Genomic DNA, 72,089 nt, shown 5'->3' on the forward strand with positions numbered 1-72,089 from the left:
AGCTGGGCATTGGCTCTAGGGCTTATTTAAGAGTAAAATTTGTGGCCTACGGCTGCAACCCCTCCCCATGCTGCCTCTGGCCACCTGGCTCTTTGTACAACCCCTTCTACCAATTCACAGGGAACACCCAGTTTGTCATTGTAAAAGCAATGGTTGCATACATCAAGAGTACACTGTACAAGATGCCTGACGGCCTGAATAATCTCAGAATCATGTGAATGCATATCAAGACTGCCTTGAAACAAAATACCTCAAGTAAGTAACCAACCCATTGAAGATCATTTGAGAAATCTAGGTACAACAAGTGCCCTGTTTGTTGGCCATTTAAGCAATATCAAAACAGACTACAATACAACCCCTTCCACCATGGGCTATGCATAGATGATCTTCCAGAGCAGGCAGAGCAGAGAGCTCCATGAAACATCAACATAAATAAGGAAGAAGAATGTTATGCTTCTGTTAGAAGCTGCAATGATGATATATGCTTTCTTGCCAGTTCTTGGTATTTAGTGAAGGTGATACAGTAATCAATGTGATTGTGATGGATATGGTAAAAGGATATGCAAACACTGGGAGGGAGTATGGGTGCTGAATCAGTGAATCCTGCCTTTTGTGTTTCTCAATTTACTGCCTTGCCACCTGGACTCTCGTGAAAGTTTTGCTCATGTTAAAAAGAGTGCTTTCCAATATATATCTGCTAACCTGAAGCCTTAAATTCAAGGAAAATCTCATTACATCATAATTTGGTTTTTCTACAGCAATAATGGCATGCTAGATGTTCGCAACATGATTTGCATTTGTGGTGCTGGTGCTCATATTTTGAAACAATAAAAATGGTTTATAGGAATATATGTCAGTTATTCACATTGTTTTCAGTGTTACAATCAAAATTTAAGTTTTTTGTGAATCATATTATAGCTGAAAATGAATGAATTCAGCTCTGATTTTATGAATGTAGCTGGTAGTACAATTGTTTACCAGCAGAGCCGGCTAAAAGAAACTGAAGATGGTACAGCTACTGAGGTACCGTATTCCACCTTATTATATTTTGTCAGTTGTTTGTTATCTGCTTTTAAATATGCATGCCCTATTTTTATAATAAATTATAATTTTAGTAGATCAAAATATACATTTTTCTATTTTAGTAAATGAACAATGCAAAAATTCATTAATATTAAAGCTAAAGCCAGTCTGATTTTTCACTATTAGAAAACATAAAATGATAAAGTCAAACTTTCTAATGAAATATGTTCAGCTCTAAAATAAAATATGTGATTAACTTGGAAATTGAAATTCCATTGCTCAATCATAGAGTTTAATACAAAAAATAGATAAAACATAGAAGTGAAATAATATTTTTTTGCTGTTACAGTATAAAAATTTGAAGTACCATCAATCAGGCCTTATTATCAGGGTTTGTACTGGTCATGGAAAACCTAGAAAGTCATAGAATTTTATTTTTTATTGGATTTAGAAATTTGTAATGAAGCTCCCAACTATCTAGTGATGCCCGCTCCTATTCGTCTTGCGACAGATTTTCAAATTTGTGATGAAGCTCCCAACTATCTAGTGATGCCCGCTCCTATTCGTCTTGCAACAGATTTTCAGGTTATAGAAAGTCATGGAATTTGCAAATAAAAGAAGAAAAAAGGAAGTGTTTTTCTGTGCTGCATGTGTTAAATTGTTTGTGCAGTCTCGTTTCCTGCATTCTCATTGGTTCTCCAATCACACGAGCTCAGTCACCAAGCTCAGTTACATTGGACTTTTTGTCCAATGCAACTTTTTGATCTGCAGTGGCAGCATTCCATCTTCAGCATGCAATCCTACATCACCATGCCTGGAAAGGGAAAATTTCATGACTTGTGGTTAAGGGGAATTTCATGACTTGTGGTTAATTCATAGAAAACGGCTAAAAAGGGGTACTTTAGAAAATCCATCTCCTCCTACAAATATCATCCTACAACATCGAGACATGTATCATTCTATTTGTAAAGACCATATCTGTCGATTCAAACATGGTTTTTTCATTTCCCCCATAGTTTTTTCATTTCCCCCATAGTTTTTTTATGCGCGTTTTTCCCATTTTTCTCATTTCCCCCCCCTCCTTCTCCCCCATGTAAAAAACAAACCAGACAGAAATTAAAAAAAGTGATCAAATCGATGGGTATGGTCTTTGCGAGTCGAATGGTATGTGTCTCATTGCTGTAGCTTGAAAACTGTAGGAGATAGGTTTGCCGTGAGACCAATCGGAGGTTTTCACCACACCCGAAAAACTGCTGGGCGGCACGTAAAATGATGTAAAAGAGTCGTAACGTAGCCAACATACCCAAACTAAGCCTTAAAACTAAGTGAGGAAGGCATAGAGCAAGTGGCTGCACACTTTTCACCTCGCTGTCATGATGGGCACTGAAAGATCTGGCAGTATATCAAGTCATGCCCCGTAATTAATGCCTTAGGAATTTATTAAGGCCGCCCCCCACCGCCCCCCATTCCATGAGGCATGGTGAACGTAAAAATGGAGGTAGAAAGATGATTCTGCAACCAATGGAATTGTCAGAAAGTAAGCTTTAAGATGAGTATGAGCACCGGATAATGCCATGATTGGCCGCTTTACGTCAGATGTTCCTTTTTAGTGTGTCCAGCCTTCTAATTAATCCCATAGGCTTTACTGAAGGGCTCTAAAAACTCCCTCCCTTCGGGGGGCTGTTACGAAATCATTTTTCGACATAGAGGGATGATTCTGGTACCGTTAGATGCATCAAAAAGTAAGCTTCAAGATGAGCACAAAAACCGGAAAACGCCAAAATTGAAAATTTGAGGGTAGCCGGTCCCCTTAAGAATAGAAGCTTATCATGACTAGCTTGCTTGCCATCTGAAGCATGAAGGTATGGCAATATGTACATTGTGCTTAAAAGACTTTGGTGTGTCAAATATGGGGGTAGCAGCTTTGAAGAGCCATGCCACCTTTGAAGAGCCATGATGAGCTATGCATTTACACATTTGCTATTTATCAACTGTAGGAGATGATAGAATATGTATGCACGGTTTGTCTTTCAGTCATGCTAAACCTGTTATATATGAATCTTGGAAAATTATATTGATGGTCATGAAGAGTCATGGAAAAGTCATGGAATTTTTTCTAAATACCAGTACAAACCCTGATCAATGCCTCATAAGTCGCCCACCACTTAGTAGATACGGTACCGCACTTAACTCGCCGCACATTAGTAAAAACTCTATAATACTGGTCAGTACAATTTGTAGGGTTCAATTGCTGCATCATAAGTAAGCAGCTTTTCATGCTAGAAAGTTGTGGCTCAGTTTTGTTAACAAAATTGATTTTGGAAGCCTGGCAGCAAAAGTTTAGTGTAGTGGCATTGATGCTACTCCACATAACCATAACTGTTGTGAAACAATTATGGGAAAATCAGATATTTCAACACTGTTGGTAAGTGGTAACATGATGACTAGATTATTTTATTAAATTTTACAGCAGAAATTGAGAAAATGCCTCAAGAAACGCAGACCAATCTGGAATTTTGAGCAAAATTTTACTGTAAATTGTGGATGAAAACAACTTATTTGTCAGCAATTTTTGAAAAGCATAGGCAAAAATGTGCCACTTTACTTAAGGGGAGTGTCTGGGTCGCAGAAAAACTTTTTCATTTATGGACAGATCACTTTGAAACTTGGAACACATGTGTAAAACAGAAATTTAAGAATTTTTGTTTGTGTAAATTAAAAAAAACATGAAATTCTTAGGAAATGGCCAAAGAGGGGGTATCGTAGAAAATGGTGTCCTCCTATGATTTTCAAGCTACAATATCAAGACGCACATCATTTGAAGCGTAAAGACCATATTTATTGATTGGTTGTTCATTTTTTTCAAAATTATACTTTTTGTGGGTGGGGGGGCATTTTTTGTAATTTTTTTTATTTTCACCCCCCCCTCTCTTTTTTTCTAAATAGAATCCAAACTTATAACAAAATTAAAAAAAAATGAATGATCAATCTCTAGATCTTTTCTTTGCAAATTGAATGATTAATGTCTAAATTCTGTAGCTTCAAAACTGTAGGAGGAGATAGGTTTGCAGTGAGAGGAAGTGCAATGTTCCGGAATGTTCAGGAGAGCCAACAAACGGCTGGCCGGTCGCACTGCACTAAATATAGCCATTTCCCGTAGCTATAATAGCAAAGTTACGTGTTCTTTCACTTAGAAGTGAGTCAGCAATATAGAGAACAACTGCATGAAACCTTCCCACTTGACAGTTTGGGGGTAACTGAGCTCAAGGCTGTCAGACCAGGCTTATATATGCAGGTTCCATTGATATTACTGGTAGGGTTTCGTGAAGGACTCGACAAAAGGTAACTCTTTCGGGATCTGTTGTGAATGTATAAATTGACGTACAGAGATGATTTTGTTACCGTTACATGGGTCAGAATGTCAGCTTTAGATGATAATAAAAACACAAAAAGCCGAGAAAACTGCCGATTTTGGACCCAGACGCTTCCCTTAATTAATATATACTTGAAAAATTTAGGCAAGAGGTAAAAAAATGTTTGAAATTTTCTCTAACCATGTTTTTTTGGCATTAGTCACAAGTGGCCAGGGCCACTAGGCTGAGTGTAGCATTTGTTCCCAAGATCTAGTATTTTGCCCCAAAATTATTGTCAGTATTATTAATCATATGTTGCCAGAATTACTTAAACCTCCAATATCTATTGCCAAAATTACATGTAGAGAGGTTTATAATTGAAGAAAAATTTGTAGTCAAAATCGTTTGATGACCACAGATTTTGATGTGGATGTGTTGTCAAAGATATTCTGATATTTGCTCACTCTTTACCCTGGGGCCAGGGTATAATTCTGGAAGGGTAATATACAAACAGGTACTCATATTTTATTTTGAAATAAATAAAACAACTTTTTCATAACACATTTAGTTTTTTTAACTGAACAAAGTTACCAGGTTGAATTATTCTTGAATTTATGTACCATCATTCCAGCATTCCACCCTGCTGAGTAAGGCAGCTTCTGCTCAATATAGTACCAATTTAGAGCTTGTTCAATTGTACACTATTATGTTAGTTTTGGAATATTTCTAGTGATTCTTCATGATTTTAAATTTTTATGTTGTTATATGAAAGTAAACTACTGATTAGTAAAATAATTTTTACTTTTAATAATCATTTTAAATTTTACTTTTATAATTATGGGCTGACTGAAATTTGTAACAGATTACACATTTTCATAGCTTCATAGCTCAGAAAATGAAATAAAGGGTGGAGAAATGAATTCAGGGCTCATTATTTTACGCTCACAGTTTCATATCAATGGGTTTGGCATCCAAAATGCACCAGATTCAGGAAAGTTGAGTTGGTTTTTTCCTGATGTGGATCATATGAAAATTGTTTTCTATCTTATTTTTAGCTAAATACTGTGGGCTTCTGATTTTACTGAATAGTTCATAGTTACTTTTTTAATGCTAAAATTGGTGTGGTTAGAAGTAAGTAAAAAAATATCAATGTTAAAAAAAGCCAAAATTTTGTTTATGCTTTAAATCATCAAATTTCTATTGATTGTTTCAGATCTCTTTAAGGGCTGCTGAATCAGCACACCTCTTACAATGGTTCCTGGCGACTTTTTTGATGAGCATCTTATTCATTTCACTGCTGCAGCTTCACCAGCGTCTACAACCACCTTTGCTTTTGCTGATCATTGTGCTGCTGCTTTGCCTGCTTATTTACCGTGTTTATAACAGGGTAGTTTCAGGTAAGTTGAGTGATCTTTTTAACACACTTGATTTGCTGCTTGAAATCAACAATTGTTTTATCTCTGCTGGGAGAGTGAAAAATAGTTACTCAAATATGATCTGTTTTAATTTCATAATATGCATTTGATGTTAATATCTTGCTTCATAATATTCTTCTCATGAATAATCTTGATTCTAAAATAAAGTTTTGTTGGCCCATTTTTCATTCATTGTGTATAGTGCTGAATGTTTTGACTGTCTTGTTTCGACGAGTCTTAATTTTTGTGTAGGTAAATTTTGTGCAATGAATTTTTCTGACTATTTTTGTGATGTGCATTTCTTCATTAGTTGGAAAGACCAATTTCAATGTTTTTATATATTTTTCACATATTTATATATTGTATTGCTTTGCATTCCATACTATTATCTGTAATCTATCACAGAGCATCTACTTCTAGTGGCTGGATTGGGGGCTCAAGTCACAACAAAATATCATGGCGGTCACAAGCTTGTTCAGTTTGTGCCGTGGTCAGTTCTTGTTGATGTCATCATTGCTGAGACAATTTCAATGGTGAGCTACATCTTCTTCCTACTGTGTGGTATTTCTTTTACCATGCCGTATTTCTTCTTAATGTGCAGTATTGAGGCAGTATCTTGTGGTCATTGACTAATTTTATATTCTAAGCAAGCCATAACTTGAATTAAATTAAATCCGTAAATAATTCTCATTCCTGCTTGCATGTTCTGCATGTGATAATCCTATTTCACCTAAATTTAAAGCCAAATTTAAGTCAAAATTTAGTCTCCTAATACACTGACATGTACTGATTACAATAATTCTTGTTTGCAGCAGCGGGTTCTGTTTTACATTGCCCTATTAGTGAAGCAGGATCTGCCTCAGTACCACGAGAAGCATAAGATGCTGCCTTTATTTTTGGTGAGTTAAGATTTCTGCTCCAACTCTTACTCATGCTTTCTGTTGCTTCTTGTTTAATTTTAGATTATAATTTCTTATTTTGATGAAGGCAACTACTGTAATCTCTACTTTTTAAGGTTTATTTGTTTCTTGGTTTGTATTTTATTCACCACTGATGATTAAAATTAAGACATAATTCATTACTTTAAAGTTTTTGTAGGTATGTATACTAAATATGGTATTGACAAGTAAACCGAATAATAGTGACAATTTCATCATTGCCACTAATTTTCTCACTTCTTACCTAGTAAATCATGGTTGAAGTTTTGTTATAATAAAAAAAATTTCATTATTTGTTTGAAATTTGATGGATGTAAAGAACATACCTACATTATACCTATACTGTACATGTTAACAAGTCAACTTCAAATGATCAAACTGAGTAATTAGGTGCAAAAGCTCTTATTGATGCTTAATTATGTAGTATATTATTACCAGAGTTCGTGGCCTCGACTGCCATGCCTACAAGTTATATACCAGAGCTGCCAGTCTGTGCTGCTGAGACGCTCATCTTCTGCAATGAAGGACAACATTCGGTCTCCCTCATGTCTCTCAACAAACCACGTGCAAGAGAATAGTCAAGATTCTACCATTGATTCCTTGGGAATTTTGAGCAAATTCTCGAATAAGGAATGGAGATGACAGCGAGAATAAGTTTCATCCAAAACTTGATTCAGTAGTATCTTGTGTACAAATGATTCAGTAGTATCTTAGGTACAAATGATTCACTAGTATCTTAGGTCCAAATGATTCAGTAGTATCTTAGGTACCTACGAATGATTTAGTAGTAGGTATCTTAGGTAGAAGTGATTTAGTAGTATGTTAGGTACAAATGATTCAGTAGTATCTTAGGTAGAAGTGATTCAGTATCTAAGGTACAATTGACCAAATCAAAATTAATGCTCTGACAAGCTTGTTCACATGTTATGGAATAGCTGATTATTTTAATTTATATTTGTTATATTTTATCATGCTTATGAGGTATGTTGTCGCTGGTAAGTCAGTAGACTTGGTCCATGTTGTAGGTAACTTTATCTATAATTATAGTTGTTATCTGTAAACGATGCTCATTGCATATTTGTTCTTATACTGTAAGCTTAGAATGGATTTTAATTAGAGTATTCGTGAGCTGATACTTGTGTTATTGTGAAGATCTCACTTCTATTTTTTGGTGCTCAAAAAACTTGTACTTTATATGCCCTTACTGAGGCTTCAGCTATGGTTTTAGATAAGTGTTTTCAGAGTTCTGGTAAGAATCCATTGTTATGGGTGTTATGGTGCCAAAACTGATCTAAACTTATGTATGTTTAATTGTCACACACGCACAGTTGAATGTAATGATAGAATTATTTTGTTTTTAAAGTATTGTAAAAGTCTTTGAATATGAGGAGTCATTCCTGCAAAGTGCTATGATTAAAAGCTGCATTTTGGCTGCTACTCTTTTTACTTTCACTTCAGCGGTACCGCGGCAGACTTTGATAATGAGAATTTTATCTTTCGGATAATTTTGCTTGAAAAACAATACGTGCTCAGCATTTGTTTTCTTAGTCTCGCCAGGCGGGTGCCAACGTTATAATGCAAAAACTTTAAAAGCCATGCAAATGTGCTCACTTTCACTCAAGGTAGCCAGGAGCTGTTCTGTATTTTCCAAAGAATTAATGCTTTTTAATAATTAAAGAAAGAATCCAATTTTTGATTAAAGCTAAGAATATTTATTTTATGAGAAATGTAGTTGTGATACATGAATGAAATAAGATCCTCTGTTTCCAAACTTTAATTGAAAGGTCCAAGAGAAATAAATTACCGTTTGTATCGATGATACCTTCTATGAAAGACGCGGCAACTACAAAAGTTTGTGTCTATCAAGTCGCTAAATATGTTCAAGATGTTGCCGAATATGTACTCAATAATATTTGTCGTGCTGTTGACACTAACATGCGCATGTGCGGGCAACATCGACGTCAAGGTAGCTCTGAATTAGCCGTCTACATTACAACAAGTTGTGCAGCAGTTTCCGTAGAGTGACAACGTTTTGCCTGGGACGAAGCCAGGGGCTCTCTTGAGTTACGACGAAGTCGAGCGATTGTTGGCTGAAAACTTCAAGAACTTGAAGGAAAGGATCGTGCCTAGCGGTACTTTGGAAAATGGGGACGATGGAGAAATCTTGAATTAGCCGTCTACAGTACAACAAGCTGTGCAGCAGTTTCCGTAGAGTGACAATGTTTTGCCTGGGACGAAGCCAGGGGCTCTCTTGAGTTACGACGAAGTCAAGCGATTGTAGGCTGAAAACTTCAAGAACTTGAAGAAAAGGATCGTGCCTAGCGTTACTTTGGAAAATGGGAACGATGGAGAAATCTTGAGCACAGATGCAGACTACTCAATCACTTTTAATACCTCGAGTAATTTTTATTTTTCTGTCTGGTATCTCAGAGAAGCTAAGATTAGCATCGCAACTCCTATTGAAGTTTAGATAATTTTTCGAGCGGGCGATGAGAGTGTCATTCTAGTGGAGGGGCAACCTGAGAGGCGTTTTATAGTAAGTCCTCCGACTGAATTTGCGACGTATAAACTTACCGTGGAACCCAGCAGGTTGCTGCTACTGCGAGGTGGTGGAGACGAGATTACACGAGTAAAGCTTCCAAGAAGAGAGATTTTGGAGTCGGGATCTACCAGCCCTACAGATGATGATACGAGTATTCAGGTTGTCATTGGCGGAGAAGCAGAGTGGGTGCTGCTCGTGAGCTGCGACGCAGACGTGCTGACGTTTTCGTGTTGCTCTCAAAAACTGCAATCGCAACTCCGTCATTTTTATTACAACATGAACAGAAACGGTGAACTATGATGATAAATTTTGCACTCACCTACGCTGAAAACTGTGTCGTATTATTTTTCCGTAGTTGGCCCTCAGCCTGGCAGAAAATATTGGCAAATCCTATAAAAAAACTGACATATCATATCGCTAGTGGGATTAGAGAGTTTACTACATGGCCATACAAATCAGAATGCATGAAATCAAGGCTCTAAAAATTCACCTCATTTTTGGAATGGCTTATCCTCTGGAAGGTTCCATGGATCAATCATTGAAGCCAGCGATGGATTTTCCGTCCGGTCGAAACTCGGTCGCATCTGTCACGAGCCGCCATCACGACGACATCTGGCCCGTGAAAATGTCTGCCGTAGCTCTGCTTTTTGAAATTTTGTCGCTAGTATGTAGGTCGTAGTTGCGTTGTAAAGTAATTTTAACATAAAATATGTTTCATTTTTCCAACTCTATAAATTTTATGTGGTTTAAAAAACTCATTTCTCTGACTTTCTTTTAGAGCATGTAAGATGATTCAGATATTGAATTGTATCGTAATTGGCGTGATGAGACAAATGAGCTTAGAATATACAAATAAGATAGGGCGCCGCTGGATCACCGTTAAACTTAAAGACTTGAATTACGAGCCATTCAAGGACGTAGATATACCAGTGAGCTCTTAGGAGCTCATTGCGGAGATGACAGCGTCAGGTCTGAACTTAGCTGCCATTGACTTTATTGTTATTGCTAAGGATATTTGCCCATAAGATACGCGTTATATTACGTCGGCTCAATGGGTTATAACCAAGTGTTCCAAATCGCAAGCATTGCGGACAATCGAGCGTTGACTTTGGCACAATGCAGCCCAAGTTCCATGCCGTAGGGTTACGCTTGATAGGAGACGAACGAAGTGGCAATAGAGCGGCTTAAGTGCAGCGCGGCAGAGCTTCTGAAATGATCGGGTGAGCCGTGCGAGCCATAAGGCTTTGACATATCAAGCTGCAGGCCACGTTGGCTATCAACCTTGAATGTAGCGAGCGTTTGACTTTACAGGGATAAGTGAATTGTGTCACGTCCCTGCAAACGCTTCAGACATACGACCTGTCACTGTTTATAGTTTAGGGACATCCGTAATTTGTGTTAATAGCGAAGGCATATATGAGATCACTTCGAATGGCCGGCTGCCGTTGGCGGTAGCTTGACATTATTCTTCTATTTATGAATAATTATTATTGGTATTCGCGTATTCTTTATCTGGTTTTCTCAAAGGAAAACATTTTGAGCATTTTCTATATCATACGTTGGCTGATATATAAGTTAATTGATTATTTGAAGTGATTATATGAAAATCAAGCATATAGAAATTTGTTATATAAATGTCTCAAGTAGTATGAGCAATAAACAGCAGTTAGCTGGAGCTTTGGGACCAATAGACAATTCACCGTAATCCTTTTACGAGCAACAGCGTAGGGCGTTTCGAAGTGCCAATGCTGAACGTTTCGTTCCCGTGGTTTATTCACAAGTTTATGTAAAAATGTCTTATTTATAGCACCTGAAATGTCATAATTGATTAATTTTTAATTGTATCTGTTGCGTTCTGCTGTCCTAGTTTGTGTCTGCTTCTTGCGTCAGCGCAGAGGTCATATGCATGACCGTAAAATGTAACGATGGATAACACGGGCTTGAAATTTAGCCCAATAAATTGTCACTTAGCTTTAATAAAGCTAATAATCAAATCTGAAAATCGATTACCCATCCTGCATCAACACAGTCAGCAATCATATATTTGGCTCCAATAGACAGAACCAGCAGTTCCTCAGGTTAATCACAGGTCTTAATAAAGTATGTCGGCAGATTCGACTGCCGCTCAATTGGACGTAACAGGTCGCCCCGAATGGCATTGCAGGTCGCATGAGATGACAGTGCAGGTCGCCTGAGATGAAACTACAGGTCACCTCAGATGAAACTACAGGTCGCCTGAGATGGCACTGCAGGTCGCCTGAGATGACACAGCAGGTCGCCTGAGATGACACTGCAGGTCGCCTGAGATGACACTGCAGGTCGCCTGAGATGACACTGCAGGTCGCCAGAGATGACACAGCAGGTCGCCGTAGATAACACTGCAGGTCACCTGAGACGACACTGCAGGTCGCCTGAGATGACACTACAGGTCGCCTGAGATGACACTGCAGGTTGCCTGAGATGACACTGCAGGTCACCTGAGATGGCACTGCAGGTCACCTGAGATGACACAGCAGGTCGCCTGAGATGACACTGCAAGTCGCCTGAGATGACACAATGACACAGCAGGTCACCTGATATGACACTGCAGGTCGCCTGAGATGACACAGCAGGTCGCCTGAGATGACACAGCAGGTCGCCCTGAATGACACAGCAGGTCGCCCTGAATGACACTGCAGGTCGCCCTGAATGACACAGCAGGTCGCCTGATATGACACTGCAGGTCGCCTGAGATGACACAGCAGGTCGCCTGAGATGACACAGCAGGTCGCCCTGAATGACACTGCAGGTGGAGTGATATGTCACTGCAGGTCGCCTGATATGACACTGCAGGTCGCCTGATATGACACAGCAGGTCGCCTGATATGACACTGCAGGTCGCCTGAGGTGACACTGCAGGTCGCCTGATATGACACTGCAGGTCGCCTGATATGACACTACAGGTCGCCTGAGGTGACACAGCAGGTCGCCCTGAATGACACTGCAGGTCGCCTGTGATGACACTACAGGTCGCCTGAGGTGACACTGCAGGTCGCCTGAGATGACACTGCAGGTCGCCTGAGACGACACTACAGGTCGCCTGAGGTGACACTGCAGGTCGCTCCGAATGGCACTGCAGGCCGAGCCGGTGTCTGAGGTCAATTAGGTTTAGTTCCCCACAGGTTGCACGATTGCGTTCCGGTCTTCCTAACCCAATTCAAATAATTTTATTTGCCCGCAAGATCCAACTTTACGGCCACTTCCGTCCCTCACTGCTAAGAGATTAAAAAGTTGCGAATCAGCTAAAAGAAACGCAGCACAGCGTTATAGTTTATGAAATGTTAAAGGGACAAGGGTTATATTGAGGAAAATCACCTTGAATTCACCATGATTGTTTTTCAAGTCCCTCGTCTCGGAAATTCACGATGACTGGATTATCCTCTAAGAACATGTAAGTTTTTTTCTGTTTTCGGACGCGTGCGGATCAGGATAGGGAGAGGACCCGAAATCCTGATTTCAGTATCCGGTGACGAACAACAAATTTTCTTCATGCGACAAGCTGAGTTGTTTTTGCGGACGACGGATGAATCGGTAAATAAGTAATACGGCACGAAGACACAAAAGACCACACTGACTCAAAATGAAATCGCTTCCTAATTTGTCACAAGCGTTTTTTCTGTAAAATTCGTGAGGCTGCATTTTCTGACAACTACGATGCATTTCTCAATTATTTTCATCGATAACAAAGTAGGAGAATTCAAACACAGTTTGTAATGATTTATTGCCTTCAATGTCTCAGAACGCTTAAAAATTCTGTAGGAGCTTCAACTTACTTCGCTCGATGATAATTTTTTTAAGCTCTTGTCTACTGTAAAAAAAACTTCGCTTGGCATCGAAGTGAATAGGTCGTACATACACGAAGCGCTATGGCATCCAGCTTGTTAATTCTTGCCTAAGAGGCAAGCATTTCAATACATTTGAGCGTACGAAAATTTTGGTTAGCGTCCAGAAAAGCTGTCCCATGTATGTTTCACATATGTTTTTTATCAATAAAAATGTCGTTTAAGTCATTAATTTTTTTCTAACGAATTGAGCACATACGTATGAGGTAAATGTACTCTTATAACATCACTAAACTACAATGAACGGGAAATGCAGAGGATATCAAAGCTACATGTACTGAGGCGTCACTTATAAAACCTTCTTAAACTTAACACTTATAAATCTTAACGTATATCTGGAAAATATGAATTTTAAAACGTCTGCAAATTTATCTACAAATAAATGTAAGTTCCTAATATGTTATTATTTATGTTTATGTTATTAATGTATGTTTGTTGTCAATAAAGATTATTTATTTATTTTCATTAATCACATTGTTTTAATTTCAATGCTTCTCGTCGAAATATTAATTGTGAAAGTAATTACGGAGTAGCATTTTTCGATTAAGATGTGGACACTGACAAATCGGAAACAAATGTAATCGACATTATCTTCTACGGTTGATACACTTTTACCATTTGTTCTTGGAAGTGCAATCTTCTTAATTGAGCACGTATTTTAGGAGCTCGAACCTTGAAAAAGAAACTCGCCTCTTTCTTTTTTCGATCGCCGCAGCGTGAGTAAGGAGAGCGATTTATTTAACCAATCTCATCCACCTGCTCGTGCATCGCCCCACCTTCCCCACTTCCAGCTCAGTGAACGATTAACGGTTTAATTGGTCTAAAAATATGATAAACGACATCCAGCGGTGGCATGTGATATTATAAAATTTCACATTTTTTAAACCATAACATGGAATTTTCGTAAATCTTTTCGGCGTTGATTGCAGGCCAGGCAGCGCGATTCCATTTTTTGCCATTCAAGAGCACTCATCAAAGTAAGAGAAAGCACAAAAAAACGAAATACTCGTGGACAATCAGATTTTGTTTAAAGCGAAGCTGTTCGTAGGTATAAATGTCAATAATTTCTACCGTTTAGTTAGCTGTCCATCATTTGCTGCGTAGCCCTTTATTTAGATAAATAGCCGTATATAGTCTTGCTTGGTTGCTACCAAGAGGCCGCAGTCTTGCTTGGTTGCACACATGTGTATTTGTTGGATGCTTCATTTCAGTGATGTTCTCTTTCTCTTTAATATACATGTTTTTATCAACTTTCTTGTTTTTTTGAAAGCGTAGTCTACATGATGTTGTTTGCACGATGTTTCCTTCAAGGTATGAGCAAAATGTACGCAATATATTATTCAGAAACACAGGTTTCGTTTGCCAGAATTAGAATCGTTCAACTATGAAAAAATAGCAGCATGGGATGTTGCAAATCCATGTCAGGTTATATCCCTGGTTAAGACCGAATACTTGACACGTAACTCGGTCAACAATCGACGTCGAACGTACGATTTTTCCAAATCATTTTGGGAAACATCGCGGGGACAGTTTTTTTCATGTTTTGGCGCCGCAAAAATGGCAGAGTTAAGGGAAAGTTAGGCACAGCAGGGCACAGGGGACAGTGACACACGCCAGTTAATTTATATTTTACAGGGTGCTACATCTCTCTCTGCCACGCCAATCAATGCACTGCGAATAGTCTGCACTTATCACCTAAAACTTCGTATCAATTTTGCCCTTTAATATATAAATAATTGATGCTTTATGTCGTTCAGTACAACACTTTCCCTTAAGCCGTAAAGTGATTGCAGTAGCTGACGAGCGCCGCGCAGTAAACCTGTCGGCCGAGAGCAACGGATCTCGGTGCACACAACGCTGAGAATTATTGCGCACTCTGCATGCGGCGTGAAGATGCGCTTTGTCTTTACTTTCACTTCAGCACTGAAATATAATCTCAAGATGTGCCTTCTGTGAAAGAGTGATACTCTTCATTTTATTTGCTTTCGCAATTGAAGACGGCAGACGTGCAACAAGGATAATTCTGGGCTTGAAAGGCAACTCCTTTGAGGAAAGATTTAAGATTATGAAGCTTCCAAGCTTCAGTTATCGACGTCTGCGTGGGGAACTGATGAAGCATACAAGTATACTCATAGCTTATACAAGGTTCCAGAAGGATTACTAGAATTTGAAACAAGAACCAACACCAGGGGCCACGGCTATAAACTAAAAAAACTGCGTTGTAACACACCCATGCATGCGACAACATTTCTTCTCGCTTCGAGTCACCGACATGTGAAACAGCCTCCCTGATAGCATCGTTGACGCTCCGAGTATGAACACCTTCAAGAACAGACTAGACGAAGCTATGCAGGAGCATATGTTCAGTCTTAAAATGCCTAGCAAATTACGGACCAGGCAATAAGTCCAGCAGCTATCTCAATCAATCGTCAGTTATGGAAAGATCGGGTTCCAAACGCCGGATCCCTTGTGAATCAAGTCACGAAAAATTCAAGAATCGGCAACAAGCCATGGGCCTATTTCTTCAGTGCCGACACTTCTATTCTAATAAATGGCGCTGAGAGTTGAGTTGATTTTGGTGCGTGTTTGTTGATGCCAAACGATGATATTCCTGCAACTGAGCTAGGGTGAGCCTCCCTATGGGACCTTCCTCCCTTCTTCTTCTTGATTTCTTCTATGCACTATCGTTAAGGAAACACTTTACATCTCAACAAGTGATACCTTAGTTCAATTATGGAAGCGCCGATGATACTTCACGCCAGTTACTACATTCCTTTTTTCCGAGATCGAGTAATAGTTAGTTGTTTTACTTACGGAATTTTCTAGTGCCATCGTGCTATTTGATCCTGGTATAACTTTTAGCAAAATTTGCGACAACAAAGAACGGAAATTTTTTTGCTGCACATGCTATTTTTTACAGTGCACCAAAGGCGCTGTAGATGTCTTTTGTATCTACGCTAATGTATAATTTTAAGATGCAGAGGATTCCTGTTCCATCAACTCAAGTGTATACTGTAAAGATGCAGTGAATTCTTGTTGTATTTTCTAAAGATGAAATTGATGTCTCTTCTATCAACTCTATTGAATGCTCTAAAAATGGAGTCGATGCCTCTTTTATAAACTGTAGTGTGTCCTGAAAAGCAGGGCTAGTGATGACAATACGCAGGAAATTCCTCGGTAGCAGCGTCCCTCCATCAGCCGACCGGTGTTTGGAGACACAATTTGCCGCAAGTGAATTCCTCCAAGGCGGTAGAATTTCCAGGCTGTTCGCTGCAAAACATTCCAGAAATAATCCGAATCTGCAGAACCACTGCGGTTTTATTGAGCATTTATAATGAATGATTCGGTGAATTAAAAACTCTCTAATCATTGGATATTTATATTACCTAAATGGAGTTGAGTTTCAAATTCCGCACTTTTTCTTTAGGGCTTTTAGTGTAGAAATGCCTTATTTATATCACCGACAAGGTTATAATTAATGAATTCTTTGTGATATCGTTTTACATGAGAGATTTTTTCAAGATTATCAAGTTGTTTGAGGCAAGTATGCAGAAATTTTTTTAAAGTGAAGGTTACAGAGAGTTTTGTTACAGCGGGGAGCGCGAAAATTAGAGCATAATATTAGAAGTTACATTTTCTGATTTAAGATAGATTTTAAGAAGACGCTTGCTGATGTTATCCTCTTTGGACCTGAATTGCATTAGTGAAAAAAAAAACAAAACATGAAAGCCAATCGCATTGGCCGATCGAGTTTACGATTGCCGCTCTGAGAATGAAAGTCTTTGATAGCAAGCGAGAGAGTCGGTAAAAAATCTTCATGTCTAATCGATTGGAATGCCTGGGCTCTCAAGCGAGATTAGAAACTCGGGTTTTGTTGAAGATAAACTAATATTAAAATAAAACGATACATGCGTTTCTCCTTTTGCTAATGTATTCAAACATAAAAATATTTACAGACCTCGATGCCTATAGATAAATGCTTGCACCTCTAATCCTGAACATTGATTCTAGACTATTTTAGAGGAGTTTCAATATTAATTCAAGCTAATTTTTCAATAAAAATACAAGTTTGGGGTTTCCGAGTGGTTATAATCATCAAGATCGGAGAAGCGAGCAGGGTTGGAAGCCAGCAAATAGTTGAGAAAATTCTGGTAAAAATCGGCAAGGTTGTCTAATAATTATAACATATTTGGATTGCTTGGAGAGCTTCGACCTAATGAAATTTATATGGGATGCTCGCGTCTACTGTGATTGAAATGGGATGCTTTCGTCCACACGGATTAATATTGGACTCTGTCGCCGTCTGGGATTAATGTGGGATGTTCGCGTCTACTGGGATTGATATAGGGTGTTCGCGCCTACTGGGAGTGCTATATAGGTGCATCTCGTTCACTGGATCAGCGATGCTCTGTGTAAGCGCGGATTTCATGTAAGGCTCTCATACACCAGGGACCATACTTTCAAAACTCGCTAAGTGAACGTAAGTATTTACGCTCTATTCTCTTGTCTGTGATTGGTTGATTTTGCTTGAAAGGCCGTCAATGATTGGCTGATGAACTTACGATCTCTTAACTTTTTCTGAAAGTACAGGCCCAGGGCTCCCACGCCCGTTCCTCAGCGTCGTGGCAATATCAGCGCCAGCCTCTCTCGTCGACGTCCTAGAAATGAATCGCCAACCAACTGACGGCCTCTCAATGGCTTCATTTGTGCATACTGATGGATAGTTACGTGCTATTATACTGCATAAGTATTGTTTCATTGCACTGATATGAAGTGGTGTGAGGTATATCTCTATTCGCCATACTAGGGGCATTACCTACCATGTTAATTGATTGTTTAAATGCATAAAGGTTTTGATTCAATGAGCTTCACTTTGTCACGTTCAGTTACATTTTTACATTCGCTGGAATGCCTTTCATAAGGCCAGTTGCTTCATGACCCATTAATTCACAAATAAACGGTATCCTGCTTGCATTTGGCTTCTTATTTTCTCATATGACTCCTGACGATCGTCGGAAACAATAAAATCATTGTAAATGCTGTATCGTAATTTTAATACGTTCTCTGATATAGCCTTTGTGTGGATATTTGTCATTCGTTGTTTGGCTAAAAATTCTACTCGGTCGCACTACAATATGATTGCAAAAGTGTTGCTCATCAATATAGACAAATAACAAGCTGACTAAAAAAATTAAAGTGAGTTGTGTTATTTTATTACTGATTTATAATGTATATTTTACAGTGAAGTTGTTCACTCATGTGCACTAACTGCTGACGTGGCATCATCATTGGATGGTTTTATAGACCTTACGCCCATTCGTCCCATGAAGTTATCGCAAAACGATAACTTCTGAGCCCCCAATTATGTTGTTTTGATAGTATGGGCGATTGGACGTGCTTGTTTTTCTTGCAGAGCTCGGCAACAGGATTTTATTGCTTTGTGACGTCATGCAATCGTCGGTTTGATGGCAATGAGACTTGAAAAGAGCTTGTAAAACATCCTAGTTTCCATAATACGAAATTATGCTCCGATATCCAACGATTTACTTTTGTAAACTGTTATTTACCTATTACGGCTTGAATGTATATATATAATTTTTCACCTTATTTCTTGCCTGTATTATAAAGTTTGTGATCGCATCAATTCGGAATCATCAAAAAGCTTTGAATAAAATTTCCAACGATGTCATTTATTCGTTCCCTCATTGTTCTTGCGGTTGTTTGCGGAATTTTTGAACTAATTCCTTTATAAATAAAACTTGTAATGTAAAGTTGATAATTTCAGATTGTCATTCTTACAAGACAAAACATGAGGTAAAGCAGCTTATCGATGTCTTCATATTTGAATAAACAGGACACAAAATCGTGCAGCAACTACTAGCGTTCTATATGTAATGAGAATTTCATTATTTAATGCTAAAAAAGTATTATCATCTTTCAAACGGTCTCATGCAAAATAACGTTCGATAACATCAATAACTAAAATTTCACTTATTTATGATGCTTGGTAACAGATTGCAAGATTATCTAAATGGGACGAAGGACACTGACACATGATATTTTATATAACAGGATTTACTGAACACAACATTTTATCTGATATTACGCTTACATTCAATCGTTGAGAGTCATTATGCACTATACATACACATGATAGACAAGCAGTTTATATTCACATGGAAAGCTATTCTTGTTACTCGTATGCATGTAAAAATGGGCGCGTCCATGGTAATATCGCGCGTTGTTAGAATGACTTGATTTACAAGTTTGATTCAGTGAAACTATTTTTCTTTGGAAGAAATGACTTGAAAATTATCAATTTAAGGTTTAGACAAGATAGATATCACTTAGAATAATTTTTTATTTTAACTTTTACCGTTCAAACAAAAAGGTAAAACTTTTTTTGAAAGTTAAAAAAATGCGCTATACTGAAAATATTTTCGTTGATACCGACTTTCACTCAATGGATTAACGTAACAATTTTCACAGTAGGAAATTCCGTCTGCGATACGGCATACAATTACGTTTTTTTCACTGATCAAAAGGCAAGACACTGAGCGGCTCCCGATCTTCCCTCTCCGATATTCTCGCGACGGCGCATGGAATTCCATTGATGAGACGCCGCAAACTGACTGCAGTATAGCGAGATGCAGAGACTTAACTTGGTCGCCAAATCGTGCATCATTCAAATAATCACGGTCCTCTTCCTGGATGGTGGATCGATACTATGCAGGCCTTCATGCATCAATTGGCCATTCATAGTCCTGAATAGTGAACCGATACCCTGGATGCAAGATTTCCTCCATCAATCAGCCAATCATCGTCCTGAACGGTGGATCGTTACTCTGAAAGCGAGCTGCGAATCGCAGACATTAAAATTACGCTCACCATTCAAATTCTTCTCAAGACTTTTTTGAATTCTTTGTGATGCTGCGGAAATAAAAAAAATAAAAAAAAGACGCAAATTGTTTAATTTGTTTTCATAAAACTTGGTCATAATTAGTGTTACTTTGCTACCTGAAAATTTTACGGCGTTTCTGGGAAAATGTTGCTTCACAAACCATGCCAGCAGTAACTTTTCACTTGATCTTGCACCTATTTATATATTTATATAAATTTATTTTAAGCTGATTTGATTTTTTGTAGATAATTCGTTGGCACTGATGCTAAGATCATCGTAATCATAGCAAAAATTGCGTGACAGGCAGGCGGAAGTGCTCGCTGTAAAAGAGCCTAATTTGCATGCATATTCTCGAGAGCTTCTCTTGTGCGACGCTCTCATTTCGCTGCAAATTAACGATCCCCGCCTGCCATAACCAGCGCTCAACGAGCATAACAGACGCGCAAACCTTGTCCTTTTGCCGCTCGACTTTTGTGCTCTTGCTACATTTCACCAGGACCTGAAATTTGCGATTGATCTTGTAAAGAAACATGGAGCATTGAAATATATGCAGAATGTATTTCATACCGTTTTTAATAAGATACATAATTGAAGCGTTGAATTTTTTCATAATTTCTTGCTGCTTTCAAAATTTCATAATTTGTTCATTCCAACAATTTGCTTCATGAGCCTAGCTCAAGAGAGGTCTCAAGAATTCCGGGAAATTTTTGAAATTTGTTTCAATATTTCTTCCAATATTATTTGTATGTTCTTTTACGAAAATCTGGAGGTATTTGGCGCATAATCTTTTTCGAACATCAAATTCATGATCACATAAAAACCAATCATTACGCAAAAAATTGGTTATAAATGTATTTATCGACGCAACTCATTCTAACGCAATACAAATGTACAGTCTTTCGTGGACGCACGGACTGATTTTTTTATGCTACAGGACCGACAGCAAGCGTGATATTTTTGACGAGGACTCGACTTTAGTGATTACATCGAATGCCTCCGTTGGGTGGTACAAACTCTAAGGCTCTGTCCGGTGGCAACTTATAGAGTTTTCACTCCTCAAGAAATAATTTATGTTATAGGTTTATGGGAGAACACACTTGACTATTTACAGAGTTAACCTTTCTTTTCTGGGTTCATATCGAAGCCCACTGGGATAATCCCAAAGAAGGCCGGGTTCCGGGTTCAAACCCGGGTTCCGGGTTCATTGTAAAGCCCTCTGGGCTTTAAAGCCTACTCCAAGATTGTAAAGCCTACTCCAAGATGTGACATTTTTAGCATGGATTCATGGGAGAACCCATTAAGCTACTCCCAGAGGTAGCATTTCTTTTCTGGGTTCATGGGAGAACCCACTGGACAACCCCAAGTTTCTGAGAAGAACGCTGAATTCTGCGCGACGACGTTTGTGCGGTAGACGCCTGGGCTGTGCATGTCGGTGCTGTATTTCTCGTAGCCTTCCTTGCTTACCACCTCACACCAGATCTGCCCATTATACAAACTTGAATTTTAACATGATGACATATATATATATATATTGATCGATAAAAAAAGTTTTATTAGTGTATCGCAAAATATCCATGTGTTCATTATTATATATATAATAATATATATACTATATTATATTTGATAATATGTATTCCCATTATATTTCTAGATTGACCTGGCCGAATGTGATGAGGAATATTTGAGGTATAGTATAGTTGAGGCCTGGCAGTAGAGGCTCGGTCGGGTTAAGGTCTGCCCAGCGCCGATAAGCCAGCCAGGCGTTCAGCAGGCCGGCGTTGTCGCAGATGTTGTCGCCTAGCGTCTCGTTGCCGTCAACCTTTCACGGGCAAATTTTTAAAATATTTCAGTTGAAATTACAAAATATTTGAAAATTTTAAGTCATTATTAGCTCACAGATTCAATACGACAATTTGTAAAACGACATTCATTTTCCGAGAGAGAAGAAGCAACAGGCTGCAGAGCGTCACTCGGTAATAATCTACGGAAACTGCTACCAACATTTAAGTATTATTTTTTGCCTGATGCATGAATAAGAATTCTCCATGAACCTACCAGCATTTAAGTATCATTTTTTACCCGATACGTGAATAAGAATTCTCCATGTACTTTGTGTAATATTCAATTTAGTTCGAACAAACCTTGATGATAATTTACATGAATAAAACTGCTTTCATTTCCTGTAAGCTTAGCTAAATTGCATCTACTGGGAGTTTGATATAGTTAGGGCTGAAAATCGCGTAGGACTGAATGACAGAATGTCGACGAGGAAAAAAAGTTCGAGAGTTAGCTTAGAGTAGGAAGCTTTAAGTTCAGTTGAAAATTTAGTACACAAAGCCAGAAAAACATAAGTAACTTCTCTGTAACGCATAACATATTTGTCAGACTTTTAAGATTTATTGAAGTTCTAATCAATTTTAAAAATTAGCTCATTTGTGTCAGAGTTTAACAATGAATCGTTAAAATCAGCTTGTATTTATTAATATCAGAATTTAGTGTAAGAAGAGCATGTTAAGAATGAAGACTGACATTTTTGTTGACCATTTCGATGGGGTACTGGCTGTACTGATCCACGAAACACGCCGCCCGCTCAGTGAAGTGCTCAGCCATCGCGTCACTCCACCATTGGCTTACGTTGCCGTGAGCATCATACCGCTTGCCTGGTCGTGTAATTACTTTCGTGTACAAATATTTCAAATGTAAATAGTGTATCTAATAGTAATTCTCATTCTCAATCTACGATTCTCAAGGTATATTTTCTGAAAACGTATATTAATATTTGAGATAATTGGAACTTTTCCTAAGTTTATCTATCCAAAAAATTAAATTATATCGCAAAGTTACATAATTATATAATGCATTAAATTTTTCAAGGATTCGAACAATTAATCAGATGACTTTAAAATATTATTACTTGCTAAACTTGCCTATTGATCCACCAATTTCATCTAAAGATTTGTTCGACTCATTGAAAATGGTAATGCATCATCTGGTCATTAATCGTACGCGTATAAACAAGAAAATTCTGACATCTAATACTAATACTCATTTATATGCAGTTCGGCATCCTCACTTTAAATAAAAATTGACAGATTTCATGTCCAAAAAGCAAAAATATGTACTTAAAGAATAACGCAGAGAATAATATCCTAAAGGTTCACTGTGCTGCTAACCATGATTGTCGAATCCATGCACCAGCTCATGGCCAATCACCACGCCGAGGCTTCCGTAGTTCAGGTACCTGTGTGGACATCGCATATCTTGACATCACTTAATTAATATTAACATGATCAGAGGCCGAACTATCATAAACAATTACGAGTTCACAACTCAGTCAGCAAATCACTGACAACGTTTCATGCTAAACCCGCTAATCACGAACGATAAATCGGCCGCTACGTGTACTTATAGGCTATCATATGTACTTAAGCAAGTTTTGACAGTACGCATGAAAGCTCTTTGTGTATTCGGCTTATATATAAATGTTTAAATAATTTTGTTGGTGTGTTTAAAACTTCCCGTTGTAAATATATAGGAGTTGTTGGGAGAGCGTATCCAGGATACTTCCGTCATCGAGATATTGCCCTGAACTGAAATTTTATTCTGAGGGGGTGAATAGGAAGGGATAGCAAAACTGGGAGGAAAGGGTTTGATAAAAAACTTAAATTTTTTATCAAATTTGTATATATAAATTTACTTTAAAAGACGCAAAATTTTGATTTTTTATCAATTTTGAAATTGGCGAGTCCCGGCAACATTAAACTCCCGGCGAGTCGACCGGGAGTTTAATGTAAAATGTGTAAAATTGTACGTGAAAGACAATAATGGCGTTACTCGTCGTTGAATCACCACTGAACAACATGGAACAACATGGTTTAAGCTCACACGCATGCAGTGCCATATAATGTAAGCAAAACATAAATAATAATAAAGCTGGTGTAACTTAAAGCCTCTTGTTAGCTGAGACCGCATTAAAATAATATTTTTTATCGTTACTACGAAAGAACATAGACTGGCAATGTACTCCATACTCACATTGGATAATCGGGGTTGTAGAATGGTTCTCTCAATATTCCCATCGGAAGGACTAACAGATCGGAAAGATGTTATTAGTATATTATTCTAAGGGTTTAATTAACAAAATCGAAGCATTTCATAATTAAAATTATATTATTAAAACTTGAACGAGTTTGTCACACACAAAAAAATGGTTGTATTTTCGATAAAACCCTTTTTAACAAGCAAAGTTAGGCGCAATAAATTAGGAATATTTTCAACGTTACACCAAAGCAATTTATATCACAAAGAAAGCGGAAACTACATGTTGCAGATAACATTTTATAAGAGTTGAAATATTTTTAATGATGCGTGGTAAGTTATGAATGGACTTGAAGGTCTATGAGTCAATAATAAAGGCTCATGCATATATATGCTAAATTTAATTAACGAGCATCACAATACAAAATACTGGTCTCTGTGATGACCTTGTGATTTAATTAATGAGCATCACGAGACATAATACTGGTCAATGTGATGACCTTGTGATTTAATTAATCACCACAACACATAATACTGGTCACTGTGATGACCATGTGATGTAATTATTCACCACAATACAAAATACAGGTCACTATGATGACCATGTGATGTAATTAATCACCACAACACACAATACAGGTCACTGTGATGACCCCTAGGACTCACTGATCTCGTTGGCTGTGGGGTTGTGGAAGGCATTAACGATCAGAGGTTGGATCATCCAGTCCCTGCAAGAGACGTCAGGAAAATATATACACTGCCTTTTAATTTGAACATTATTTGGGCAAATCTTTCTTAATGTGCATCTATTTGAACTCAAATTACTTCTAATTTAACCTCACTCTGACCATCAGTTACGTTTCTACCTTCAGGCACATTGTCTGGAGTGATTCTATTCAGTGCAATCATGAACAGTTTTTCATAGATAGAAAATGGGCTATTATTTACATGTTTAAAATATTGTGATACTGTTCCGCTATGTAACGCCTTCCTCAAAGGACGCTACGCCTAGAACGATTCAGCACTAATTTACACCTCCTGGCGTACTGAGCTCTAGGCTAAAAAGGAGGTTCAATAATTTTGTACTAAATCAGTTTCTTCGTTTAATATTGAAGGAACTAACAGTTGCAATTATTGAATAAATCTGAAAAAACACGAAAAATGAATACATAATACAAACTTTAGCACGGTTATGATAAATGTAAGAGAATCTCAAAAATGCACCAGAAAATACACAAAAAGCTTATGAACTAGGAACACTGAACAGGTAAAGCGACCCTGGTCGCGGAAAGAGTAAAAGTGGCCGGCGGAGATATGTGTCCGTAAATTGCTTACTCTAACAAGTGTTGCCACATGGGCATTTCGCACTACATAATCGCTAAATTAATGAGCTGCGGCTACACGCTATATTCAAATTTTAATCGTACTCTCCTGTCCTGCAATGTGTTGTTATTACAAGTCTGAACAAATTATTTCACACCATTGGTTCACTTTAAGATAGTTTTCGAATTAAATTTCGAAATGCAAACATAGAGATGTCGTTCATTTGTATCGTAAATTTGCTCTGGTCTGGAAATATTAGGAGAGTTTCAATTCTAACGCGTAATTGTTTTATTGTTTAATGTTAGAGTACCGATTACACGCACAAATATGAATTCTCTGCACGAGCAGAGAATTCATATTCGTGACGTAATTCAGTATGCATGTCCAAATCAAAGTCCGTGTCGGGCTTGAGGCGACACGTCTGTTCTTCTGACAATTTTGACTGTGGCTCCACAAGCTCTGCGCAGTCAACCACGTAATGTAGCTTCATAGTTTATATTACATTAGCAGGAAACGTAGTTTTTCTCAAGCTTTCTTGCTGTTATGTGTATTTTATATTAACCATGTTCTTGTGTCGGATAAATATTTTGCGCAATTTTTCGTCGGCGAAATTAACTAAGTACCTGCAGAATGTATTTTTAAGTTAAATTATTTCCCAAATCTGAACCTAGTGAATGCAGAGACAATGAAAGTAGAAATAATGATAGGGAAGGTACATGCGTAATGATAGATAGATGATATATATTGCTTCAAAATAGGCCGATATGAAAGAACTCACTTGTTTTTGTCGACAGGCCGGGACAATTTGTTTAGCTCCTTCCAGACCTCGTACTCCTTCATGCGCAAAATGTTGTTCAGGAAATGGTCCTCCAATATCTCCAACTGTCGACAATATTGGTGCTCGCTCAGTAGCATTAATGTTTAGGCTTGGTCAAACTCATATTATCATTTGGGGTTAGGTTAGGTAATAGGCAAGTTATCATTTAGGCTTAGGCTAGGACGAGCTAAAGGTAGCTTCAGGGTTGGGCTAGGACGTTTGCATGTTACATTTAATGTTAAGTTTAGATATCTGCACGTTATCATTCCTGGACAGGCGTAGACGTTTTCACGTTATCATTTTGGGTTAGGTTCAGAAGTTTGCACGCTGTCATCAAGAGTAAGAACCAGAGCATCAGAAATGGAATGAAGTAAAATAACTTACGGAAAATGTTTAATTATTTGATAAACCAAATTAGGCAGGGAAATAAAAAAGCCATTAGAAGAGAATAATGAAATTCGTTGCCGTGTTGCTATTAGCACGCTCTTGAATCTTAAGTAGAATCAAGTGCTCCTGAATTGACGGACCGAATCATGAAGCTCACGCTTTAATATCCTCTTTCCCTATCCCATCATTTTAATTTCCTAAAAATATCCTCTTGAATATGCATGGAAAAAGACAAGGCTATAGCTTTTGCTTTTTTCTGTTTTCGTATCTTCTAAGGAGATGAGCTTGCTCATCTTCCTCGAGCCATAAAGCAAGCCAGGCAACAAAAATTCTCAGAAAGTCTGAAGCTAAAGCCTCGTGAATGCGAGCACTCACCCCATCGAACTCAGCGTTGAGCAGCTCATCTGACTCAATGTATTCAGGGTAGCCAATTTTCTTGCCCATCAGGTAGAGCTGTTTGAAGATCGAGGAGAGCAAAGGAGGGAACCATTGCATTATGCGAGCTTTCCGGAATATTCGAGCTTTGTCAAAAGAAATCTTGGCCAACCAACCAAATGGCAGGGGCTTTGAGTGCACATTCTGGTACAGTGAGAGCGATCAGTGATTTTGAATTTTGTGAGTACGAGAAACTATCATATTGATGAATGTAAATTCCGAATGAAGTGGCAAATTGGAAGCTTCTTATGAAATAATGTATCAAGTTTCATGATTGAATGAAATATGTATTAGAGATTGTGAATATTTTGTGATGAAAAAAGAACTACATAAAACCTAAATGTCTGCAAAAAATAATACCAATGCACACTGTTTGATTTACAAACAAAATTTCTTCTCCAAGCCACACTACGAAATATATTGCAAATTGCTTAAACATTTTTTGTGTGTCAGCATATGAGAATATACCTCGCATTTATAGCAAATGATGCAAAACCATTACAACTCTTTTTAGGTTCTATGACCCGACCTTGTCGCTGCACACGGACTTCATGTCTTTCTCCAGCCAATTCTGTCTCTGGATGACGCGGTGGAAGGCTGCCCGAACCTCTTCCACGATTTTATCCACCTGTTGAATTCGTTGATAATTCAAAACACTCTGCAATGTGAGTTTTACTATGCAACCATTGAATAAATAATAACTGTCGATTTAGATTGCTTTGATAATCGCAACAATCATATTTCGCATCGAAAATTACTGAAGAATTCATTCAGCAACAAGCACGTATGCGACTGTTAGATTCAGCACTTTCGAATAGAACAGAAGAACAAAACTCCGATAGAAAAATATAATGCAAAATAAAATTGGTAATAAAAACAAGGATAAGAAGCCAATGCTATTGCTATGAATTTGTTTAATCTATTTCCTGTTTTTCTCGATTGAACAACGACAAATAATCAATTCACACATAGACAACGCGCACCTGTGGCGGGACCTCTGGCGCGTAGTGCGCTTTAGCGTAGGTGCGCGCGAGCGCTGCGCCGAAGCCTTCGTTCACGAGCGCGGCGCACTCCTTCCAGCGACTGACGTACGTACGCTCCTCGAACGGGTCCGGCACCTGCAGACGCATCGTGAACATTTCTGCGGTCAACGCGGACCACTTGAATTTGGTTACCGGGTTACCGGTCAAAGCGAGTCCTGTTATTCTGACCAGAGGATCACCGGTCAAAGCGAGTCCCGTTATTTTGGTCAGCGGATTACTGGTAACAGCGGGTCTGCTTATTTTCAACGGCGGGTAATGTTCAACGCAGGCCAATATTTTTTGACTAACAGGTCACTGGTCAAAACAGGACTGTTGAATTTGCCAAAATAAGCCACTTTAATTTGCCCAACGAGTCACCGTTCAAAGCGAGCCTGCTGACTTTGACCTTTAATTTTCATGCCAACTTCAAGTGTTCGTTAGTCTGCTCAACGACCAGCAGGCCCACTGAAGGAATTTGAGTTGGCACTTATAAATTCATATACTCAATATAAACAAATGACAATCAAATATATTCTTCCTAATCTCACAACAGAACGTATTTCGTTTTCAAGTATTGCTGGGTATCAAGTTCATATTTTCATGTGTGTTGTGAATAGTAATACATTTCCTACTGGTCTTACTTTAATTGCGCATTATTAGTCGAGCGGAGAACAACAGTAATATTCTTCGGGATAAACTCCAATGTAAGGCGCAATGTTACATCATCGGATTCGTATGCAGCTACGTACGTAGCTATAATACAAATATTTTCTATCTAGTTAGTCTTAGTATCCAGTATATAGATAGTTGATATATATTAACCTCATTCCTGAACTGGTGCCACAGCTGCTGGAAGTAGTTGCTGATGTAGGGCAGGAAGCGCAGGACGAAACGCCACATCAAGTAGTCGACGATCACTCTGTAAATATTAGTTAACAAATTGATTGCTTGAAGCTCTCCCGTTAAACATTGTGAATGTAATGTTCCCATAACCCTGGCACCTTATGCTGTCATAACCAGCGACAATTATCGTTGGGTAATTGATGTTTACTTTAATGCAGTGATCAAAGGCGCGAATATAAAACATTTTGTTAACTTTAATCTAACAGAAACCAAGGAAATTAAGTTACTATCGATGGTTGATTGTTAAGGGAACGGTAAAGCATCATAAGTTTTTTATTAGGCTTGGTTTGGCTGGATGTGATACTAATTGCATTATTGATTCGGTATCATCTAATTATTTTCGTGCGCATCAACCCGAGTTCAATTCTATTGCCTACTCGAATTTAATGCATACATGCTAAGGGCCATTGGTTCTTTCGGCGATGACTTAATGTCATTTCTTCCTGTTTTGTAATGTTGACACTAACTCGTGTTGTATAAATTGTACCAAATAAATGGTAAAAGCATCCTTATTTGTCTATGAAATAACGGCGAATAATTCTCCCATGCAAGTCCGCCATAATAATTTCTCGCGGGCGATCGAGGAGCAAATTTCGATTTGCATATCCGGGGCATGTGAGGTTTACGTTGATAACAAGTAATTACGGTTAGTTTATTGACAGTTATTTACGTCAGTTGTGGCAGGCCTCACACATAAAAGCAATCAACAATAGTCCACAAAGCCAGCTAACGAACTTCCTTGCATTGCTGCGGTTTGCGGCCCAAATTAAAGTATGCAGTTTTAATGCATGCAAATAAGGAAGTTGGTGCTCGTTTATGCGCTCGCTAGCCATGTTGATGAAGGTTCCTCGAACTCATTGAATGTGCGCATCCATTGTAGACCAAAATTTACGGCATAAATAACGGGTTGTTCAGTTACTCATTTCTCACAGGTACGGTTAGCTCTTTTTGCTTTCCGTAAACGTAATTAGTTAAATTATTTAGTTAATTAAATTACAAATTAATTTTTCAAACAATTATGTTCGAAGCATGATTAGAATGCCGATTAAAAGACTTTCTGATGCATTAAAAATTCATAATACAAGACAATTGCGCATTTTTAGAAATAGTCTTCGCGGGCAGGTATATTTTTTGCATTTTCAAAACGTATTTTCAGCCATAACTGAAATAAAAGGTAATATTCAGGAGGATTCAGCTCCCGACAAATGAAAATTATTCAGTCTTACACCTGGGTTGAAGAGCTCTAGGCCCAAAAGATAGTTTTCACGTGGATGCTGAGGAATACTAAGCACTGTCCCTTTATCTTGCGAAATAAAAACATGCTGATTAATGTTACGTATGAAAGTTCTTTCTTGCAAAGACTAGGGTATTAAGATTTTTTCTTTTACATAGATATGGTTAGAATAACGTAGAGTTTTGATGTAGACATGGAACGACGCGACTCGCCTTTTGGGTGTGTCGTCGAGAAGACTGGTGAGCTCGGTGACGTAGGGGATGCAGTAGAGCGTCACCACGAGGCTTTCCACGTCCAAGCCCAAGTCTGGGAAACGCACCAGCGTCCCACGCAGCAGCCGTGACCACGAGATCTGAAACAGAGGTCATCATACATGAGGAATTATTTATAAAAGGCATGACAGTAAAACAAGTAGACATGCCTCAAATGAAAAATTCTAGACAGCAAACTAGACTACCAATTTCCTATTTACGATGTTAGCTGCGACCAAATTATCTATGGTCACGGGCGGATGAGATCAAACGATCTTCGAGCAAAACACAATTTCACACGAGCAAAGCACAACTGCACAAGCACAATCGGTCATTTCAATACAAGTCTAAATGTCAATCTAAACATCAATATAAGTCTTTTTCATTCGAGATACAATGTGAGAGTTTGACTTGAGCGACGCTAAAGTCTGCTCTTGAGGGCGAAGGACTTGGCGACGTTGAGCGAACGTGGCCAGAGTCATCAGCGTTGGAATTGAAGTGTCAGCTGCTGTCACCTTACAAGTCAACGCGCTGACGCGTGGGCAAGACCACCAGCAATCAAGAACAAGTGTCCATCCACAGAGGATATTTAATTATTATGAGTCATATATATTGCGTCCTATAGTCTGTCATATACATTGCGATTTGGTATGTTTATGTTTTTCTTCTCCATTGTCGCGAAAAATTGTTCTAAGTAAATTAGAAGCCGGTGTCAGAAGTGTTGCAAAAATGGTATTAATTAATGTGTTGACAAAGAAACTCCTACGATTTGCACCTTCCATATCACGGACACAATTCGCGAGATTCACTTGCCTGCGGGAACTTGAGTTCCAGGTCTGCCACGGACAGCCTCGGGTTGGTCTCGTCCTCCGCTTGCTGAAGCTCCTCTTCCGTGAGATTAGCTGAGCTTGTCTCGCAGGCACGCAGAACGCTGATCTGAAGGGACATTTTTGCAAAAAAATGTACTTATAAAACCAAATGTAGATTTCGACTTAACCGTTTAGCGAGGACTTCTGCTTCAAGGCATCCAGATATGTTTCAACGCACGACTTGAATGAACTGTACTTTTAAGTATCATGTGGAATTATTTTTAAACAAACAGCATTGGTTCATGACGCATTAATTTGTATTTCAGAATAATGTATAAATTTATGTTTCTACACACAATGGATAATCGAAAGCCTGTTGAAAGAAATAATCGAATGACGTTCCACTTCCTGCAGCAAACTAGAACTAAACTTTCTGAATAGGTTGTGGTTTAGAATTAATGTGTTCGCAGACTTTTTTCAAGTTCAGTATGAAAACAACTAACCCGCAATGAGAATATTTTTTAATTTTTAGTTTTTCTTCATACCCTACCAGTTTATCCCCAAACTTTAGCTTGCATTGTAGCTAAAGCCTATAAGGTTGCTGCGCACGACATTCTAGAATCTAGATGATCCGAAAGAAATTTCCATTGTTTCTTTTGAAATTTTTAGGCGTTATGGACTCGAAGAAGAGGAAGTCTTTCTCACGTCCGCATTTACTGCCCGCACTCACGTTAGCGAATCTTGTCTCGAACTCGATGAGGTCGTCGATGTGAGTTTCATTTGGTTTGCTATCTCCAGGCAAGAGCGCCACGAGCGTCTCTGAGAGCAAGGCTCTGTATGTCTTCATGTAGCCTCGGTATTCCTCGTTGCTAGTGTTCAGGTAGTAACTTCTCGACAACGCCGGTGACCCTTTGTAGAACTGGGTAAGTACAGAAATTATTTTAGAGCTCATTGGAGGTAGTAGAGAATATTTGAAAAATAATTCATCGTGACGCAATTGAGTTTGTCGAGGCTAAAAATTTGTGATTTTAAAAAGCGCAGATGAGAAACAAATCGAATTGTGAATATTAATGATATATATATGTAAATGCATTTCTTTTAAAAAAAAACTTTAATGAATTCAAAAATTAAACCTGTTGTAATTCAGTCTTATTGGGAAAAAATTCCCTTGCAACTACTGGAAGTACTGAAGGAATATGTTGAAAGACGAATATTGGTGATACCATATGTATCTAATTATCACGACTGGCAGTGACTAATTTTTCACTATTTACATTGATTTAAAAATATTTGTATTGCCTCAGAACATGCCTGCAAAGAATACATTGATGAGTTTCTCTCATCGGGCGTGATGTAAGAATCGAAGAACGTGTTCACTTGGTAGACCGTGAGGTGTCCAAGCAGGTCTTCCAAATCGTACATGTCGTCGGTCCATCTGTCGTCTAAGATGGGCCACAAGCCCAGCTTTTCCTCTGTCAATATCTCAAAAATAGGCGAGTCTGCCATGTCTTGCTGGTGAACTGTGAAGCCTGGTAGGGAGAAGAGAGATGAGTTAACGCCATATTAGACATATCTATCATGCATACAATATCAATTATTGTAAGATAAAGGCACGAATTCGCGACCAATCGAAGCAACTTTACAAGGACACCTGAAATTATTCGATTCACGATGAGTGAATTTATATATTCAGCTTGCCTAATAATACGCCTACTAATTTACATGACTAAGTTAAAATAAGAACTCATTATACGCATTCAAACTCAGACAATTTTGTGAACTGGGACCGGGTTCTACATTCTGGGCAAGAGGACTTTACTTGCTCATGAATGACAACGTTACAAAAAGATTCTGATAAATAAAATAAAGCGTTGTGCGGAATTTTTTGTTCACTATAGCAACAACGTAACAACAAATAATAATTTCAAGTCATGTCCAATCAGCACCATTTCTTGCGTCACATTTATCGTGAAAACTAGCACTTCGTGTGCCGCTGCCCTGCTTCTCAGCAAGCTGAGCACATTAGTGCAATTATAGTTGTGTTCTGCCACGCATTCGCGATTAAATTAAATTATATGAAATTCTTTGAACCCAGCCTCCAATATTTTGAGACTCAAAAAAAATGTGTCGCATGAAGCGTTCCTGTAAAAAAAAATACGTTTTTCTTTTGTGTATGAATATCGGAAGCTTGATTCTCTTTGTACACGCAAAATTTGTCTCAAGCGTCGATGAATTTCAGCTCTGTGATCTCTTTGTAGGCTTTATCGGATCTGTGAAAATTTATATAATAAAATAGAAAATAAATTGAGTGATGCAACAATGCTTTCGCAGGTAGCTGCGCTTTTCCCGATAGTAGAGATCTTGATTAAAAAAAATTCAAACGCAAATTAAGTAAAATCTACGCTGTCTCGATGTGATTTATCTTGCACGTGCGTAATATACTCACTCATAGTCTAAACTTGAAAGGCTTTTGAAATAACTTGATGAGATTAAAATTTTACCTGCCATGAATTTTTACATTGAAATTTCACATTCAAAATTAGACTATAGAGCAAGAGACCATACTTTAAAAAGAATGACTTACTTGTGTTCATGCAAGAGTGATAGAGTCTTTTGGCTTTACCCATGGCCTCTGTTTCGTTCTCTTCTTCTTCTGCTGTCAACATTTCTGGACATAAATGGAGAACAGCGTTTATTTCATATTTTGAAAATTTGATGTTTAAAAGACCTGATAACGAATCTCTCGGTTTTAAAAAATTGCGACATCTTGGCAAAAGGTTCATAAATTACAATAAAAAATACCTGAGCGATGGCGAAGCTTAACAATAACGATTTTTAGATTGCACAAAAACTGCTAGGTTTAAATTCTGTGGTTGTCACTATTGCATAGAACTCAGTTTGAGAGCGTATCAATAAATTATTTAGCTTATGAATTCAATAGAAAGTTAGGGTCCAGAACAATTCATTATCTATACACGATCCATTATACTGATGATTATTTGTGCTCACTTCTGATGATGACGAGCACGTCTTCCTGCATCTGCTGCATGGCAGACCTGTAGTGAGCATCGTCAGGCACGACGTGGTCCTTGACGTACTGACCACACGTGTACTGATCCAACAACGCCATCGTCGCGACCAAGGTTTCGTGGTCACATAAAATGAAGTTAGAAGCAACACTCAGCGGAATCATTCACAGGGATACAATGAGATGTACATATATGGTTCGTTCTGACGATGAAGTAAATTGTCGAATAGAAGTAGGTAATAATCGGTAAAGGCAGCATCGTTTCTTATGAAGGTTACTTCGTACCTTATAGAGGTAACATCTTTATTCAGAGAATTACCATCACATAGAGGTATCATCGTCACTCAATGTAGCAGCAATGTGCCTGACACATGTATCATTGCATCAGATAATAGCAATTGCGTTCTGCATTGTACCGGCATGGTGCCTGGTAGTACCGATCTATCACCTGATAGAAGTCATCACAAGGGTCTACAGTATATGATAATAGCAATTGTGTCCCGCATTGTACCGGCATGGTGCCTGGTAGTACCAATCTATCACCTGATAGAAGTCATCACAAGGGTCCACAGTTCTGTCCATGCTGTCCAGGAGGCGGGATGAGGCTCTAAGACACGCAGGACTGTAGCAAACATTCGCTCCTGTAGGCGGCGCCGACGACACAGAGCTCCGCACCTGTGACCTGCTGCTGGGGGCGTTCTGACGCCCTTGGGTGCCGTTAAAAAATTGTCCTGACGAGGAGAATTCATTCTTTTTATACGAATAGAATAGCAGAACCGCCATTGACAAAATAGCTGCAATAATACGCGACGGGATCTTATGACGTTATCACGAAATATCTTGAAATGACAAAGTTTTCGAATTTGAAGCATCAACATGTCTTATTTGAATGAACTGAATTTTTTGTCACAACTTGAATAAGAAAGGAGAAGCGTGTTAACATTTATTGAATTTTAAAAGTACCGCTAGAAATGATATTATATTCTCGACGCAGTCAGATAACAATATACATAGATAAGTGTAATGTATCACTTCAAATGCATGGATGAAATAGCTACAGCAATCATGAATGCAAATTAAATTATGTAAAAACTATGCAAATCGTGTTCATAGCAATGATTATATATCAACATAATGAAATTTATCCTTCAATGATAACTTTGAGGGACTACTTGAAAAAATTTAGGGTCAGGGCAGCTTTTGACTTCCGTACCCAGAGTCTGGGACGACTTTAAATTGTGTTTACTCAGGGACTGTATTTAAATAACAGCGGTCATGGCACTTAGAAAAATTAGTGAGACTTTGTACAAATTTCAATCTACTATTATGATCCTGTATGGGTCATCCTGACCCAGTTTGGCCCGGCAAAACGGCGCATCAATGCTATGCCCGCTCTTGTCTTATGCGGTGGGTAAGAAAGTGTATCGCTATTTAGACAATATAACCCATTTTTTATCTTCTGAGTGTGACGTGCACTAACGGGCGTGGGGGCGCAGGAGGATGACGGTGGCGAGGGCGGCGATGACGGCGAGCAGCGCCACCACGAGCGTCAGCCACACGCCACGCTCTGCCCCGGACACTTGGCCGCACCTGCCGGCCCAGCCTTACTATAGTCGCCACATGCGTGATACTTGCCACATGTGTGATACTCGCCACATGTGTGATACTCGCCACATGTGTGATACTCGCCACATGCGTGATACTCGCCACATGTGTGATACTGGCCACAAATGAGATACTCGCCACATGTGTGATACTCGCCACATTCGTAAGACTCGATACATTCGTGATAGCTGCTACATGCGTGACAAATTATGACATTTGATTCATTTATGTAATTCAAAATCGAGGCACACACATTATCTCACTAACCTCTCAGTTGTCTTGACTAACATGCGTGATACTCGCCACATGCGTGATACTCGCCACATGCGTGATACTCGCCACATGTGTGATACTCGCCACATGCGTGATACTCGCCACATGTGTGATACTCGCCACATGTGTGATACTCACCACACGCTCGATACTCGCCACATGCGTGATACTCGCCACACGCTTGATACTCGCCACACGTTTGATACTCCCTCATTCGTGATACTCAACACATTCGTAAGACTCGACATCCCTGATACCTGCTACGTGCGTGATATATTATGACATTTGATTCATGCATGTAATTCGCGATCATGGCACAAACATTATCTCACTAACCTCTCAGTTGTCTTGACTCAATAACATACCATATAAAACCATCATCAAACTATAGATAATAATAAGTCGACTACGACTGCTTACTGAATACAAGATCAAGATAATTGAGACATATTGACCGCTTATCAAGAACCTGCCTTTGAATCAACAGCTGGAGTCAACCTCAACGTTAGCGCTCGACCGTTGGACAAGAGGACATTCTGGTAAATTAGTTCGGTTTGTTTCTAATCCTAGAAATAATCTCTAATTTACAATTTATTTCCCATTAATCGAGAGAAGCTTCTACTGTAGATGCTTCAATTAAATTGATGAGACATAAGAATTCATTCATTTGCTATCTTTTTGAAAAATTATAAATAATTCTATCAGAGTGTAAATTGAGCTGTGAAAAATATAAGGGTGTAAAGTCGACATAGATCTAGTGCTCTCCACATGACGATAATCTTCCGATGATTCTTTCAGCGATGATGAGTATCTGAATTAATTTTCGTTGACCCGAAACAATAATTAAATTGTTGATTTTTAAAGAAGCTGTTGGTCCTTGATTGAATACCTTGAAAACCAACCGGCATTTTTTCTCTCTTGGCCTTATAACGCAGGATGTTAACACCTTAATCCGTAAATTCCTATCGAATGGTTTGAATATCACTGAATATTTTGATATTAAACCGACATTTTTGGCATATTCAGAATCTTAGAATCTCAGTAAAACACGAGAATTTGGTTTTTCAAAAGTTAATTTCATTATCGAATCTGTTCCGTAACAGCGGCTAAAAATACCACGACGATTCCAAGCCACGCAAGCTGCACCACGCAGACACTTGACGGTCTACAGGCCTGAAGAATTCATTAAGCGTAACGTTGTCAAATGAGTAGCAATTTATAAGCGTTTCCATTCAAAAGTCAAGTAATTAGGAGGTAACGATTTAATTTGGCGTGGGCCTCCAACAGCTGTGGACGTGAGCCCTAATCGGCAGCAGCTTGGGGTGAAGTTGAACACTTGCGCGTCTTGCGCTGAGCAATATTTGTTTCCTAAGCACCAACTAACAAAAAGATGTTTTTTCGTGAAATTCTTGGTCCCTTATTAGATTCTCTGATAGTTTTTATTGCTTAATTTGCCGTCTTGCTCGTGCAAGCGAAAAGTGACCAAAGCAAGTTCGTACCCCATCTTATAAAGTAATTATGTATTCGAATAGAAATTTTGGATATGCTCTGAACGTAACAAATTAAGACTCATTATGTGTTGCACGTAAATGAGTTTTAAAAATATAATTTAAGGGAGTTTTAAACTCATTACACCGTTCGAAAAAGTACGAAAAAATTTTCTGAGATCATTTTGTGTTTGTTGGAAAGCATTTTTGCTGCTGATTTCAAAACTGACTTTCTTTTTTCTCTATCACGTCTAGTTTTTGAAGTATTTGCATTTTAAAGGGAAATATTTATATTGATATAATAATTATATATGTATTTTTAACATAACTATTTTCTTAACTGAAGCTAACCCCCTACATTAATATTTGTTATTAGCAAGTAAATGTTGAAGGTGCCTGTGGCTATATGAGAACCTAGTGCTCCGATAAACATGATGCACTAATAAAAATAATATTATTTTTATGCATGTGATACACAAATAAATATAAAATCGCTAGTTCGAAGAACAGTCGCATTAAGTTTGTGCTTTAGAAAAGCAGTCAGAACCACAAATTGCTATCAAATATACATATGATCAGAACTTTACTTAACACCCAAAGGTACCTAACATGCCCCATAGTAGCTACATCAGAAGTGTTCCTGCTATGTAGTTTGCTGTGCCGTTTGTAGAAGCAGCTATTTTCACGTTGTTACATGTTGATGTATTTGTGAAGCACATACAGGAAAATATAATTATTTTATTTGTTCATTATGTTTATTTGTTTATATATATGTTTATTTGTTTTACATGTTTGTCCTGATATAGCCACAGGCAATACACTCATTTAATTAGAACTAATTTATGTATCAATGTAGAGGGATTTCTTCGATTAAAAACATAATTAAGCATACACAACATATTTGTAATTGTTATATATATTTCATTTTAAAGTGTCAATATTAAAAAAATATTAGCGTGCAAGAGAAAAATCAAACCAGTTTTGAAATCAGCACTGAGAATGCTTTTCAACCCACTCAAAATGATCTCAGAACCATTTACTCTGCTGACCAGTGTTATTTATCCATTGTTTCATTACGATCTCCTTCTAAAACGCTTAAACAGATAAAGGAGTCATTGATGCTGTCCGATATTTTTATTTATTTTTTTCGTAATCGTAAATGGTACAGAACCTGTGAACTTTCGCTGGACTGCTGAGCCGTACAATGCTCTATGGAGTTTTGGAGCAAAATTGGAGCGGCATCTGCTGGCGACAGATGTACGTATTGAAAGGGAGGGACGGCTGACTTCATTGAAAGGGAGGGACGGCTGACTTTATTGAAAATAGGGACGGCTGACTTCATTGAAAGGGAGGGACGGCTGACTTCATTGAAAGGAGGGACGGCTGACTTCATTGAAAGGGAGGGTCGGCTGACTTCACTGAAAGAGAAGGACGGCTGACTTCATTGTAGGGAGGGACGGCTGACTTCACTGAAGTGGCGGACGAAACAGGAATTGATGCTGAAGCAGGGACGAGCCGAGCTTGATTGGCTAATTAATGAAGCTCAGTGCGTCGAAAAAATTCTTATCAGTCTCTGAACTGAAATGAAAAATCAACACGTTGAAACTCCTACAACACAAATCCAACTCTGGATTAGTAGATAACTTTAAACAGTATAACCGAATGACTCAAAGTCGCTAGCAATACGTCATTACCCTCGAATTAATTTTTTGGTAAAAAATTTCATCATGCAGAATAACTTTCAAATTTGATCATTGACTCGTTTGATCATAATAAAAGCAGAAATATGTGCACTTGTGGTTTATGGGCTGCCAGCAACTCTGAACAAGACTGAAAGTCGGACAGTTGATTGCGGACGTCAAATATTAAGTTAATCCACTCGGACTTCACGAGTGAAGAAACTTAATATAGTTTATATTCAGGGGCGATGCGTCTTTGTTCAAATACGTGCAGTGCAGTGAATGACGAGCAGTGAATGACGTTGAATTTTGGAATTAAAATTATATTATTTCACTTGTTATATATGCAGCTTTACAAAAAAAATTATATTAGCAAAAAGCAAAGAAGCTAAATACGATTTTACATCATTGGTATCCAGATAGAAGAGAAATATTTTCATTTAAATCATAAATGAGGAATACGGGAAGTTAGGTACAAGAAGTTACATGTAAATATAAGAGTCTTTTCAAAAGAAGGACTCTTGCTGCCACTTTAGGTACGATAAACGAGGGTTCACGGAGGGTCCATTCGAAGCGTTGCACAAACTTTGCTGTGCTCAAGGGCTCTATGGTTCGTTCTATTGAAACGTCGACGCTGTCTCTTGCCCTAACGAGTCTGAATGTGTTAAACAAACCCTGACAGCTCAAAGGCTAGTGTTCATGACTTTCTGCGTGCAGTGGATATTGCGTTTAATACTCCGTGGTGTCAAGCGGAGATGATGGCCTAAATAGAAAATAAATAGTAAATCTAATTACATCTGTCAAAGTATGTATTTTCGTGTTTTTTAAAGCCTGGCACCACAAAAATATCGGGGTTGTTAGAGCGCATATGCAGGATATATAGCGTGTCGGGATATTACATAGACCTAAAAATTTCTCTTCTGTGGGAGAATAATGCAGCATTTCAAAACTTATCTTAAAATTTGGAATTTCGTTTGAATTTTATATTTAAATTTAAGTTAGAAGACGCAAATAGTTTTTTCGCATTTTGGAACAAGGGCAAATGGGAGTTCAATGGTTTGTACTCCAAATCGGTCTTTCTTAAATTATTGGAAATTATTTCCATAGTTATCACCGAGATTCGGGATGACGGGATTTGGGTTCCATATATTTCAGGTATGATCGAGCACATGCAGAGTCAGGCTAACCTACGATAAACTAATAAATATATAATCCACTTCATTTCTTATGAAAATCATTTAGGAGAAAAGTTTCATCTATGTGTCATAAGTTAGAATACAAGTATTTGTGCGATTACTGTGGTCCGTTTAAATGGTACGACAAAATTTACACGGTAAGAGATTGATAACCGAATTGGCAATAAAAGGTGGACAAACAAAAAACTCAACGTAGCGTGACAAGAAAAGGTAGAATAACGAAAAAAATCGAAGTTGCTTTTCCATAGAAAATTGCGTGAACTTCCACGACCTTTCTTTGGCAGTAAATTTCTAGTTTAGATGTCTTGGGTTATTTCGTGCTATAAAAACACCTTTTCAAAAATCGCACCATATCTGTTGTAACTTGCCTTGTAACGCTGTCTCAGTTTTATGCAAATATTTGCTGCCCTGTTATACTGCAATGGCTGGCTCACCTATCTTCTAATTCATGGAGTTCTGAGCCTGATTTTTCCTCGCAGCGAACTCACTAGCCGATTTTTCAACTGAAACTCTGACGAAGTTATTGCTAAATACGAGGCGATTCATTCAGTCCATCCTCCCGATGCCTCACCAGGTCTCAGTGTTCGATTGTTTCCTGCCAGGCTGGTTCACCGCCACGAGACCTGAAAGTCTTCACTTGGAGACTGGAGGCTTCTTGCCAGCCTCTACGGAGACCCCAGGTCTAACAAATTATACCCAATAGATACCAGATAGACTTAATGTTTCTGAAAATGTCATGCGTCGGTTAGATAACTCTGGTATAGCTGCTCGAACAGAAAACGTGGACCAAAAATACTCGTAACACGCGCAAACTTTCGCAATGAATTTAGGATGAATCGCGTGAATGTTGATAAATTCACATTCATGCGATTCGTGTCATGTATCATATTAGACTTGGGGTTCCGTTAAAATGTGGCATTGGTACACTGGTGTTCTAGAAACGAGATGTGAGAGATATATGTACCTTACTGGGTTATAGGCCTTAAGCCTGCACATTTATCATGAATTAAGAGTGGCAGTAGTGAGCCAGCCGTCAGTTTTTAAGACAATTTGTTGAGTATAACGGGCTCATCGTTCGGAGTAACTCATTCACAGAAAAACTTAATAAACCTAATCTCATAAGATTTCCTACAGGTGGTGTAAGGAAGACTGTTTTATTAAAAGTCTTATTTAGCTTACTTTTGCTTTTGATTCAAGTGTTGAGAGTGCAGCGAAATACTTATTATCACCTCTCGAATGATGTGCTGCTTGCTAATTTTGATTTTGTTTCATTTCAATCTACTTTCTTACTCTATGGTTGTTCAGTATAATGGAAAATTAACTTGTTAATTTTTTCGGAAGCGTTACGGGAATAGATGACGCGCTAATGTTATGGTTATGTGGTGAATGACCAAAATAGTTTGGGAACTACTTTACTAACAGTCAACAGTTGTAGTAGCTCTGCTTAAATTTTTTACGATTTTCACAGAAAGCCTCGTGAAGCATATAAATTATTATTATATAAATTATTATAAAGCCTGATTTAAACATCAGGTAGTGTTAAGCATAAATAAGCAGTAGGCGATGCTCGCAAAATTTGTATTACAGAGATGACAAATTTGCCTTTTCCAGAGCATGCGTGATCATCTTGCGACCATGAACATAACGCTGCAAAAGAGGGTCGTGAATCTGGGCTAAATTTTGATGTTATTTTAACGACGGCGGTAACGCGAGCATTAAATCTCAGGGACAAGGTTTTTCTGAAGAGCTTATACTCTGAATTACGACCGCTCTCGCTACTCCTTCGCTGAATAACGTCTTGACAAGCTTGATGCGTAAGCTCTTATTTTAACTTCGTTGCCTTCTACGTTTTTCAAGTTATTTGGCATTGATAATTTTAAAATTATGAATTTCTATCAAATTTTCCTTTTATTTTGAAGGGCCTATACCCTATAACATGAATTTACATCTCTAACTAGCATTTTATTTTCCACCCAGTGGGTATTAAAGAGCCAAATGTTTTAATTTGATGAGTTATTTTTATAAAAGTAGTCATAATTTAACTTCATTAGGAAGCTAAAAGGTATTTTAAGTAAATACATTTTCACAGGCAATTTACCATCGGAATTTAGGCATGAACCAATAAATAACCCGAAATTTCCGAATCTTCTTGGCAGAAACCATTTTATCGACGCTCTGGAAGAATCCTAACCTGAAGCCAGTTCATGAGAGAGGTCTTCTCATTAATTACGCAAACTTGATACTCTCATTAATATTCTCAGGCTTTCTGAGCCACAATTTCAACTTCCAAAGCTCATCCGTCGTTCTAAGCAGTAACTTTGCTAAAGTCTTTAATAGAGCAAAGTTTTGAAGAGACTAAAATCATAAATTTTGAGTTAGGAGCTGAAAAATCTGCTTCAGATTACCATACTTTATATACGTAGTGACCCGGAAAAGCTGTTAATTAAACGTACATTCAGTGTTTTTTCTGATTGCAATTAATTCGAGTGTTCGAATGAACTAAAATTGTTTTGTGGTTTCAAGACTCGAAATGATCGCATTAGTTGTTCAATATATGAAAATTTCTAACAGGTAAGCTGCATATTAATTATTCTGCCAAATATGTAAACTTAAAATAAAAATAGTCGAGTTAATCCCTACCAAATTTCACCGGGAGCTAATTACAGATATAAGCAGAGCCGTCTCTCGAGATTAAAGAAAGATGCCAGGGTAAATTTTTGGGGACTATAAAGTTAACAGGAAAAACTACGAAGATTCTTGAACTTCGATGGCGTCACGACGAAACTTGTGTCAGTTTCCTGATTAAGTCTCCTAACTTCACAATTCTTTTATTAAAGACAGTTTATTACTTGGTTTCCAGGGCATAAGAGAAAGGAATAGAGGAAATTATTCAACTAAAAATTTCGTCACTTTCATGATTTTGGTGGAATAGATCTCTCTCGATAGACCAAGCTCAATGAAACGCTGCAATAGAATGAATAGATCAATGGATTGTCTTCAGAAATCTCAATGTTAATAGGATGTGGAATAATTCTGAATAAACGGATGAAACTAGGGGAAGTTTCGCTCCCTTCCGCACTGCATGACTTTGAAGAATATCTCTCGGAAGCCGTCAACTTAACAATATAGTTTCAAGCGAGCTGATTTATACACAGGCAATGAAATTACTTTAAAAGAGTCTAGTCAACGCACTAACTCGTGAACCACATTTAGTTCAGAATTTTGTTGCACGTAACGTAAAGGTTCGTGCTATGGAATAGGTTCATAATATTCCAAAATAGTTCTATTAATGTTCAGCAAAATGTTCTCCTTTGGTATACTTCTTGTCCAAACTTTTTGAATACTAATTCATTCTTCACTATAGAGAAGTGCATTTCATTGTAGCTGTCCTAAGCCAAATATATAAAGCGATCTCTGCTCCCAAGTTCAAAGATTTAAAGTGACGTAGGCAAAAAATAGATCGAAGTCTTCTAGGAACTATTTGACTCAATTTTAATCGCTTTATTCACATTAGAAAAACTAAAGCTTTGACATAAGAGTTCTTACCTCGATCTTCTAGTGACGTGAAGAGCTCTAGACGTGGCGGAGCCGTTGATAAAGCCCATTCGTTTAGCCTCATTTTTGCCTCTGCATTTGTGTCTTCTCTCCAGAGTCTCCGGGGTGAAAGAGAAAGATCCCCGCGCGGCTTTGTCATCTTTGTTGACTGAAGAATCATCCACAGGGTTTCTGTCGCAAGCCTTGGTCTTAGATGACAGTAAAAACTCACTTTCGTTTGGATTGCTCGCATCCTCGACAATTTCTTCGAGTTTTTCACAAGCCATTATGGGGCTGACGAGCTGCAGCCCAGCTCTTGCTGCAGCGTCGTGCGAACTTCCTTTCCCGAAGTTAGTGCCATTTGAGTCTCCAAAAAATGAGCGCGCGTCATTGCCGTTCTTGCTGTAGTCAAATTTGGTGCAGCAAATTTGGCTTTCGTTTTGCAATCGTGACTGAACGATTCCACCTTCTGTACGATTTTCTCGAACCAACTCCGCTTTCGTAGATTCTGCTGCTCCAGACGTGGCCGTTGAGAGAGATGGACTTACAATAAAAGACGTGGAAGAAGATGATGATGATCCAGAAGATGACGAAGAAAGAATAGTGGAGGATTTAGTCGTAGGGGAAATAGGTGTGTACTTTCCGTCAGTAGAACGCGGCAAAGAAGCAGGAAGAGCGAGTGGCTCCTCGGTTTCTTTTCCATTGCTTGGCCGTAGAGCCTGAGAAAAAATGGCCTTTTTGTTGAGAGCCAGAGACTGGAAGTGAATATCATTTTCGCCATTCATCAAAGACTGGACGTCCAGCAAGACGCCGGTGTTCTTGTGCTGGTCAAGCGAGCCTCTTCCATCTTCTTTGATCAAAGGCGAGCGGCGGTCGATGGCCCGTGAGGCATCGACAAAATTTCTCAATAATGGTGAGTCGGAAATTGTTTGGGATTCTTGCCCTTGATTTTCCCTGGATGTTTTTGCAGACGAGGAGCTTGATCCTGCTTGAGGGCTCGGATGCATGCTTGTTAAAGTTGTATCGTTGGACATCCTGCGTCTGTCTGCGCTGGTAGAGGACAGCAGTAGTAGAGACGGCAAGCCAGCTGATCGGTTCACCAAAACCGTCGCTTCACTCATACTAAAAATCTGATGTTCAGTCCTCTCTCTTAGGGAATTACTTTCGTGAAGCTATTGATTCATGTGAAATAATTAGAGTATTAAGGAGTTGTTGCTTTGATTGAAGCGATCGTTAATCAGTTCAGTTTTCGAAAAAATTCTATTTCGAATCAAAACATCGTTGAGCTCCCAACGTCACAGGAGCGCTCAGTTGTAAATTTTTGCATGAAAATTCAAGCGAATATTAGAAGCATAATAATCACGAAATATTTTATAGAGCTGAAAAATGAAGGATACCAAGAGCACGAAAGGTCTCTCTGAAAAAAATCTGCAATGAAGAACATTATTATCGAAGTTAATGTTATTATTACTACTCCACTAAACTCATCGACGTTTAAAATTCATGCTGCACTATATAAGCATACAAGGGCATCTAAATCTAGTACAAAGATTCAGGGAATAAAAAAATGACTATTTCCTGCCTCGGGTCGTTGACCCGCAATACAATTATACGCGATCATTTAGAAAGTCGTCGCTAACAACTTCCTCGTGCGGGGCTGTTAGCTTTGATCGCCACTTGGACTCTAAGGCTTTTATTGGAACTTCAATGGCGCAGAGCAGAGCGATTCGTCGGATTTGCCTCCGAGATGTCGCTTGACAGCCGCTCGAGGCAGCCAGCTGAAAGGCCCTGAACGAATCAAACGACAGCTTTGATGACTTAACGAGGGAAATGTTTTGTGTCTGCAAACTCTGTAGGAAAAACAACTTCTGATTTGTTATAGAGTCGTGGCCGTGAAATGCGTAGGGTAATTACAAGCCTTAATTGTTCAGACGCAGGATCTTGATTCTTAAATGAGACGAAAATCATGTCGAATAAATTCATAAAACATTTTTAAGATTAGAGTAATAAACATGTATTTTACTAGACACTAAATATTTATAATATCCTACTTTATTGCTGTCTTGTAATTTAATTTAAAGAACTAAATTGATAACTGAGCTCAGCCAAACAAACAGATTACCTTAATTTCTACGTAAACTTGACTCGTTAAAGGGAATACTAAACGATTCGACAACAATGCACAACAAATTCCACTCAAACCAACACATAGAATTAATGTATAAGCATGCAAACTAATTCAGAAGTTTACAATCGCGAGAAAGCCTCGACATTGCTTGAACGAAACTCACTGTCTTAAAATAAAAACAAAAAACACTTTGACAAAAATCGTGAGCCGTATTCCACTGCGCTGTCAACTCTTTAAACAGGCTATTATCAATTGCCGGCTGATTAGAACAAAATTATAACAATTAATCAGCCAATTAAACAGGATTAGAACAATTAATCAGAATAATGTTGTTCTAATTAACAAGATGATTAGAACAAAATTAGAACAATTATTCAGCCACTTAAACAAGATTAGAACAATTAATCAGCCATTTAAGCAAGATTAGAACAATTAATCAGAATAATTTTATTCTAATCAACAAGATGGTTAGAACAAAATTAGAACAATTAATCAGCCATTTAAACAAGATTGGAACAATTAATCAGAATAATTTTATTCTAATCAACAAGATGATTAGAACAAAATTAGAATAATAGCTCAACTCGACGCGCCATTACAGTCAAGGCTCGGCCACACTATTTAACTGCAATTGATGCCTCCGCGTGCAGTTGTCAAGCGATCGCCGTTTGGTGTGTGTTTGTTTGAAATGTTTTTCATTGCATCAATGATTTCAAGAATAATGCGATTTTCTTTTTCCCATTGTAATACCTATTGGCTTTACAGTTACTGAAAACCTTGTAGTGGAAGCTTCTCAAGTTGTCGCTTTGAATTATTGAATTGTGTGAACGAAGTTATCCTAAAATAAAAAAAAAGTATTATGAAATAGGTACATATATAAAGTAAATGAATGGAAATAGTAAAATATTATTCGATTTGAGGACAAAAACATCAACGAATTCTGCAGAGTGTGTTGTTGTTTACCCAGCTTTAGGATACCACATAGTTAACGCTCGATCGTTGTGCTCTACTTTATTCTATAATATATTAAAAATATATTAATATATATTATTATATATAATACACTATAATATTTTAAATATATTAATATTGCTTCTCCCTAACACCTGCATTACGTCTATCTACCGGCGGAGAGAGAGCTTTCCCGGTCGCCGCCGCCGGAACATGGAACAGTCTGCCGGCTTCCGTAACATCGGCTCCTTTGTTGCAAGTGTTTCGTCAACTCCTAAAGATGAAGCTATTTTGTTGAGCCTAAGAATCAAGTGCTTAAACATTTTGAGCCGTTCTCGTATTTATTTATTTTTCAATTGTTATGAAACTCAAGTGTAACCTACCCTCGAAGTTCGTTTGAACCAAACGCCATGATAGAATAATAATAATATTAGAATAATAATAATCGTAGAATAATAATAATAAATTGTAAAAACATCGACCAAAGACGCCCAACATGATATGCAACCGTAATATGGAGCAAAGATACAGGATATTCTAAAAAAAAGTTGAAGAAACTCTAGGCTGGAAACAATAACTAGTGTTAATAAACGTTTAAACTCAATAGTCTCAACGTTTAGAGCGAACGATTGAGTCTCAATAAACGTTTAGAAGCGAACGAAGAAACAATAATGATTGCATTTATACAAGTTGCGTAGGCCAGGTGGCTCTTGTGAGTCCTTTATATTATGGTTTTAAAACAATGAAAATGCGTTATATTGTGGTTTTAAACCCATGAAAATGCGTTATATTATTCTTTTAAAACCATGAAAAACCCTTTTATTATGGTTTTAAAACCAGGAAAAACCCTTATATATTGAGTACACTCCGCCTTCCTAGCTTGTTTCACTTGCGTTCGACACACTCGCCTCCAACTTTACAAATGTTTAGTGTCCTCTCTAAACTTCGCCGCTCAACACGAGATTACGTCACAGCTCTGTATCTACAACGATGTAAACTGCATGATGTTTTTAATAATTCGAACTAGAATTCATGTTTATTTATGTAATTGCATCCACGTTGATCTTCGCTGCATAATGCTCTTAATTATTCAACTCGTAATTATTCTTTGTCTGTGCGCTCTGTGAAAAGTAATATTTTCTGTGAAAAATAATAAAATTGTATTAATAGATGATAAAAAATATAAAAATATACTCAAGTAATCATGCTTCAAGCTCCAAAAATTGATCATCTGTAGAAAAGCAGTCAATCTTCATTCTGGCACATGCGTTGTAGTTGGAAAGGATAATCTGAACAAGACCGTTATCTTATAAGAGACCGTTATGTTAAAAGAGATCTAAGTAGAAGAAACTTTTCCATTCTGGCAATAATAAATTATGCCTCACAATGATCACCTGCACGGACTGTACGCCTATGCTGTGGTAAGAAGAATGTGTGATCACACAGTCCTCAATGGTGAGAAATATCACTCGGCATGAACGCATTGATTGCGATTTTATCGCGCTAACATTTATTAAAACTCAAATAAATTTAGGCCAAATCTGCTACGGAGTACTGAAGTTTGAAATCATCAATAAATAATGACTGTATATTCATTTATGCAAGTTTCAAGCGGATGATCATAAATACAATTACTTACAATTTATCCTCGCATAAGTTAGAATATTTGTTAATGGTAACTTAAAAAATGCTTGGTTCTTCCCATCACTGATTACTCGTATAAATATAATTGTGGTACCATCATGCGCTACATGAATCATTTCTCACAATCTTAGAGTAAATAAAAATCTTCCTACAAAAGTTTTTAAGGAATATTTGTACTGATCGTGGGAAAATGTTCACTTTTAACAGTTATTAACAGTCTAATGAACAAATCGAAGCACGCATATACTCCCGATTCGCTGCATTATGAAAATCTTGTTCACGGCTGGAAAATTTATGAGCTCAGGAATATAGGGGCTAAATTTTTTTATTTTCTACCTAGCCTCTTTAATTGTAGCCATCATACGAAAGCCTATGACAGGCCTTTCGCCTCCACTGGTGATTAATTACTTTAATTAAGCATTCGCTCAATTCATCATTATCAAAATGGCGTACCTTTACAATTTAATAAATCGATATCCAATGAAATTTAAATGCAAGCTTAGTTGTTGAGGCAGCAAACAGGATAAATTAAGTTTCTCGAATCACGTAAGTTCGATTTTTTTTTCTTCTGAAATTTGCTTCCAACTTCCAAATTAACTGTGTTTGAATCGTATTTCCGTCAACTAAACATTGTAATCCTCATGTTACCCCGTAGGCCTATAAAAAATCCGACCTTAATTTTTATTAATTTGCGTGACAGAGCGCCGACAGCCTCCTAACCCAACATGAAGCATGGCGTGCGTGTAGCGCGTGAAACATCGCGTGCATGCGGCGCATGAAACATTACGCCGCTGTTAATTTTTAATAGATTTCGTCTTGTTTGCGTCGAGTTATCATTTTAATGAGAAACACAATGTTCAGTAAATTGAAATTGGCAGGAATCAGCAATATTATAAAAAGACTAGCGTAAAAATTGAAAATTGCATTCAAATGCCATTTGTTGCACAACGAGATGTTTTTGGTCAAAGTTGCACAAGTGTAATGAAATTTGTCACAACATATAAGCGCTAAAAGATATTGCTATAATCTTAGAGGTCATAAATTTGAATTTTTACAAGCCTCGTTCCTCGGCAAAATTATGAGCTTCTTTTTCGTTGCAGCCCGTGTCAAATATTTCGCCCGAGATGAAAGCATTTCATCGTTTCATTCTGTACACTTTCGTAGCAGACCGGCAGAGGAAGTCCGTCTAATATTCACTACAGTTTTTGTGACACCGACAAGAAAATTGTATACAAAAATGAGCGATGGAGTTTCGCTAGGACGGACGACCTCACTTGGTTCTGCAGGGGCAGGAGCTTCTAAAATTCAACATCTACCTCACTCATTTCGCTCCGAATCGCAGAGACGACATTTTTTTTCCATATGAACAGGAGTTGCGGTGGCAGGGAGTCTGTTGAGGATTCCTATTGTGTAATTCATGTGCTGGCAAAAGAAGAGAAATAAAGTGCGTGTGTTTCTGAACAAAATTTCTTGAACATTTCAGGACTGAGCGGAAGAGTCTGCTACTATATTAAATTTTGGAAACTGAAACATCGATTGATTGCCTAAATTGCAAATTAACCATGAACTTGAAAGCAAATTCGCATTATATTCATTTTAGTAATCTCCAATAAAAGTATATATAACATTCTAGTTATTAAATTCATAGCGTTCCTGGAGAAGAATGCTGTAGAAGAATTTCTTTAAGAAAATCAGGAAATATCAATGTCACTAGATTACTTGAATCGCAGATTCACAAAAAAGTAAAAAGCGAAGAAACCTCCACAAAAATTCAACATATCTTTATTGAAAACGTTTCGGAGTTTCATCGTCACTTCGATAAATCTAGAACACAAATGCAATCAGAAGGTTATAATGATTCAAATGAAAAAATTCAGTAATTAAAAATTTATATTACAGGCAAAAGGCCGAGTAATAAAATAAATACCTATCTATTCATAATTTCTAGTGGATAAGAACTGAAGGCTGCATTTAAACTAGGTCTCTCTTTGAAAATATACAATTATTCTAAACTATGCAGATTAAAAGCAAAAGAACTAGAAGCTAAAACCATAAAGTCAGTGTTGGACACAGGAACGTTGCACTGTTCGGCGTGAGTGCGCACAGCCGAATGAGGAGGGCGCGATAGTAACTGCCCAGTCCTATAACTCCTCCCTCCATGCTCAGCGACCCTAGAGTAAAGGTTGCTTACGTCATTCCAACGTACTCAGATGCACATCGTGCACAACTAAATTTATAACTAGGGAAAATCCAAATATCAGGAAAGTCAAGTCTTTAGAGCGCTTCGCAATTTTTCGAGGGATTCTTGAGCGCTTCACAATTTCTTGAGGGATTCTTGAGCACTTCACAATTTCTCGAGGATTCTTGAGCGCTTCACTATTTCTCGAGGGATTCTTGAGCGCTTCACAATTTCTCGAGGGATTTTTGAACGCTTCACAATTCAATAATCATGGTATTGAATGAACACATACAGTACATAGCTTAAAATTTTACCAGTATGTAACTAAAAATTGATGAAAATGCAGCTAAAAATGAATTAAAATGAAAAATTTAATGGAATAAAGTAGCTGAAAGTAATAAAAAATAACCTTGAAAAATTGTACAAATATTTATATAATATTGTGTATAATATTATAAGCTTTCTTGTGTTCGCCAACTCAGTTATTAGACGTCTGTCAGCTGAGCTATATGCACGTGCCGAATCTCCAGTAATTTGGTAAAATTTGATTGCTTATTTAACTGATTTGCTAAGAATATGAAAATTGTCATTATATATGGTTTTTTCGATTTATTTTTATGCTATGTTTTTGTATTGATATCCAGGAACCAGTCAATAAGCATCTACGAAAACGTGTATTCATTACTGCCCTCTACGACCTTAAAGACTTACAACAAGGATCTAAAAATATATATTTCAAGTATCTTGCTGAAAAACAATAATTATCCAGCTATAAATGTTACATATTTAAAATTGAAATATTGAAAAATCTAACACTGTTTTTCTCTAATGTGGCCTGTTTTGAATAATAAGGTTGTAAATGAGAGTGCATCATGATTAAAAATATAATACAATAATTTGTAAATATTGATAAATTATATACTCAAAGAATCGCTTGTTGAGTGAACAAAAATATCTATTAAAGAATATGTTTCTTCCAAAAAATTCTGTCTAAACATTTTAACCTGCGGCGGTCATTGTTAGCGCCATGCGAGAGATCGAAAATGTTTAACGACTATCAAAAATAAGCCACAAGACTTCATCTCGTAATTGTGGAGAGCAAGAATGGATGTCAGGAGCGATGATGCATAAATAAAATATTTGTTTAAAGCTGTTGATATTTGTACCAGTTCCCGTTGGCGGATGTAGGGGCATCATTGATGGCGCTGCTGCTTCAAAATTTGATTTCCCGGTACGCGGAAAAATAGCGGGAATTTCCTGAAGCCCAAAGTATAAGAGCACTCGATCCAAAACAATAAATCCTAGTATGGTCAAATTGAATGCAATAAGTCCTCGTATGGCCATTCCTAAAATGACTATATATATATGATTCAACGTCATAAATTTTTTACTTACATAACATGCATTTTTCTGGTCAGCCAGTCATAGGGGTCTGAATTATATTTTAATATTCAATTAGACGAAAATGACTTGTAATTAACGACTTGTACACCCAGCGTTTTTTACGAGTTGAAATTTTATTTATTTCTTAAAACTGTATTTATTTTTATTTCCATATTGCTTTATGAATGACTATGAGGTCAATTTTGACTATGAGGTCAAAATAAGCATTTTCATAAGAGATTTAACATATATAATTTATATGGGGTAGAAATTTCTGTTAAAGTTTTAGAGTTTTTTATTTCTGATTCACAGAAAGAATCAATATGAAACGCTTGATCTAGTATTTATGACTTGATGTTTTACATACAAAATATATTTTTTATGACTGACTGCATAAAACTAATGGGATAGACCAATTAATGAATAAATTCACAAAAATTAAAGGACGTTCTCAGACTAGTTCAGAAATATCCAGACTTATATTTTTAAGGTTTCTGAAATGCATGAGTGGCATAAAGTAAATGGAATCTATTTTCCCCACTAATTTTGATGGAACGGATGTAGGATTGCGATATTTTGTCTGAGAAGTTGAGTCAAAGGGTCACAGCAATGTTTTTCCGGTAATAACGTGAAGCACAAGCAAATGCAACAGCACATAGGATGAGCCGGCGCCGCATGTGACAAAAACTTGAGAATTAATTACCTTAGGACATTTGGAGTGAGCTAACAACTCACTTTTAGTGGCGATAACGCAAATGTTAGGACAATAAATGAGAACTTCGTAATGATGCAATCACTGCAATGGCCTGTAATTAGCGTGAAAACATTGTGCCTGACATCAATCAAGTCGTCAGAGTAAAAATAAAAAATTAATAATCGAATTTTACATCAAGTTTTCAGCTCCTTGATCACTTAATTTGTTAGCTCCAGAACTTCACTGTACTGCCCATGTTTCCGAAGCGATCAAGACAAATTAGATACATAGCAATGCTACAGCACAGTGATAAGTTTGTCGACATAACTTTCGGAGAAGTCTTTTTATTTTTTAACATACTTCCCGCATTGCATAAAAACTCGAGGATAGCAACATTCATTCATACCAGGTGTGGATTAACTTCTGTCATCTGAAAAATAAGTAGTTATGATTCTGCTTATTCAAAATATTATGTGGTAACTCATGATTTTATGTTAATTTTCCAGCGCAAAACCATCGAGGTATGGAACGTATACGTTTGGACTGCGCATCGTTCCGAGGCTTTTGCGTACGTGCGAACAAAAACCGTTCAAGTGCCCTTGCATTCACTAGGGCCGCGAATAAAAGAAGTGATTTGTGACTCCGAAATGCAAATCCTTAACTTATTGCACGTTTCTTTGGCACTCAGCAGGGATTTATTAGCTAATATACGATGCCAAAATCGCAAAATGTATTGCAGCATTCTGAAGGGATTGAGAGGGATCAAGCGTTGGACGAAATAAACGATTTAGTGAATGTTTCTCCTCTGTGAAATATGGTGGTATTGAAATAAATACTTGGAAGTCAATCGATTCTCTAATTTATGTTAACAAAACAGTATTTTTTTATCTGAAACTAAATTACTTCATTTTATTAAGAGAAGATTGATACGTCAGAAGCTTTGCAGGTACTTTTTCAATCAACAATAAATTCGTTAAATGGTCAGGTGAAAATTAACAAAGCTTATGCCAGGTCTCCATTTGATTCCGAAGGAAAATTACAAGACAACTCAGTAGCTGGTCGTACGGAGGTTTGCATTAGAGCAACACATCTCACGACGTTTAATCATTCAATTTGAACGAGACTATGAGAGCAGACGTCTGGAAGTGCTAGGCGGATGTTGAAGTGTCGTGCACTGTCATGGAGCATAACGTGAGATTAGCTAACGCGAGAACAATTAAGCATCTTGTCTTATTAAACAGTAATACTGCTATATTATTAAGATTACTACACACAATGCTGCGTCTCCTAATAAGCAATAATAATTCACAAAAGGAGGCATCTCCATCGTAACTGATGGAGAGTCTGTTTTCGAAATCAATTTAGATAGCAAATTTAATTTCCCCTTCGAATGTTCGGACTGACCAAAGCTGATGTACGACAAGTGAACGAGGGTGTAATAGAAGATGATGTCTGATGGAACAATTTCGTAACTAAAATATTTGGAGTTTACCCCAAAAGATACAAAGTCTTACTTCTAATACTAGTTGGAATTTTATTTTGGTAATAAATTATATGTTAAGAATGTCAACAAGGCGGGCTGGATAGAAAGGTTGGGGGCATGATTACGGAGTTAACACTTTTGAAACTCCTCTGTCTGCCATGTTGTTGAATGGAATATCGCTCCCGCGTTTTGAATATTGCTCTTTGATGCTGCAAACACAAAACATTCATTCTAAATCATTATTCACAAATACTTTGCTACTATATCAACATTTTTCTAAAGTAAAACTGCGCTCATACCGAAAATTCAGATAAAAAAATAAAGCTCAAAATCTCAAAAAAATAAAGCTTCAGATAAAATATAGAGCCCGTTGCTTCGGCCGTAAGCTGATGCAAGTCTGTGCCACTCGCAGGCTTCATCTCTTGCAGCTGCCTCGGCATCGCATTGTTTGGAAAGAAGCCCACGGTGCCTGCGAGAGTTGAAGCTTGGTTGCTTCATCTCCATTTGTTCAATGGCTTCTGCTGGCGCCTTCGCTACGTACAAATGCGCTTGAGACAAGCTACAGAAGTGAGCTACAAAGTAATTCACGAGTGCAACAGATCTGGCAACACATTTCTTTAAATAATAAGTCAGATACTTTAAGGTGAGTAGTACTGCATGAGAGAATCGGTCGACGTTTTCCAACTATCTTTTTTTGGTATTTAATGAATCGTCTATTGTGAGTTTATATGAATTGAATAACGTTGCTGATTATTAAGTATATTTTTACCCGCCGTTTCCAAAACATAAACCCTATCGCAGATGCACACACAATGTTATTCAATGTTAAACGAGTACAAATTTTGTATTCAAGGGTTTTTAAATACGAATTTTTGATCTCAAGAGAAAATTACTATAGATTTTATTATATATTTCTAAATTATTTAAAATATGTATGTATTTTCTTGTTTTATATATATTTAACATTATATAATATAATATACTATAACCCGGTTTATATTATATAAAATTTACCACAGGTTAAGAATTAATCTAGTATCATGAAACACAATAGAGGCTATTAAACAAGTCTCCGAAGTTATATTTAAACAATAACTAGTGTTAATAAACGTTTAAACTCAATAGTCTCAACGTTTAGAGCGAACGATTGAGTCTCAATAAACGTTTAGAAGCGAACGAAGACTACACACAATTAATACGATGAAATTCAACTTGTAACTATCTCAGGCCTAATTCCTTCTACGTAAAGTTGAACCGACAATTCACTGAAAAATTATGAGTCCCGAAAGTGTACTTTGAGCATGAGCAACTCGAACCTGTTTTGTAGCAGTTTTTGATGTAAGTTAGCATGTATAGGATATAAAACTTCAAGAATTAAACATATTGGCGACAGCTGCCATCCATATGAGCTTTAGCTACTTCTGGCAGCCACCAGGGAATACCGAATTCGAGCTACAATTTTTAATCACAAATTAATGAAAAAATTAACAGTTGGTAAATGTAAGAGCTCTCAGCAAAACGAAAGAACGAAATATTCGAGTTCATTTTTTGCATAATAAAGCACATGAAAAGTTTTGTTTTTAAAAGGGTTTTATCCCAAAATTTCAGAAGCATTCAAAATTTTACAGCAGATATTGCGTTGGTATCAACAACACCGTGGAGTATATAGGCTCGACATTCGGCGTTATGGTAAGATGCGCAACATATCAGCGTCAACGAAAAAACCATTCTAGGGCTAAAGCTATGAAACAAACCGACCATCCGTCAGCTTGTTTCATATCTTCAGTCCTAAAATGTTTTTCCATTGACGCTTATATGTTGTGCATCTTCAAAAACGCGGCCTTTTTTTCCTGTTGCTAGTCCGGGCCTTGTATGTACCTTGAGGATGTACTTTGAGTCGCCCATGGAAAAATCATTCAAGGGCTGAAGCTATGAAACAAACCGACAATCTGTCAGCTTGTTTCATATCTTCAGTCCTAAAATGGCTTTTCCGTTGACGCTTATATGTCGCACGTTTCCAATAGCGCGAACTTTTTTTCCAGTTGCTAGTCCGGGCCTAGTAGCCTATACCTTGAGTCGCCCAGCGTCCATGTAAAAATCATTCTAGGGCTGAAGCTGTGAAACAAGCTGACGATGAGCACGCAAGGCAATGACGGTGTGAAGACTAGTGTTTTCAGCGTTGAATGATTTGCACGCATCGCTGCTTACCTTATACGTGTAAATTATTATTAAACATGTACTAAAAATAACTTATAATATAATAGAATTAGGTTCAACTAATTCTGAATTCAAAACTTGAAAATGTTGTTTTTTTCAATGCTCAACGCTCGTGAACTATTAGAATAGATATCTCCTGCAATGCACTTGCCAAAGCTTACTTCAAGCTTATACTAAATACAATAATGATTGCATTTATACAAGTTGCGTAGGCCAGGTGGCTCTTGTGAGTCCTTTATATTATGGTTTTAAAACAATGAAAATGCGTTATATTATGGTTTTAAAACCATGAAAACCCCTTTTATTATGGTTTTAAAACCAGGAAAAACCCTGCTATATAGAGTACACACCGTCTTCCATGTTTCACTTGAGTCCGACGCACTCGCTTTCAACTTTGTTAATGTGTAGTGTCCTCTCTAAACTTCGCTGCTCAACACACTAACAGTCCTATCGAGATTACGTCATTGTAGTGCAGTCCTGCACGGACTACACTACAACGATGTAAACTGCATGATGTTTTTAATAATTCGAACTAGAATTCATGTTTATTTATGTTTTCGCTGCATAATGTTTTCAATTATTCAAATCGTAATTATTTTTTGTCCGTGCTCTCTGTGGAAAATAATATTTTCTGAGAAAAATGATAAAATAGTAATAATATATAATAAAAAATATAAATAAAAACAATCAAGTAATTATGCTCCAAGCTCCAAAAATTGAGTATCGGCAGAGAAGCAGTCAATCTTTATTCTGGCACAGACGTTGTAGTTAGGGCTGATAATCTGAACCGTCCAGGAGCAAAACCATTATCTTCGAAGAGACCATTATCTTAGAACAGTAATGTTAAAAGAGATATAAGTGAAAGAAACTTGTCCAATCTCCCATTAATAAATTGTGCCTCACAATGATCACCTGCACGGACTGTGTGCCTCACAATGATGACATGCACGGACTGTGTGCCTCACAATGATGACATGCACGGACTGTGTGCCTCACAATGATGACATGCACGGACTGTATGCCTCACAATGATCACCTGCACGGACTGTGTGCCTCACAATGATCACCAACACGGACTGTACGGCTATGCTGTGGTAAGAAGAATGTCTGTTTTCACAGTCGTCAATGGTGAGAAAAATCACGCGACATGAACGTATTGATTGCGATTTTATCTCGCTAATATTTAAGAAAACTCGAATAATTCAGGCAAAATCTGTAACTGAATACTTTAGTTTGAAAGCATCAATAAATATTGACTGTATATTTATTTATCCAAGTTTGAAGCGGATCATCACAAATGCAATTACTTACATACATCAATAGTAAATTATAAGATTTTGTTGAGCCCTTTATCCACACATGAGTTAGAATATTTGTTGATGGNAAATTCAACATCTACCTCACTCATTTCGCTCCGAATCGCAGAGACGACATTTTTTTCCATATGAACAGGAGCTGCGGTGGTAGGGAGTCTGTTGAGGATTCCAATTGTGTAATTCATGGGCTGACAAAGGAAGAGAAATAAAGTGCGTGTGTTTCTGAAAAAAATTCTTAAACATTTGAGGACTGAGCGAAAGAGTCTGCTACGTATATCAAAGTTTGGAAACTGAAATATCGACCGAGTGCCTAAATTGCAAATTAACCATGAACTTGAAAGCAAATTCGCATTATATTCATTTTAGTAATCTCCAATAAAAGTATATATAACATTCTAGTTATTAAATTCATAGCGTTCCTGGAGAAGAATGCTGTAGAAGAATTTCTATAAGAAAATCAGGAAATATCAATGTCGCTAGATAGCTTGAATAGAAGATTCACTAGAAATTAAAAAACGAAGAAACCTCCACAAAAATTCAACATATATCTATTGAAAACGTTTCGGAGTCCAGCTTCAGTTCGATAAATCTAGAATACAAATGCAATCAGAAGTTAATAAAGTTTAGATTCAAAAGAAAAAATTCAGAAGTTAAAAGTCTAAATTTGCAGTCAAAAGGCAGAGCAATAAAGCAAATACCTATCTATTTACAATTTGTAGTGGTTAAGAACTAAAGGCTGCATTTAAAATAGGCTCCTCTTTAAAAATATACAATTATTCTAAACTATGCAGATTGAAAGCACAAGAACCAGAAGCTAAAACCTTAAAGCCAGTATCTTACACTGGAACATTGCACTGTTCGGCGTGAAAGCGCACAGCCGAATGAGGAGGGCGCGATAGTAACTGCCCAGTCCTATAACTCTTCCCGCTATGCTCAGCGGCCCTAGAGCAAAGGTTCCGTTACGTCATTCCAACGTATGCAGATGCACATCGTGCACAACGAAATTTATAAACTAGGGAAAATCCGAAAATCAGGGAAGTCAAGTCTAACTGAACTCTAACTATCTAACTGAAAAATTGCAATTATCCAGCTATAAATATTACCTATTTCAAATTGAAATACTGACAAATTTAACACTGTTTTTCCCTTATGTGGTCTGTTTTGAATAATAAGGTTGTACAAGAGAGTGGGTCTTCATTAAAAATATAATACAATAATTTTTAAATATTGATAAATGATATACTCAAAGAATCGCTTCTCGAGTGAGGAAGCAAATATTATTAAAAAACCATTTTCTTCCAAAAAATTTCATCCAAACATTTTACCCTACGGCGGTCTTTGTTTGCGCCATGCAAGAGATCGAAAATGTTTAACGACTATCAAAAATACGCCACAAGGCTTCATCTCGTAATTGTGGAGAGCCAAAATGGATGTCGAGAGCGATGATGCATAAATAAAATATTTGTTTAAAGCTGTTGATATTTGTACCAGTTCCCGTTGGCGGATGTAGTGGAGAGCAGACGTCTGGAAGTGCTAGGCGGATGTTGAAGTGTCGTGCACTGTCATGGAGCATAACGTGAGATTAGCTAACGCGAGAACAATTAAGCATCTTGTCTTATTAAACAGTAATACTGCTATATTATTAAGATTACTACACACAATGCTGCGTCTCCTAATAAGCAATAATAATTCACAAAAGGGGGCATCTCCATCGTAACTGATGGAGAGTCTGTTTTCGAAATCAATTTAGATAGCAAATTTAATTTCCCCTTCGAATGTTCGGACTGACCAAAGCTGATGTACGACAAGTGAACGAGGGTGTAATAGAAGATGATGTCTGATGGAACAATTTCGTAACTAAAATATTTGGAGTTTACCCCAAAAGATACAAAGTCTTACTTCTAATACTAGTTGGAATTTTATTTTGGTAATAAATTATATGTTAAGAATGTCAACAAGGCGGGCTGGATAGAAAGGTTGGGGGCATGATTACGGAGTTAACACTTTTGAAACTCCTCTGTCTGCCATGTTGTTGAATGGAATATCGCTCCCGCGTTTTGAATATTGCTCTTTGATGCTGCAAACACAAAACATTCATTCTAAATCATTATTCATAAATCCTTTTGCCACTATATCAACATTTTTCTAAAGTAAAACTGCGCTCATACCGAAAATTCAGATAAAAAAATAAAGCTCAAAATCTCAAAAAAATAAAGCTTCAGATAAAATATAGAGCCCGTTGCTTCGGCCGTAAGCTGATGCAAGTCTGTGCCACTCGCAGGCTTCATCTCTTGCAGCTGCCTCGGCATCGCATTGTTTGGAAAGAAGCCCACGGTGCCTGCGAGAGTTGAAGCTTGGTTGCTTCATCTCCATTTGTTCAATGGCTTCTGCTGGCGCCTTCGCTACGTACAAATGCGCTTGAGACAAGCTACAGAAGTGAGCTACAAAGTAATTCACGAGTGCAACAGATCTGGCAACACATTTCTTTAAATAATAAGTCAGATACTTTAAGGTGAGTAGTACTGCATGAGAGAATCGGTCGACGTTTTCCAACTATCTTTTTTTGGTATTTAATGAATCGTCTATTGGGAGTTTATATGAATTGAATAACGTTGCTGATTATTAAGTATATTTTTACCCGCCGTTTCCAAAACATAAACCCTATCGCAGATGCACACACAATGTTATTCAATGTTAAACGAGTACAAATTTTGTATTCAAGGGTTTTTAAATACGAATTTTTGATCTCAAGAGAAAATTACTATAGATTTTATTATATATTTCTAAATTATTTAAAATATGTATGTATTTTCTTGTTTTATATATATTTAACATTATATAATATAATATACTATAACCCGGTTTATATTATATAAAATTTACCACAGGTTAAGAATTAATCTAGTATCATGAAACACAATAGAGGCTATTAAACAAGTCTCCGAAGTTATATTTATTTAACGCAAGTTCCATCCTCTTGGCAATATTGCTACCTGTCGGCCGACGTGGCGTCCATATGGAGTTTTATGTAAATCTATTCATGAATTCTCTTGCATTCGCAGTGTTTCGTTTTTCACCATATGATTTTTTGAAATCGGATGGATGATTCTTCAGGATACACATTGCACAAGCTAGTTGTTGTTTCAGTAGTAGTAACACTGAGCTCTGCAACCATATATCTTATCCAGACTTATTACAACTTTGTATGCACGATGTAGTCCTGCAGGGGCGCTTGCTGCCATTACTCAAGATAATAATCCTTCTTAGCATCACCGCCGGGTGCTATTTGCTCATATTAATGGACGTGTAAATTGTTCGACCATACACTTGGTGCTCTCGTCGAAATAACCCAGGCAGCATCTTATTCAGAATGTAATAGCATGCTTATAAATTTTTGTTCCAGAAGATATGCTTCATCGTATCTTGTTGTTGTTCCGTCATCTTGCTGGCTATTGGGACCTTGCGAAAAGTTTATAAATAGAGTGCCTTATTCGCTCGCACAACAACCAATTCTCTCCGGGGAAATCACGTTTAAAATATGTTGTTTACGAATGAATTTTGTTTAGCCGTTTAATCAACGTTATATAAACGTCAGATGCCTGGTGGGATGGTGCGCACGTCCATGACAGCTTTAGACTTCAGTCGCTCATGATTTCCACTCGAACGGAAATAATGAAAACCTAACCGGACGGTTGGACTGGGCAAGGTTCGGAGCAACGTTTGTAAGCATGCACAAGATCGAATCCAAAAAGCCATGAACCATGAATTTCAGTCTCTAAAATACTTATATTATACTCTATGATTAACCTGAACGTAATAGGCTCGCGGCACTAACACACGAAGTGAATAAAACACAAATAAACTTTCATTTAGATTTTATGTCAGCAAAATATTGCGGCAGTGATGAGCCGGGCTTCCCTTTCTCATAGACTAAGGCTTACCGAATATAGAATATGACTATGGACCTTCAAGATGACATCACCATCATAGAAGTAAGTAACACCTAAACACCTCCAGAAAATGTCTCCAACAATTCTTCTTACTCTACACAAATGTGAAGACCTCTGAACTCAACCCGCGGTGAGTTTCTTACTTTGTTTTGGGAGCAGCGTACCGGCGACTCAGGGCCTATAATGACGAATATAGTTGTAAATACATAGTTAGTTAGCAGGATATAGTCGTGAATAATGAATGTAGTTGATATTCATGAGTAAGATGGGGCCAATCAAGGTAATCGTGTATAAAATATCTACAATAATATGTGTTGTCGGCGAGCGTTAGCCGTTTGAGATCGCATAAAGGATTTTTTTGACGCAGAAAATAAGTCCATAGAATGAAAGTAGACCAAAAAAGAGCAAAATATACTATCACTGCAATAAAAATCAGTATTTTCACTATAATTTGTAAACGGACAGCGTAAATTATCATCAAATATCTGTAGACAAGCTCTTACATTGTTGGAAACCTTCGATTTTTTCTCACTTTAATACATCGTCGAGAATTCCAAAAGGTTTTGAATACGATTTCGATATCTGTTGCTACGGAATTCTATCATCATAACAAATATCCTGAGTCGCTAAATCTAAATGACGCTCCGTACAGCAAAATAATTCGCTGTTGTTGTTTGTTGTTTTGGCCCCGCAGGTCCCGAGGCGTCGCGCCTCGTCAACACAGTGAGATGTCGACGTAATTTAGATTCGTTTCCATCCAGACGCCTTAGGCTTCCATTAGATAAGATGGAAATTATGCGCGTTCGGCGTGTGACAGATAACAACAAAATTATTCGGCGTCTTGGGAATTTTTGCCTTTCATGCTTGATGTGTTGCAGATATTCGGGAGATCTAAGTACAAAGCAAAATGTTTTATTAAATGCTGACACAATGAGCGTTAGAATAGAGTATCATGCAAGTAAATGGCTGTACTCTTACTTAGAGTATGTACTGCGGAGAATCCCCATTTCTAACTAAATTTTTAAAAATGTATTGACATTTGCACAAAAACAAAATATAATGATTTAAAAAAAGTGGTGCCATTTTAAATTTTTCACTTTACTTATCTTCAACGTACAACTGTCGTCAGATGAACTACAGAAGACTTATACCAGAAAAATCTTCATCCCTGTAAGCATTGCTCCATTCCCCTGCAAAGGGGAAGAGCAGTTGGCCTGAACTGGACGCAATCTATCGGCAACTTTTAACATCCGTCTAAAGTTGAGTCGGCAGCGGATGCAACTTACAAACTTTTGTCACTTTTGCTTGCCTAATGCATTTCCCCATGTCAGGTGTGCCTCTCCATCTAAAGGTCCTCAACGTACAAGGGTTAACAGGAGATCTTGTTGTTTTCACTAAAAACCTGGAAGTTGTTAATTGAGAATTATTTTATATTGTGATAAATAAGATATGCAAAATTAAATAGGAAGTAGAGCATGTAGATGACTCTGCAAAAAAAGTTGAAAACAGGCTAGCTCAGGCATAACGAGAGATGTCACGGGAATGTGCTAGCATGAAGTAACCATCTTTTTCTCAATAGTCTCCAAATAATGACCTGGACCTTTCCAGGCGACGCCTCATATTTATGCAGCAGGGAAAGTGAATCCAATGATGGCAATGATCACTGACTCCAATGATGGTGAAGGGGACTCCTAATTCACTGCAATGAAGGTGAAGTGCATCCGCTGAAGTGATATCAGGTCGGCAGCAGACGATTGATTCGCACTCTAGTCCCAATTAGCGCGCAGAGTCGCGAAAAATGGCGTTGCGATAAAATGAAAATTTTAAAGTTAAATATCTCGCACGTCGTCTGAATGCTAAAAGTTCTCTTATCAAATCGAGAAAAATACCTGAATGATTTCATGCAAATGTTGTGATATTATATAATTAAAAGATATTTTGGTCGTTATTCTGAGATAATTTTACATATCTGATGGATATTTTATTCCAGTAGGTATGACTTATTCTAGGCTAATGTGATAATAATGGGCAAACTCCTCGTGTCATTTAATATTTTGTAATCGTCTTAATGTAAGTGAATATTTCACTTCGAAAATCGTCTCCAATTAACTTTATTTAATCCTTTCAAAAGGATAAAATAAATAGACAGTCTACAAAAATCGACAGATTTCATGCAATAAATAACATTTTAAAATACGAACATTCATTCAAGATTCTTTTATCTATTTATTATAACCCATATTGGGGCAAAAACGCATTTCCTCGATTTAACATTACCAAATGCGAAAAAATCGCATTTCCTCGATTTTCCTTCGTAAACATATACTAAACCCAGTTTTATTAAAGACGCAATTTTTCTTAAATCGTATTCCGAACCCTCGCCTTATGGTATTAAATTATAAATTATTTGTAACAAATAAGACGTTCGACAGAAAAATGTTCTTATATATTCTGCTGCACGATGCAATAAATATCGCCGTGGATCTGGCTGGCTTTGAAGAGACAATTCGAGTCCCATGCAGGCAGGCAAGAAAGGCCTTTGCTCATCGCCCCACGAAGCTGCTCTTTTTGGCTGTGGTAATCCAACATGAAATTGATATTAGAATTGCCAGTAATGTTTTATTCTATGGTGAGACCGGCATTGCAGTATTGGATTAAATGATATATTTAATTAGGAAAGTCTCCGGAAGTGTCAGAGAGCTTTGGTTGCAGAATTGGCTTCATGTAAAAAAATAGGTAAAAATGATGTAGCAACGATCAAACGCGTGTTGTTAATATGCAGGGAATTGGGCTTTTGATGCTCGCATCTGACAAACCTTCCTTAAAATCTGATCTAGCGTCTGATCCATCAAGCTCTTTGATCAATTAAACTAATTCGAGATGGGATCAAACATCATATTCGCTATTGTTATATTACATATCCAATTGCACTCTCAAATGCAGGTTTCGTGAATGAAGTTAGCGAGATTTTTTTTTATATTTTTTGCTGGCGGTTTAAAAAAATTTTTTAACCAGGATTTTATAATGCATTCCAAATAAGTTTATATACCGTATAATGTACGATCTGTTGAACACATGCTCATAAAGTGAAAGGAAATTCAAGAAGTTCCGACATCATAAAAGGTAGAATGCAATCTTAACATAGAACAAATAACCACGATTACGACTAGGAACATTTCTTTCTGTGTCAGCGGATGCTATAGGATATTTTGCAATAGGTATTTCATATGTGAACGTTCAGCATTATTATCTTTCATATGCGAACGTTCAGCCCTATGACCTTCATATGTGAACGTTCAGCCCTATAATCTTTCATACGTGGACGTTCAGCCCTATGATCTTTCATATGAGAACGTTCAGCCCTATGACCTTCATATGTGAACGTTCAGCCCTATAATCTTTCATATGTGGACGTTCAGCCCTATGATCTTTCATATGAGAACGTTCAGCCCTATGATCTTCATATGTGAACGTTCAGCCCTATAATCTTTCATATTTAAACGTTCAGACCTATGATCTTTCACATGTGAACGTTCAATCCTTTGAGCTTTCATATGTAAACGTTCAGACCTATTATCTTTATATGTGAACGTTCAGCCCAATGATCTTTCATATGTGAACGTATTCACAGCTGGTATGGGCTGTAAGTTATGGGATATTAAGACATGGCTGCCGTTGGCTATTTTTCCTGTTAAAAACGCCTCATCGAGCGTTTCTCCATCAATTGTAGTTTGATAAATAATTAATTTCCAGGTTTTGTGTTATAATATTCTTTAGAACTCGCGTGAATAATATTTATTATGATATTTTTGTATTATAACTTTAGCTCTCAACGCTAGTGTTATCGAGAAAGATACAAAAAATTAAATAGTTTCCGAGGACAGTAGGCCTCTAGAGGCCATAACAAAAAGCCATAGTGCTCGATACGAGGCCATCTAATCGGGCCTACATCGCCTTGAGTCTCGCCAAGAAAGCCTTGCTGTACAAGCGCCAAGATTGTCGCGAGTGCGGATAACGGCTTTACATGAACGGTATGTCTCTCCTTTTACCGTACTAGGCTATAACGTTAAACGCTATCCATGTAGCCGTTTTATCTACGGCTACACGTGAACGGTGTGTCGCTTATCTTAACTTATGAAGTTGAAACCCTAGTAAAATTCAGGCATCCCCTAGGATTCAGCCTAAGAGTCGCAACACTGGTTTTGAAGTTGTACTGGGTCTGCTTGGCTAGCCGATCGAAATCAATTTTCGGAAATTTCGGTCAGATTCTACTTTCCAACTTCATAGTCGCCTGAGAGTATGAGAAGAGTTGGCCGAGCAGTCATACCCAGCTTGTAAGGTGTATACTGTATAGGCTGACTTTCAAACTCAGAGCCAAACGAACATTGAGCTACTGATTTACGTGCTCTCTGAGTCCTGGGTAGCACTTATTTTAGAGTGGGGTGGCCCACACTTAGAGAACATGTTACATTTTAGATTAGTTTATTTAATTTAAATGTAAAAAATTTTGTTAGGGAAAAGCTATAATAACGGCCACACGTGAACGGCATGTCGAGCGTTACACTAATGTAACAAATTTTAAGCTCTATTTTTTTCATTTATTTATGATTTTTAGGCTTTTTATGGAGCGGAGCGTTTCTGGTTTATGCCATATACGTTCAGTAATATAAAGACATACGTTCAAAAAAGGGAAGCATTTTAATATATCTCTCAAATTTGAAAAGAATTCACGATGAGAGATCGAAAAGACGTTTAATCTATTTCACAGAGTTTCTATTGAAAAAATTCGCTCCAAATACTGAAGGTTTACATGCCATTGGTTTAGTGTTGATAAACACCGACAGATGAATTCTGTAGAATGAAATGGTGAAAGTTTGTACATCGACGCTATTCAAGTACGTTGTAATAAAATCCCTTTCATATAATTTTTTACATAGACGGAATATATTTTTCCTCTTTGAAGTTTGGCGTAGCAAATATCTAAAAAAATGTTCCTCAAAGGAAGCAAATTTTGCCTCTGGCGCAACAGGCGAAGTATATAACGTGCAGAAAAGCTCATAAAATTGTACTAAAAAATAAATTCCACGCTGTGCTGGGAAATAAAAATATGCAGGAAATTCATTTTATAAAATTGGTTCTTCTGCGTCCTCAATTTGAGAGGATGTAACTCGTGTACAGCCACGACTTCACGTTGAGCTAGATTCCTAGCTCCCGCCGTGGCCTAGTTCCCCTAGTTTATATCAATTCATTCATGTAACTTATATGTCCATTTTTAGGTGCAATCACTAATAATGACCCATACGTAGCAGCAGAATTCTACTGTAAAAGCCCGTATAGCATTGCAAAACTTTTAATCAATAAATGAAAATGGACAGACGTAGACCGAATATTAGATGTATTATACTCCAATTTGAGTGTAATAATCACCATAAAACGGGCATCCTATTGCATATGTGGCAGACAGAGCTCCAGGCTCGCATGATAATTCACGGCGCTCAAATAAAGCGACGCATTGTGCCGTAAAAGACCGTACGGCTGGCGGACTCACAAGTAATGCTCTCGACAACAATGGCTTGATCGTCTGGATCGCCATACATCAGCCTACACTTGTGACCACCAGAACCATAGTTCCCGGTCTCAAACCACGCCAGAACCATTGCTTTCAATCCCCGACTAATTTTTCTTGTGAAATATAACAATAGTGCGTTCCCGGTCCCTGCTATATAGAACCTTTGCTCTCACTCTCTGCCTCTAGAACCATTGCTCTCAGTTTCTGTCAGAACTCTCGGACTCAAACCACACCAGAACCATTGCTTTCAATCCCCTACCAATTTTTCTTGCGAAATATAACAATAGTGCTCAGTTTCCCATTGCTGAGGGAATTTTTCCCCGAGTGAAATGCGATATGTGGCTCAATTAATCGACGCCATTAGATGAATTGATCTCGGCAGGAGTTTCCGTGAGAAAACGTTTATTTTTTACCTTCGATATAAATAATCAGAGATTCTTAAAAGTGGCTCGCTCTGATACTCATGTAATTGTCTAGAAAAAGTTAAAACTTACCGAGCTTCAAAACCACAGCTCGTTTATACTATAATAAATTAATATGAACGTTTTTGATCAGGTGATTTAATTATGGAAATGCCAGTACAATTCCATCAAACCTCTGAATTATCCGAAGTACAGAATTTAGGATGAACAGAGTTTTTCGGTTAATATGTAGCGAAGATGACACAGCAGCACCGGCTTGATAATCAACAGCATCTGCTCTATACTTTGATTCTGTATGCAATGTTTCTCAATAATAATGTTTTTGATTCTCTATAATAATGTTTTTGCTTTGCCAATATGGATTCTTTGCATAGCACCTGCATGCATGGATTCTTTGCATAGCACCCATGTGCAGCCCCATATATTATAACGTATCTCAGACGCCAAATAATGCATTAGGTTGATGCACATGCACTCGGCAACAACACTTTGATTTTTTGTGATATTTTGGAAGCAAAACATCGAGATGTTGAACATTAAGCGTAATGCAAACGGCCTGCATGCAGCAATTTCGTTATAGGCTGAAAATCCAACCCCGCCGACGTACTGATAACGATCTGCGTATCTGAAGTGACAGTGAATTGCGTATTCTGTGTTAAAAAAACTTACGTACGCCTCTTTTGCCCCTGTCCAACTTTAACGCTCGTCCAAATGGACGTGGCAGCTTGGGATTCAATTTAAGTTGCTGCCCGCAGCCGCCGCGTCTGAGAGTCTCCGAGCTACAAATGTTGAGCAAAAGGTCCTCCCGGTCGCGCTATTGCATGTATTTAATGAGCTAACAAGAGGTGTGCTCGCTCCAGCGCTTATGTGTTGTTTTCTTTCACGCGAATGATTAGTGAAGGAAAATTAACATACATACATTGGTATTAGAATGGTTTTTTTGGCTCCGCAATCGAGAGGATCTAACGCGTGTACATTGGTTATAAAATAATTTTTTGGCGATGCAAACACACTGTTCTGGTGGTTTCGCTTATGCGCTTTCTGCTAAGCAATTGAATATATTTTTTATGTCGAAATAGCTGCTATAGACGATTTTTAAAATATAGTCCTAAATACTTCAATGGAAGATAAAATTCAGTCACGTTGTGCCGCGTCAAAGGTGTGAATTCCTATTTTCTGAAGTCTGTCACTCTTTATTGCATTCCTAAATAAGTACCATCTCTGCTCAAAAATATTTACTTTGCCTTTCTTTTTTTGGAGAAATGAGGATGTTGCTGAAACAATTTTCAAAATTTTGCAAAAGTTTCTGGTCGTTCGTTTGATTGCCGTCAGAGGCCCCGAAAGGGAATGTAGCATCTCGTAATTCCCGGCAAAGAAAAAAAACAAGCAAGATTCCGAACAACTGTTTGCGAGGAATTGAGTTTAAAAGTGATGATGGCAAATGTGGATAGAAGTTAAATTACAAGTTTGATTTGTTTGCATAGTCTAGGCCTACGCTGATCGTGGTTTTGAATAGCAATAAGTGTGGATTTATTTTCATTGAAGTATCTCTGAGTAATTTGTTATTTTAGGTGTTTTAGTACTTGACACCGTCCATTCAAAGCTCTGCTGTAGAGAACTCTACAATTCCTACCTTAAAAAACAGCTCAAATGCTCGCTCTTCCAGCCAGGAAAAAGTGTTCGCATGTCATGAATTTCTCGCGGCAGGGTCTGGAAATTGAAATTTTCATCCTGTCCAAAATGATTAGAAAAAATTGTGGAACAGTGGAAGAATGAGTGCTCATTCACGATTATGCAATCTTCAGAGGATTATTCGGGTCACTCAGAGGATTAGTCTAGACTTTTGTAAAGGTCGAGGACCAAGCCTCACAGTACGGCTAGCGATGGCAGTTACAGAATACTGTACTAAAGAACTAGACAGGTAAAGGAAATGGCTTTTTTACATGTTCAGGATAAATAGCAAAGGAGTTGCTGCAATGGAAATCGCTTCATATGGAACGCCTGCGTCCCAATCTAAGCTTATGGATCTTAGACCGAAATGAGATTGAGGAACTTCGTGTTCTGGTGGCACTGGAAATTCTCCAGGCACATTCCTTTAAAAAATTCGACCCTGAGGACAATTCCTCGAATAGAACTGTGTGCTGCTAAATAAGCTACAGATGTTTCTACGATTCTCGTTCGCGACATGGACTATAATTTTGAAAGTAAATATTTTTGGACTGATTTAAGAATTTACTTTAGTTACATAAAGAGTGAGAGGAATAGATTTCAAAGGTTCGCGAGCAATAAGGCTTCCTACTTACACGATCTTCCTTCGCCAGCGGAATGGTTTGCCACGAAAATCCTGCTGACCTGTGAGCCTTGGTGCTACTATCGGGCGTTCTCTGTTGTCAGAGCCTTGAAACAGTGGTCCTACTTTTCTGCACAGCCACAAAATTTCGTTCCCTGAGCAGCTCGTTGTTCCTATCCTTTCGACCGATCTAAAGCTTAAGAATGAAACTATTGCTTTTGTGACGAAGTCTTCGAGCAATACTCGTGAGCCACTCATTAACTCCGCATCTTCCTGGTATAATCTAAAGTTAAGGGTAACATGGCTTCAAAAATTACTTTACTTCATTATAAGGTGGTGTCCCGGAGATAAAATTAGCACTGGTGACCTCAAAACTGCGGAAACTGCTATACCAGCGTACTTACATTCCAGCGTACATTCATTCCAGCGTGCTTGCAATCCAGAATATAAAATTTTCTCCTGTAGAGAACTGGATAAAAGGAATCCATTGAGGAAGCTCGACCTCTTTACTGACAACGATGGCTTGTTGCATGTTGATGAAAGACTCTTAAGACAGCGATAACCACTTTGAGATAACCACCCAATTCTCCTGCCGAGGTCCCTGAATATCACTACTATTTTGATATGAGAAACCCATCGATTGGATATCTCGGTAAAAATGTTGTCCAAGCAGAGATAAGGAAAAATATTGGATTATCATGGGAATATAGAAGTGAGCAAGGTGCTACGAGAATGCATAATTTGCAGAAAAATTCATGGACCACATTGCACGAAGAAAATCACAGACTTGTCTTCAACTAGGTTGTCCGCGGACGTCCCCAGCGTTCACTCATGTTGACATCGATTTTTTTACCTTGCGTCGTAACTATGGACAGGGAAGCTTATAAGAGGTACGGAGTGATTTTTACTTGCATGTTAAGCGGAGCCGTTCATCAGGCAATTCATCGTCAAGCAGCCGTTGCATGTCAAGCAGCCGCTCAACGCTGGAGGCAAATTTTTCTCAACGCTTTGAGACGCTTCAACTGCCGACGAGGAGGGTCTCTTCGATACAAGCGACAATGGCACAAATTTTGTTTGCGGCAACAAAAAATTACGTTAGTCTATCCAGTCGTGGAATCAAAATGTGATTGAAGATTGGCTGAAACATCGTGATATCGCATGGAAATTCAACTCCCCATTGCAGTCACCACGGAGAAGTGAGGTAGGGTTTGATCAAAAGCATGAAGGCATTAAATTCTGGCGGCACTGATGTCAAAGCAGCCAATCAAACTCAATGACGAGGGCTTATCAACTATTATGTGCGAAGTAGAATTCGTTCTCAATAGTCGGCCGTTTACCCAGTAGACCAACGACCCAAATGATCTCGAAGCAATCACTCCAAACCATCTAATCCTGATTCACCCCCGGAGGAAATCTACCAACAAGTGTGTTCAAACATTTAGATATCTACGCCACAATACGTTGACGTCAAATTCAGTACCTTGTCGATCTTTTCTGGACTCGTTGGAGAAAAATACCTTCCCCCCTTGCAGCGGCGACAGAAATGGGTGATCTCGAGCTCGTCAACGCGTCAACGATATCAACCTTCCACGCAATCAGTCGCCGCTTGGTCGCGTCATCGAAACAATACAGAGAGTAGTTCGGCGTGCGATCATTCGCATTAGTGAACTTGGAGATGCAGGTTTTAACGTTGGATCTACCATCATTGAGTGACCTGTTACAAAGTTGATTTTACTGATTCATTTTGATGAACAATAAAATCTAACTGCATTCTACAATTGACGCCAAT

The 72,089-nt window shown here is 37.8% G+C and overlaps 3 protein-coding genes across 6 annotated transcripts in view; 1 reads left to right on the forward strand and 2 right to left on the reverse strand.

The window, feature by feature from the left end:
- The window catches only part of LOC108673621 (phosphatidylinositol N-acetylglucosaminyltransferase subunit H), a 14,192-nt gene extending 6,030 nt beyond the window's left edge, over window positions 1-8,162 (forward strand). The window contains exons 1-5 of one of the 4 annotated variants that reach the window (XM_018161472.2): window positions 12-1,023; window positions 5,590-5,773; window positions 6,197-6,324; window positions 6,604-6,690; window positions 7,168-8,162. In XM_018161472.2, coding sequence (XP_018016961.1) covers window positions 925-1,023; window positions 5,590-5,773; window positions 6,197-6,324; window positions 6,604-6,690; window positions 7,168-7,371 — 702 coding nt within the window. In that variant the 5' untranslated portion in view covers window positions 12-924 and the 3' untranslated portion in view covers window positions 7,372-8,162. Of the gene's footprint in view, window positions 1-11; window positions 1,024-3,147; window positions 3,449-5,589; window positions 5,774-6,196; window positions 6,325-6,603; window positions 6,691-7,167 lie in introns of those variants that run through there. The other 3 variants (XM_047881848.1, XM_047881850.1, XM_047881851.1) reach the window with 3 other exon arrangements.
- A 12,773-nt stretch (window positions 8,163-20,935) lies between these two features.
- Window positions 20,936-28,988, reverse strand: LOC108673622 (neprilysin-1). The gene is made up of 11 exons (XM_018161473.2): window positions 28,898-28,988; window positions 28,037-28,171; window positions 27,583-27,681; window positions 26,994-27,071; window positions 26,193-26,296; window positions 24,758-24,819; window positions 24,089-24,140; window positions 23,227-23,294; window positions 22,583-22,713; window positions 21,711-21,872; window positions 20,936-21,532 (listed from the first exon to the last, which is right to left on the reverse strand). The coding sequence occupies exons 1-11, from the start codon at window positions 28,973-28,975 to the stop codon at window positions 21,356-21,358; spliced, it is 1,146 nt and encodes a 381-aa protein (XP_018016962.2). The 5' UTR covers window positions 28,976-28,988; the 3' UTR covers window positions 20,936-21,355.
- Window positions 28,989-30,130: 1,142 nt separating this feature from the next.
- Window positions 30,131-45,479, reverse strand: LOC108673624. The gene is made up of 10 exons (XM_047881845.1): window positions 44,087-45,479; window positions 35,781-35,890; window positions 34,844-35,031; window positions 34,282-34,384; window positions 33,857-33,940; window positions 32,584-32,801; window positions 32,003-32,191; window positions 31,277-31,399; window positions 30,425-30,564; window positions 30,131-30,140 (listed from the first exon to the last, which is right to left on the reverse strand). The coding sequence occupies exons 1-10, from the start codon at window positions 45,193-45,195 to the stop codon at window positions 30,131-30,133; spliced, it is 2,274 nt and encodes a 757-aa protein (XP_047737801.1). The 5' UTR covers window positions 45,196-45,479.
- Window positions 45,480-72,089: the final 26,610 nt, after the last annotated feature.

Source organism: Hyalella azteca, unplaced genomic scaffold (genome assembly GCF_000764305.2).
Source record: "Hyalella azteca isolate HAZT.00-mixed unplaced genomic scaffold, Hazt_2.0.2 contig8990, whole genome shotgun sequence".
In the NCBI taxonomy this organism is placed as follows: Eukaryota; Metazoa; Arthropoda; class Malacostraca; order Amphipoda; family Hyalellidae; genus Hyalella; species Hyalella azteca.

Coding starts and splice junctions, on each gene's coding strand:
- LOC108673622 (XM_018161473.2), bottom strand. CDS start 28,975: ATGTGGCGTTTCGTCCTGCGCTTCCTGCCCTACATCAGCAACTACTTC. Junction 27,072..27,582: donor AGTCCGTGTGCAGCGACAAG/GTCGGGTCATAG, acceptor ATCTTCAAACAG/CTCTACCTGATGGGCAAGAA. Junction 26,297..26,993: donor TCAACGCTGAGTTCGATGGG/GTGAGTGCTCGC, acceptor TATTGTCGACAG/TTGGAGATATTGGAGGACCA.
- LOC108673624 (XM_047881845.1), bottom strand. CDS start 45,195: ATGAGTGAAGCGACGGTTTTGGTGAACCGATCAGCTGGCTTGCCGTCT. Junction 35,891..44,086: donor CACGTCACTAGAAGATCGAG/GTAAGAACTCTT, acceptor CTGGGCCGGCAG/GTGCGGCCAAGTGTCCGGGG. Junction 31,400..32,002: donor TCGAGACAAGATTCGCTAAC/GTGAGTGCGGGC, acceptor ATGTCCCTTCAG/ATCAGCGTTCTGCGTGCCTG.